Source organism: Eurosta solidaginis, chromosome 3 (genome assembly GCF_040869045.1).
Source record: "Eurosta solidaginis isolate ZX-2024a chromosome 3, ASM4086904v1, whole genome shotgun sequence".
NCBI classification, from domain to species: domain Eukaryota; kingdom Metazoa; phylum Arthropoda; class Insecta; order Diptera; family Tephritidae; genus Eurosta; species Eurosta solidaginis.
This window is the reverse complement of record NC_090321.1, coordinates 240,951,687-241,023,775: the sequence shown is the minus strand read 5'-3', so window position 1 is coordinate 241,023,775 and position 72,089 is coordinate 240,951,687. Positions and strand designations below refer to the sequence as shown.

General features: G+C 36.4%; 2 protein-coding genes and 1 long non-coding RNA gene across 4 annotated transcripts; all 3 read right to left on the bottom strand.

Moving 5' to 3' along the window:
• Positions 1 to 17,285: 17,285 nt before the first annotated feature.
• Positions 17,286 to 24,556, bottom strand: Cpr47Eb (Cuticular protein 47Eb). Its single transcript, XM_067778123.1, has 2 exons — positions 24,445 to 24,556; positions 17,286 to 18,324 (listed from the first exon to the last, which is right to left on the bottom strand). The coding sequence occupies exons 1-2, from the start codon at positions 24,454 to 24,456 to the stop codon at positions 17,491 to 17,493; spliced, it is 846 nt and encodes a 281-aa protein (XP_067634224.1). The 5' UTR covers positions 24,457 to 24,556; the 3' UTR covers positions 17,286 to 17,490.
• Positions 24,557 to 41,121: 16,565 nt separating this feature from the next.
• LOC137247051 (uncharacterized) lies at positions 41,122 to 45,559 on the bottom strand. Its single transcript, XR_010951765.1, has 2 exons — positions 44,936 to 45,559; positions 41,122 to 41,559 (listed from the first exon to the last, which is right to left on the bottom strand). It is a non-coding gene; the product is annotated as an uncharacterized lncRNA (long non-coding RNA).
• Positions 45,560 to 46,418: 859 nt separating this feature from the next.
• On the bottom strand, positions 46,419 to 64,586 carry LOC137247050 (endocuticle structural protein SgAbd-6-like). Of its 2 annotated transcripts, none has more exons than XM_067778121.1 (2): positions 53,914 to 54,062; positions 46,419 to 49,611 (listed from the first exon to the last, which is right to left on the bottom strand). In XM_067778121.1, exons 1-2 carry the CDS (start codon positions 53,968 to 53,970, stop codon positions 49,210 to 49,212), a joined length of 459 nt encoding a protein of 152 aa, XP_067634222.1. In that variant the 5' UTR covers positions 53,971 to 54,062; the 3' UTR covers positions 46,419 to 49,209. The 2 variants fall into 2 exon arrangements, with proteins under 2 accessions (XP_067634222.1, XP_067634223.1); XM_067778122.1 differs by lacking the exon at positions 53,914 to 54,062 and adding an exon at positions 64,454 to 64,586 and having other exon boundaries at positions 46,427 to 49,611.
• Positions 64,587 to 72,089: the final 7,503 nt, after the last annotated feature.

Here is a 72,089-nt window from a genome sequence, read left to right as displayed (position 1 = left end):
TTGTTGATTTGCTTGCTACATTTTTTAGCTCACTGCGATTTTTGGTAAAATGAACCATCATTAATCGTTGTTAGTTTGTGTTGTAAGATGGTGCGCTGTTTTGTCCCAAATGCTATTCAGGTGTGTCTGGAATGTGCCGCAACCTCTGCTTTTATTTGACTACTTATCTGTTGCTTAATATTTGCTTGTACTCGTACTAACGCAAAAACGCCTTTAAGCGCAAGGTGGTGGCGGTGAATGTTGGGAAGATAGCTGTGGTTAGCATCAACTGTTTGAACTTTGTTCTTGACGTTAATCTTTGTGCGAATGTGGGTGACTGTGGAACATAGTTGTTGCACACCTAAAAAAATTTAAGTTGAAGTAGTTAAAGCATGATGGTATTGCTAGTTTTGCTGTATGTTTTTTTTTTTTTTTCAAATGATCTAAATATAGCTATCTACTGTGCAATAAAATCATAATTCCTTATTTCAGTTAGTTTAGTCCTGTTATCTACGAGAAAGGAATAAAAGGATGCCTGTATCCTGCAAGGTAGCAATAACAGGAGAGTTTGAACGATGATAAGGGCGTTAACGTTGATGAAAACGGTACAAGCAAAATGAAACTGGGGCTATGCTTTACTCAAAGCACCTACGGACCAATCAGTATTGCCCATTTCTTGCTTTATACAAACATTTTTTCTGGGGTAGAGCTATACAATGGTAATTTGAATACAGTCTCTGAGATCTCTATAACCATTTTTGATAATAGCTTAGCTGCCTTAAACGCATTTGAATCACACTTGATAAAATCGGTACAGAAATTTCGAGTCTCGCAGGCATCCATAGGGTATATCACTGGCTCCGATTGCTAGGTTTCCAATCACAACAAAATTAAAGGGAAAGAATTCACAGATGCGATTGCCAAAAATGGTTCCGAAATGGATATGAGCATAGCGCATAGCTCCGTATGATCACTTATATATTAGGGCAACAAAAATACTGCAGAGCAACAGAAATGATTGAGAGATCTCAAGGATCTTACATCCAAGTTTGCATAGGAATGAAACGAACTTCCATTTCAAACTAAAGACATCTGTGTTATCTCAGGTCACTGTGTTATCTCACCGATGCTTCAATGATGGCGTACACCAAAAAGCTGTCTCTGCAGAAGCTATCAGGATAATTAAAAAGAAAGGCTGATTCATCACTTCCTCTACCGATTTTCTGCTCTGTAGACAGACAACTCAGATTTCTGGCTGCATGGTTTTCGACAGTCTAGTGGGTGTAACGAATGTTAAGTTTTCACACCTTTTAAGTTCATATGGGAAAACAAGTGTTTTATTGAAGACTCAATAGGATACATACATGTAGCTGTGTATGCCGGTTGGGAAGACACGGCAGTCACCAAAAGCGTTTAAAAGTTATTTCAAGAATATTTCGGGCTAGCTTCTGGGAATATTTTGGCACTATTTTCAAGCTACTTCAGGCCTTTTTCTGATTTTTTTTCTAGTCGCTTTGGGTGCCGTTTTGGTATTGTTCGAGATAATATCTGGAAGTCTTCGGAAAAGTTTCCGAGTTGCTTTATGGCTCGTTTCGAACTTTTCTCTTGTTTCTTTCAAGATCTATTCGTTTGTTTGTACGATATGGGTATCAAATGAAAGGTGTTGATGAGTTTTTTAAAAGGGCGTGGGCCTTAGTTCTAAAGGTGGGCGCCTTTTCGAGATATCGCCATAAAGGTGGACCAGGGGTGACTGTAGAATTTGTTTGTACGAAATGGGTATCAAATGAAAGGTGTTAATGAGTATTTTAAAAGGGAGTGGACGTTAGTTCCATAGGTGGACGCCTTTTCGAGATATCGCCATAAAGGTGGACCAGGGATGATTGAGAATTGGTTTGTGCGATATGGGTATCAAATGAAAGGTGTTAATGAGTGTTTTAAAAGGGAGTGGGCCTTAGTTCTATAGGTGGACTCCTTTTCGCGATATCGCCATAAAGGTGGACCAGGGGTGACTCTAGAATGGGGTTGTGCAATATGGGTATCAAACGAAAGGTGTTAATGAGTTTTTTAAAAGGGCGTGGGCCTTAGTTTTAAAGATGGACGCCTTTTTGAGATATCGCCATAAAGGTGGACCAGGGGTGACCCTAGAATTTGTTTGTACGATATGGGTACCAAATGAAAGGTGTTAATGAGTGTTTTAAAAGGGGGTGGGCCTTAGTTCTATAGGTGGACGTCTTTTCGTGATATCGCCGTAAAGGTGGACCAGGGGTGACTCTAGACTTTGTTGGTACGATATGTGTATCAAATGAAAGGTGTTAATGAGTTTTTTAAAAGTGCGTGGGCTTTAGTTTTAAAGGTGGATGCCTTTTCGAGATATCGCCATAAAGGTGGACCAGGGTTACTCTAGACTTTGTTGGTACGATATGTGTATCAAATGAAAGGTGTTAATGAGTTTTTTAAAATGGCGTAGTTCTAAAGGTGGACGCCTTTTTGAGATATCGCCATAAAGGAGGACCAGGGGTGACTCTAGAATTTGTTTGTACGATATGGGTATCAAATGAAAGGTGATAATGAGTTTTTTTAAAAGGGCGTGGGCCATAGTTCTAAAGGTGGACGCCTTTTTGAGATATCGCGATAAAGGTGGACCAGGGGTGACTCTAGAATATGTTTGTTCGATATGGGTATCAAATGTAAGGTGTTAGTAAGTATTTTAAAAGGGAGTGGGCCTTAGTTCTACAGGTGTACGCCTTTTCGAGATATCGCCATAAAGGTGGACCAGGGGTGACTCTAGAATGCGTTTGAACAATGTGGGTATCAAACGAAAGGTGTTAATGAGTATTTTAAAAGGGAGTGGGCCTTAGTTCTATAGTTATACGCCTTTTCGAGATATCGCCATAAAGGTAGACCAGGGGTGACTCTGTAATGTGTTTGTACGATATGGGTATCAAATTAAAGGTATTAATGGGGGTTTTAAAAGGGAGTGGTGGTAGTTGTATATGTGAAGGCGTTTTCGAGATATCGACCAAAATGTGGACCAGTGTGACTCAGACCATCATCATTCCAAGGGATTTTGATTTCGCCCTGCAGAACTTTTTTATTTACTTCTACTTAATATGGTCGGTGTCACACCCATTTTACAAAGTCTTTTCTAAAGTTATATTTTGCGTCAATAAACCAATCCAATTACCATGTTTCATCCCTTTTTTCGTATTTGGTATAGAATTATGGCATTTTTTCATTTTTCGTAATTTTCGAAATCCAAAAATGGGGCGTGGTCACATTTGGATTTCGGCCATTTTTTATACCAATACAAAGTGAGTTCGGATAATTACGTGGACTGAGTTTAGTAAAGATATATCGATTTTTGCTCAAGTTATCGTGTTAACGGCCGAGCGGAAGGACAGACGGTCGACTGTGTATAAAAACTGGTCGTGGCTTCAACCGGCTTCGCCCATTTTCACAGAAAACAGTTATTGTCCTAGGATCTAAGACCCTACCAAATTTCAAAATGATTGGTAAATTTTTGTTCGACTTATGGCATTAAAAGTATCCTAGACAAATTAAATGAAAAAGGGCGGAGCCACTCCCATTTTGAAATTTTCTTTTATTTTTGTATTTTGTTGCACCATATCATTACTGGATTGAATGTTGACATAATTTACTTATATACTGTAAAGATTTTAACTTTTTTTTTTTAAATTTGACTTAAAAAAAATTTTTTTTAAAAGCGGGCGTGGTCGTTCTCCGATTTTCCTAGTTTTTATTAGGCATACATATAGTAACAGGAGCAACGTTCCTGCCAAATTTCATCAAGATATCTTCAACGACTGCCAAATTACAGCTTGCAAAACTTCTAAATTACCTTCTTTTAAAAGTAGGCGGTGCCACGCCCATTGTCCAAAATTTTACTAATTTTCTATTCTGCGTCATAAGTTGAAATCACCTACCAAGTTTCATCGCTTTATCCGCCTATGGTAATGAATTATCGCACTTTTTTTTTGATATCGAAAAAGTGGGCGTGGTTATAGTCCGATATCGTTCATTTTAAAGAGCGATCTGGGATGAGTTCCCAGGTACCTACATGTAAATTTTCATCAAGATACCTCAAAAGTTACTCAAGTTATCGTGTTAACGGACGGACGGACATGGCTCAATCAAATTTTTTTTCGATACTGATGATTTTGATATATGGAAGTCTATATCTACATATCTCGATTCCTTTATACCTGTAGAACCAACCGTTATCCAATCAATGTTAATATACTCTGTGAGCTCTGCTCAACTGAGTATAAAAAAGGTTTTGGCACGTTTTTCTCCGAAGCCGACGATTTGTAAATTCGCAATACACAAATGCATTTCTCAATCACATATTTCAATTTATTTTGTACCTATTTACATATCTATGCGAAGTAAGTAGTTTGTATTATCGCAATCTGTTCTGAAAAGAATTAATGGATTTTGTGGCATTCTCACATTAAGCAAACACGGATTTCTTTGCATTTTTAAGTTAATTTGTATTGCAATAAACATAATTCAGAATTATTAATGCGAATAAATGGCAAATGAAGGGAAAAAGAATAAGAAACCTAATTCAAAATATGTTCGATGAATTCATAACAACTTGTAGTTGTTATACTCAAAAACAAAACAATCGCATGTGCAAAATTACTTATCCATGGATTATTAATCTTCCCAGCAAAATGGATATCAACCAATCATTTATTGCATACAAATGTGGGTGAGTGGGTTGCTTTGGTAAAAAATGAATTACATCTCATCCTATTTGAAATCGTGTGTATATAACATTGTACTTAAAACCTATTAGGTATGCATTAGGGTGTCTGAAATTCTTGCAAATTTTTTTTGGAACAATGGGTAGTGATCTAATGTTTATAAAATGTGGCTAATAATAATAACAATAATAATTTGACGCGAGGTTCGGAGATTTGGCCGAACTTGGGATTCAATTTACGTAGCGCTACTTTTTAATTTTGTCCTATAAATTGGAGCAACGCGTTTTACATACATACATTTTTTATGTCGACTAAGAAGCTTTTAAACACACACTTATACCAGGACTTAAATATAGGATCTTCGACGATGTCAGCGTTCGATAAGGAAAACTTATTTAAGTATTACCAGTTGATATGAAAAATATTTAAAGATATAATGAGCATTCAATAGAGTGTAAATTTTGATCCAATTCATTCTAGTTTTAGTGCCAATATAAGTATTTAAAATATATCACGCCCCAAGGTACGATGGATGAAAATTTTAACTTTTTTTTATCTCCTCTCACCTCGCAAATAAGCATCAACATCGATAACACTTCCCAAAACCTTAAGGAACATGGAATGGAAAATCCACAGAGACAGCGCTACAGAGGTGATGCGAACTGTGAAGATTTCATAATTTACTCTGATCGCGCTTGTTAATGTTGAGAGTGTTTTCTGACGCGATAGAATGAGCCCTCGCTAGGGCAGTGGAGAAAGTACCCATTTTCTGGAAGGAACCATATGAAATTGAAACTCATCCCTTCTTCGTTACCTAGAGATATCACCTGGTACACAAGATGGGGAGCTCTAGCCACTCCTATGGCTAATTACTACAAACGACTTGGCGTACACTGAAAATATGGCGATCCCAATTTCAGGCCCATTCTCATCCGCAAAGTGTGGAATTGTGAAAAGCAAACTGAGTAGGTGAGCACAGAGATGTGGTCTTGGGCCATTTAACCCTATCAAAAAATAACATGTATCTGTGACTTACAAACAATTGTAGGCTCAACTGGAAAACGGGCATCGGGGAGCGGGAAGGGAAACCCCACATCGCTTTCAAAGCAATGCTCGGTAAGAAATAGGGTCTCAGACCAAAATGATGCTATGTTTTTATGAGTGCTAGCGTATGGCACTATAATGGTACGAGCTACTATCTCACCAGCCTTCACAATGTGCCGGGCACTGCGTGCGTTGGTGTCACCAAAGTTGGTCGCATCTGCTACACCGCAGTCTTATACCCTATCTTAAATTTTTTAACGATAGACATGCACATAGTAGGTAATTTTGAAGTCTAGGTACTGAAAGGGAAAATATTTATTATATTTTATATATTTAATTTTTTTATTTAGCGGGAACTTTTAATCCCGAAATAGATAGTTTTTCCCTCAAAATGCAGTTTGGGGGAGCGTTAATATTATCCTTCCAAATAGGAAAGATTGCAAGAGGAGAACGTCATTAATATTGGCATAAAAATCTTCAGAGACGGTTTCAAGATGGACAAAAGTGGATTCCCTACTACTACCTTTCGCATTCTCTACACACAAGTAGAAAATCGCGCGATTTTGCAAGTCGATTTTTAATTAGCTACTTGTGCCACTTGAGTCGGCCCCACCTACCTTCCAATTCTTAGTACGAACACAAACTTGTCTTTCAGTTTTTAATACGTTCTGAAGAAATTTACGACGCGGGAGTTATCTTCATTACGAAGGCCGGCAGAAGCTCTAATGTATCAGCTAAGGATTTCAGGCCAATCAGACTCTCGTCATTTCTTCTTAAGATCTTCGAGCGGTTGATTAACCTGTACCTCCGGGAAAGGATACCTCGTGGTTACTGTCGGCTTCACAGCATGCGTACTGCAATGGCAGATCGACGGAAATGGCTCTCCATTCGATGGTAAAGCAAACAGAGGGGTCCCTAGAACACAAAGAGTTCGCTCTGGGTGCCTTTCTAGACATCGAGGTGGCTTTAGAGAATGTCTTACCGGGGGCAATCGAAAGAGCTCTGGTGGGTTTAGGAGTCGATGCGGCTCTGGCTGAATTTATTAGCAAACTTCTATGCGGCAGAATTGTCGCAGCGGAGGGGTGAGGGGCCATAATTAAGAGGATGGTATGCAGGGGTACGCCACAGGGGGTGTCCTATCTCCTCTGCTCTGGGTTGTGGTACTCAAAGAGCTTCTTGTGGAGCTGGAAGCCAATGGTTGTCGGGTGGTTGCCTATTCAGATGACCTAGCTAGGGCTACCTGGACTGTGGCTAGGTGGGCTGAATTATGTGGATTAGCGGTCAACCCGGGAAAAACAGAATTGGTTCTTTTTACAAGGAGATATAAGGTGCCTGATTTCAGAACTCCCTCGATTGGAGGGATACCGTTGGTACTTTCTGATAGGGTTAAATATTTTGGGATTGTTTTGGACAAGAAACTGTCCTGGAGACCCAATATAGAGGATAGGGCCAGGAAGGCCGCGGTTGCTTTGTACTGCTGCATAGGGGCTATCGGAAAGAGATGGAGACTCTCGCCTGGAGTAGTACACTGGCTTTATGAGATGGTGCTCAAACCGATTCTGCTATATGGGGTGTTGATCTAGTGGAAAGTACTGAATACGGCGAGCATCTCCAAAATGTTAATGTCAGTGCAACGGACGGCGCTGATCGGTATCAGTGGCGCTTTCATAACAACACCTACCTTGGCACTGATCGTCATGCTGAACATATATCCAGTAGATATTTGGGAAAGGCGGCCGCGGCTTCGTGATATGGGCTGTGGGATTTCTGACTTCGGACACTCTAGCCTTCTTACCAGTTTCGACTTTATCCCGGACAGAATGGACTATTGTATGCCGATAACTGCTTCCTATACAACCTTCACCTCAATCATTCCACCGGGGAGGAGTGTGGAAGAGGAATTATCTGGGGCATCGGACAGGTTAACTTGTTCACGGATGGATCGAAGTTGGACGGAAAGATTGGGGGTCTTTTGTCAAGGGTTAAACGTAAACAGCAAGTTTAAGTTGGCTGGTCACTGCAGTGTATTCCAAGCGAAAGTTGCTGCAATAAAGGATGCGGTGGATGAAATGCTATCCAGTGCTACTACGGTTAGGGAATTTAACATCTAGTCTGATAGCCAAGCGGCTATTAAGGCCTTGAGCTCAACTACAGTGCGATCGAGGGTGGTCTGCGGGTGCCTGACTTCGCCTGCGATTGCATCGAATTATTTTACAATTAAGATTGTCTGGGTCCCGGGCCATAGTGATATTCCGGGTAACTGTCAAGCGGATCTCTTAGCTACAGGGGTACAACTGAACCGGATGAAGATGGCTGTAGATGATTTCGGGATTCCGCTGGGCACCTGTTAATTGCTCCTCCATAGCTGGGCCTCGAATCAGCTGAGCAAACGTTGGGCGGGCACCACGTCTTGCAGGGTAGCAAGATCTTTCTGGCCGAAAGTGGATGGCAGGAGGTCTGCTGAAATAATTGGGTTCACCAAGGCTCACCTATCAATGGTCATTGGGGTTTTGACAGAGCACTGTCCCATGGGTATCCATGCGGTACGTCTGCAGCTGTATGGAGGATGATGAGGTGGAATCACCAAATCACTTTATGCTTGATTGCCCAGCTTTTGCCAGAACTAGGCGAAAGTACTTTGGTATCATTCGGAGCTTTATCGTTGCTACTCAACGATTCTCTAATTAGCTAGATCTAAGAACTTGTGTATGTGGTATCACAACGGACCTTCGTGTTGTCCAAGTGAGCTACCCTTATCAGGGCAGCTACCACTTAACCTAACCTAACCTACAACGCGGGAGTTTTTAATGTCTCAAGAAATATAATTATGCTAAAGTGGTTCACCTCACCCTAATTTAAATGCATACAGTAACAAGTAAGGAAGGTTAAGTTCGGGTGTAACCGAACATTACATACTCAGTTGAGAGCTATGGTGACAACATAAGGGAAAATAACCATGTAGGAAAATGAACCGAGGGAAACCCTGGAATGTGTTTATATGACAGGTGTATCAAATTAAAGGCATTAAAGAGTATTTTATGAGCGAGTGGGCCATAGTTCTATAGGTGGACGCCATAGGTGGATCAGAGTTGACTCTAGAATGCGTTTGCACGATATGGGTATCAAATTAAAGGTGTTAATGAGTATTCTAAAAGGGAGTAATCATTAGTTCCATAGGTGGACGCCGTTTCGAGATATCGCCATAAAGGTGGACCAGGGGTGACCCTAGAATTTATTTGTACAATATGGATATCAAAAGAAAGGTGTTAATGAGTATTTTAAAAGGGAGTAATCCTTAGTTCCATAGGTGGACGCCGTTTCGAGATATCGCCATAAAGGTGGGCCAGGGGTGACTCTAGAATTCGTTTGTGCAATATGGGTATCAAACGAAAGGAGTTAATGAGTATTCTAAAAGGGAGTGGGCCTTAGTTATATAGGTGGACGCCTTTTCGAGGTATCGCAATAAAGGTGGACCAGGGGTGACTCTAGACTTTGTTTGTACGATATGGGTATCAAATGAAAGGTGCTAATGAGTATTTTTAAAAGGGAGTGGGCCTTCGTTCTATAGGTGTTCGCCTTTTCAAGATATCGGCATAAAGGTGGACCAGGGGTGACTTTAGAATATGTTTGTACGATATGGGGATCAAATGAAAGGTGTTAATGAGTATTTTAAAAGGGCGTGGGGCTTAGTTCTATAGGTGGACGCCTTTTCGAGATATCGCCATAGAGGTGGATCAGGGGTGACTCTAGAATGAGTTTGCACAATATGGGTATAAAATTAAAGGTATTAGTGAGAGTTTTAAAAGGGAGTGGTGGTAATTGTATATGTGAAGGCGTTTGCCGGATATCGACCAAAATGTGGACCAGGGTGACCCAGAACATCATCTGTTGGATACTGCTAATTTAATTATATATGGAATATCTGCCAAGATTTTAAGGGTTTTTATTTCGCCCTGCAGAACTTTTTCATTTTCTTCTACTTCATATGGTAGGTGTTACAACCATTTTATAAAGTTTTTTCTAAAGTTATATTTCGCGTCAATAAAACAGTCCAATTACCTTACCATGTTTCATCCTTTTTTTCGTATTTGGTATAGAATTATGGCATTTTTTTCATTTTTCGCGATATCGAAAAAGTGGGCGTGGTCATAGTCGGATTTCGTTCGTTTTTCATACCAAGATAAAGTGAGTTCAAGTAAGCACGTTAACTAAGTTCATTAAAGATATGTCGATTTTTGCTCAAGTTACCGTGTTAAAGGTCATGCGGAAGGACAGACGGACGACTGTGTATAAAAACTGGGCGTGGCATCAACCGATTTCGCCCATTTTCACAGAAAACAGTTAACGTCATAAAATCTATGCCCCCACCAAATTTCAGAAGGATTGGTTAGGTTAAAAGTTAAAAGTTTCCTAGACAAATTAAATGAAAAAGGGCGGAGCCACGCCCATTTTGAAATTTTCTTTTATGTTTGTATTTTATTGCACCATATCATTACTGGAGTTGTATGTTGACATAATTTACTTATATACTGTAAAGATATTAAATTTTTTGTTAAAATTTTACTTAAAAAAAAAATTTTTTAAAAGTGGGCGTGGACCTTCTCCGATTTTGCTAATTTTTATTAAGCATACATACAGTAATAGGAGTAACTGCCAAATTTCATTATGATATCTTCAACGACTGCCAAATTACAGCTTGCAAAACTTTTAAATTACCTTCTTTTAAAAGTGGGCGGTGCCACGCCCATTGTCCAAAATTTTACTAGCTTTCTATTCTGCGTCATAAGTTCAACCCATCTACCAAGTTTCGTCGCTTTATCTGTCTTTTGTAATGAATTATCGCACTTTTTCTGTTTTTCAAAATTTTCGATATCGAAAAAGTGGGCGTGGTTATAGTCCGATATCGTTCATTTTAAATAGCGATCTGAGATGAGTGCTCAGGAACCTACATACCAAATTTCATCAAGATACCTCAAAATTTACTCAAGTTATCGTGTTAACGGACGGACGGACGGGCGGATGGACGGACGCACGGACATGGCTCAATCAAATTTTTTTTCGATCCTGATTATTTTGATATATGGAAGTCTATATCTATCGTGATTCCTTTATATATGTACAACCAACCGTTATCCAATCAAACTTAATATACTCTGTGAGCTCTGCTCAACTGAGTATAAAAAATAAAAAGTGCATATATGTATATGCCTTCGTTATTATTTGCCAATTTAGTGTACTACTCCTCATCTTAATTAATTTAATTGATGGTTTGTGGCTTACAGGATGACTGAGAGCTGCTTCTTGACTGATTTGCTTAATCTGTGTGTAATTTTTTTGCCTTTACTACTTTTAGCAAAACAAGTTGTTGCTTAGGTTTTTTTATGAAAGCGTACTTGTTATATAAATCGAAAATACCCTCAATTTTACTTCGTTTTACATTTTAGCTATTGTTTAATTGCTCCAAAAATAAAAAAAGGTATATAATACAAAGTCTTAAAACTGTTTTTAACACGCTTTAGTTAGCTTGGCCTGTATGTAACGGAATCTTTGAGCTTAATTTTCACCAGTTTCTAGAAATCTGATTAATTTGAAACTTTGCATACGTATCAAGGACCGATGACAATGCATTAATGTGGTGGTGTGGTGACATAAGGTCAACGGCCATAAGGTCAATTGGCGTTATTATCACTTTGAATGGCCATAAGTTTGATTGCAACTTTGCACACGTATCAAGGCTCGATGAAAGTGCATTAATGTGATGGTGCGGTGACATATGGTCAACGGCCATAAGGTCAATTGGCCTTATTACCATTTTGAATGGCCATAAGTTTGATTGAAACTTTGCACACGTATCAATGCTCGATGACAATGCATTAATGTGATGGTGAGGTGACATAAGGTCAACGGCCATAAGGTCAATTGGCCTTATTATCACTTTGAATGGCCATAAGTTTGATTAGAACTTTGTGATGGTGGGGTGACATAAGGTCAACGGCCATAAGGTCAATTGGCCTTATTACCACTTTGAATGGTCATAAGTTTGATTGAAACTTTGCAGACGTATCAAGGCTCGATGACAATGCATTAGTGTGATGGTGTGGTGACATAATGTCAACGGCCATAAGGTCAATTGGCCTTATTATCACTTTGAACGGCCATAAGTTTGATTAGAACTTTGCACACGTATCAAGGCTCGATGACAATGCATTAATGTGATGGTGGGGTGACATAAGGTCAACGGCCATAAGGTCAATTGGCCTTATTACCACTTTGAATGGTCACAAGTTTGATTGAAACTTTGCAGACGTATCAAGGCTCGGTGAAAATGCATTAGTGTGATGGTGTGGTGACATAATGTCAACGGCCATAAGGTCAATTGGCCTTATTATCACTTTGAACGGCCATAAGTTTGATTGAAGCTTTGCGCACGTATCAAGGCTAGATGACAATGCATTAATGTGATGGTCCGGTGACATAAGCTCAACGGCCGTAAGGTCAATTTGCCTTATTACAACTTTGAATGGCCATAAGTTTGATTGAAACTTTGCAGTGCACACGTATCAAGGCTCAATGGAAATGCAATAATGTGATGGTGGGGTGACATAATGTTAACGTACGTAAGGTCAATTGAACTTATGACCACCCTAAATGGCCATAGATTTGAAACCTTGCACATAATGCGAAGAACGCATTCCTTTATTAATTACACTGGTCGACGGCCAAAATTTACCAGAGACGCCGTTATGAAATTCGTATGTAAAACCACCACCTGATTTCGAAAATCGAGATCATTTTTGATTCTATGGTACCGTTTTTGAGATATTTGCAATTAACCGTTATTCGAAAAAACCAAAAAGATGGCACCCTTTAATTACATATATCTCACGAATGTGATAAGAAATTGCAAATAAGTTTATAGAATCGGAAAGACGATAATATTTGCTATAAATACATCATACATTGTTTTTTGCTCAACCATATAGTTTTCGAGATATTAGCTCATCATTTACGATTTTTGTTTTTTTTTATGAAAAAATATGAAAAAAATTACTTTTTGCGAGGGCAGCATTCCAAAATCACAACTTTTTTTCAAATATTTTTTATATGCGTAAAGCTCTGTTTAATTAGAAAAAAGATAAGCTTTCATCGAAGAAAATCGATGCAAAACTACGTAAGTTATAAGCGATCAAATAAAAATACCCAGGTTGCGCAACTTCAATGTATGTATACATACATATATTAAAGGTGTAATGTGCAAATGGGATATTATTCGGATAAACGAATAACACCATAACAATGATAATACTTTTTCTTTAAATAAATCAAATAGTACTTTTAATACTCGAATTGTTTTATAGTAGGTAGAGTGATTGCATCGAAAGGAAGAGTGGTTGGGTTCGAAAGCTGCTGTAGGCATGTAGTTATAAACATGTATTTCCGTCACTTATGGGTAAGTATGCAGGTAGATTTTCAAAATTATAAGACACAGAAAATGTTTAAAGCCTACATCTAAAGCAGGTAGTATTTTCTTTTCCCGGCTTCGTATAAAAAGGAACCTTTCTGTCTAGGTAAGATTTGATTTTTTAAATTTTATTCTTGTTCCGAATATAAATATGAGTTAATGCGCCTTGAAACTTCATAACATCTGCAAGGCTCGCCGGAGATAGTTCAGTTCATAAGTCAAATTTCAAAACCGTGATTTAGTAAAAAAATAAAATGAGTGTAATAACGATCCAGATATGTTCTGTTTCATGTGTGGCTAATATACTATCATAAGGCGACGACGAGTGTTCTCAGATCATATCAAAACTTTATACTCCAAGTATTTTGGCATTGAGCCTAAAAATGCTGAAAAACCATGGACACCGAACACTTTGTGTACGTCGTGTCGAGTAGAATTGATTCAGTCGGAATCCGGACAACAAATAAAATTTGATACACCAATGATATGGAGAGAACCTACTTGCCATTCAATAGAGTGTTATATTTGTCAAACAAAAGTACTTGGCGTTGGAAGATCAAGAAGAGTAACCTATGCCAGCGTACCTACAGTGGCATTACCATTACTACATTCAACGGCTGTTGCGGATCCAGTTCCATTGTCAACAGTAACATCTGAGTGCGGGGAGGCAAGTTGTACTGAATTCCGCATGGGAAAGGAGAGAAACGTTCTATCACAAGCACAACTTAATGATTGGATAAGGAATATGGAACTATCGAAGGAAAAGGCCGAGATCCACACTTCTCGTATCCAACAATTTAAATTTGTATCATCCGATGTTAAGGTGATATATTGTAGAACTCGTCACGAACAATTTTCCAAACACTATACCAAGAAAGACAGTATATGCTACTGCAACGACATTCCTGGTTTATTCAAAGAGTTTGGTCAAACATATGATTCAAAAGAGTGGCGATTGTTCATAGACAGCAATAAACTGAGCTTAAAGGCTGTATTATTGCATAATGGTAACAAAAAGCCTTCTATCCCGCTAGCACATGCAGTAAATACAAAGGAAACCTACGAGGAAATGCAAAAACTACTCAAATTTATCAAATATGAAGAGCATGATTGGCAAATATGTTCTGATCTCAAAGTCGTTGCAATGCTATGCGGTCTACAAAGTGGCGACACCAAGCACTGCTGCTTCCTCTGCAAGTGGGATAGCCGAGATGTGACGAACATGGCGAAAGGTTTCATCAGCAAATGAAATTAATTGAAAATCGATATCAAGGATTCTGGGACGTCGCAATGATGGGTGATGACTGCTGGTTTCTCATAAGGGAAACCGATCCTAAACTGAATAAGCGTCAAAGTCGAACACATAATTATTTCGACTACATAGTAAAATAAAATTAAGATAAAGATTGTTAGAATATAGTACAAACATAAATAAATTAAAAAAAAAAGTTAAAAATATGGGTAATTTCATTCATAAATTGAACTTTTAACTAAATAGAAACAGAGCATAGCTAGATATTTCACTCTTCTTTATACCATACATACGTTTTGAGGTATACGCTGAAATTGCGCAACCTGGGTATTTTTATTTGATCGCTTATAACTTACGTAGTTTTGCATCGATTTTCTTCGATGATAGCTTATCTTTTTTTTTAATTAAGCAGAGCTTTACATAAATAAAAAATATTTGGAAAAAAAGTTTTGGTTTTGGAATGCTGCCCTCGCAAAAGTAATTTTTTTCATATTTTTTCATAAAAAAAAAAACAAAAATCTGAAATGATGACCTAATATCTCGAAAACTATATGGTTGAGCAAAAAACAATGTATGATGCATTTATAGCAAATTTTATCATCTTTCCGATTCTGTAAACCTGTTTGCAATTGGTTGACCCATTCGTGAGATATACGTAATTAAATGGAGCCATCTTTTTGGTTTTTTCGAATAACGGTAAATTGCAAATATCTCAAAAACGGTACCATAGAATCAAAAATGAACTCAATTTTCGAAATAAGGGGGTGATTTTACATACGAATTTCATAACGGCGTTTCTGGTAAAGAAAAAAAGTTGAAATTCGTGGTCCAGTGTTATAGAAGGGGATGCATGGCACATCTACGAAAGAGCATACTGGAGCCCTTTTTAACACGCTTTTATTAGCTTGGCCTGTATCTATCTATGTATCTATGTATCCACGTATGTATGTAACGGAATCCGGAGTGGAGCCGAGAGGCCCGGTAATGCAGAGCTCCGAACACCGTTGCACCTTTTGAAGCATTTTAAGATAGGTACTTTTAGCTAGTGCAGGCCACCAGACCAAGGCACCATAAAGAAGAATCGGGCGCACAATGGCTGTGTAAATCCAGTAGGTCACCTTAGGGGAGAATGCCCAGGAGGTGCCCATTGCCCTCTTGCAGGTGAACAGCTCTGCTGCTGCCTTCTTGGATCGCTCCACTATATGGTCACTCCATAATAGCTTCCTACCCAGAATGACACCCAAATACTTGACTTGATCGCTAAACGCTAAGAACGTACCCCCAATTCTTGGCGGTGTAAGATTTTATATTTGTACCTCCTCGTGAAGAGGACAAGCTTAGTTTTATCCGGGTTGACTTCCAAATCTGTGGCGGTTTGTACTCCTGGAGCAGCTCCAGGGTGTCAGCTGGGTCCGTTGGGGTAACTGGAACCCAGGCTCTAGCCCTTGGTCGTGAGGGTATATCACGCGCCTCCACTACCTTGAGGCGCGCGCCCGGATATACCACACCTATCAGCGTGACGGCGGCCCTATAGAGGTTTACCGACCTGGCGTCGTCACAGGCAATTACCTTGACATTGCCCTGGAACCACCCTGCATCGGTATAATATGGCGGTGGACCAGGGTTATCTTTCTTAATCTTAACGGCCACCGTAGCGAGCGCGACCTCGATCCACTACCACTGTTGTTTCGGGATCCTGACATCTTCGCTGCTCTCGTCTATAATGCCAGTGATCTGCCGACCCTTGGCGAAAGACCGCGTCCAGCCCCTCTGGGCCTTAGCCCTTTTCGGTGCCGTGGGGTTGGATTCATCCATGGACCGCTGGCGTTTAGAGGTTTCATCAGCCTACTAAAACTTTTAAAATTACTTGAATTAAAAAATTAGAAATAAATAATAGTTTAAAAAAACTAAAAAAACACGCTTTTATAGCTAACCGAACTAAAAAATAGAAAATAATTTTCAATTAAAAAGTGTTTATACAACAGTAGTAGAAGGCCAAACAATCATTTATAGTTAATCACCTCAAAATAAAATTATAATAAAATTTAAGTTATAAACAGAATAATTTATTTACAGTAAAAAGCGTGGGGTGCTTGATATGGAATGTTACAATCATTCTATTGGCAACTATATGGGAGGAAAGATATGAAATGTAGTCAAATGCACCTCACGCTTTTTAATCTGAATTAAATTATTCTGTTAATAACTTAAATTTTTTTATAATTTTATTTTGAGGTGATTAACTATAAATGATTGTTTGACCTTCTACTACTGTTATATAAACTCTTTTTAATTGAAAATTATTTTCTATTTTTTAGTTCGGTTAGCTATAAAAGCGTGTTTTTTTTAGTTTTTTTAAACTATTATTTATTTTCACATTCTCTTGCTACTAAATAGTGCTTTGACTTTTTTACGACACTTAAAATGAATTGCAATCAGTTAAATTTTTTGGCAAATATATATACTTTTAAATTTTTGTTGTTTATCGGCCTACTGATTTGTAAGGTCGCGAGTTTGAATCGAGCTCAAGGCCTAACAATAATTATTTTATCATTATTATTGTTATGATTTATTTTTTCTTAATGGAAAAAATTTTTTAAATTAGAATAAAAGAAAGAAAAAATTTGGACAACTGCCAAAGCTCGTTGTATGGATCCATTTCGGGAACTGTTAAATTCCTTCATCGGCAACGTTTAGGCGCCGCTGCTATTTTTGGCAAATATATGTATATACTTTTCGATTTATATTTGTTACCTACTTATAAGAGCAATTAAAATTTCACATTGAAGCTGAGCCTTAAATTATTGAAAATAACCAGTTTAAGTAATTTAATAAAATTTTTTTATAAATATGAAGTGCATTTACCTAAACAAGTTTTTTTCTAATTTATAAATGAGTTATAATTAAAGTAATTTTTGAATCTTTTTAAACTTCACTTATTAGGTATTTATATCTAAGTGGTTAGTTAAGTCCTTTCGTATTTATCTAAGTCGAAGTTAAACTTCTGTATCAGTGCTTTCAAATTACGCCTCCTGCTCCGCACTTTCTTTCTTCTTTTCCTCGTTGGCGGTCTCAGCCTTTTCTCCTTTTTCATTTTTAGCTTCAGCTGGTTCTGCTTCTTCTTCTTTATTTGCCCTTCCAGCTGATTTTTCTCCCTTAACTTCTTTCTCTGCCTTCGGCTCCTTCTCTACCTTCTGTGTTTTTTCTCCTTTACTTCCCTCTTCTGCCTTTTCTACTTTCTCTCCCTTCTGTTCATTTTCTCCTTTCTTTGCCTCCTGTTTCTCCTCACTTTTGACTTCTTTCTCTCCTTTTACTTCCTTTTCGCCTTTCTCTCCTTTTTTATTTTTTCCCTCGCTTTCTTCTTTGTCAGCTTTTTCCTTCTTTCCACCCTTTTTTTCTTTCTCTTCACCTTCTTTTTCTCCGCCCTTATTTGAACGTGACGTACGACTTAGCTTCTTTGCTTTCTCTTTTTCCTTCTCTACATCTAATTTAGGTAGATCCGCTGCAGCTTTGGCCGCATCTGAAATTGCAACGGGGATATTTGTACCTATTGGTACAAATCCATTTTTACCAGCGGTGTAATGCACCTCCACCTCTTGACCATCGGCGTCAATGTATCTATAAGAGCCAGTTATTTCGAGAGCTTCATCTTCGGTTCCCGCGTTTTCTACTACACCAGACTCTTGACGTGAAGTTTTATCGCCTCCCTCGAAAGAGAAGCTAAAAGACCCATCATCATGACGATTGGTTTCATAGCGTAGTAATGGCACTACTTCGCGTTTTTCGGTGGTCGTTTCAACAACGGTTTTGCCAAAGCTGGCCGCATATGCTGTGCTCACCAGAGCGAGAAAGCAAATCTGCAAAGAGAGAACATACAAAACATGTATAAAAATGTTGATCAGTAAAATAATGTTTGATGTGTAAACATCTTTGCTCATGTTATAGGGGGATCCATAATGTGAGAACGACGTACGAGTTGATATATATGAGCGATACTAGTCACCAAATCAGTGTAAGGCAAGGCTGGGTTGGTAAGGAAAGAAAGGCAAAGGAAATATAAGGAAAGTGAAAAAAAAGGAAAAAAACTTTAATAGATGTATTATGGACGGGGTATAGACGTGCTATCGATTTGTTACTGAAGTATAATATAGATGCTGTCGATAATAAAGATCATCGATGAGTTATCCCTTTTTAATTGACAAGTTTTTTTTTATCGAAAAATTATACATGGAAAAGTTAGTTACTTATTGCCAAAAAGTTTTCAAGTTCCTACCGAAAAGTTATCGTTATTTTCCGAAATGTTACCAATTCTCCTCCGATGTGTTATCGATTTGTTACAAAGATTTATTGATTTGTTATAAAAATGTTACTTAAATGTTACCTGTTATCGGAAAAGTATAGATTATTCATTGAAGGGTAATCGAGTTACTATCGAGAATTAATCTATATGCTATAAAAATGGTATCAAATCTATAGAAAAGGTATCGATTTGCTATTGAAATTTTATCGATTTGTTGTCAAAAAGTTATCAGCTTATCGGAATGGTTATAGTTTGTTATCGGCATCCTATTGAAATAGTAAAGGACTTAGTTTGTATGGGAACCAATATCAACACAAACAACGAGGTTAGCTTTAAAACCCGGCTTGGGAGTGATCGAACCGAAGAAGTACCCAAGAAGACTTAACGATGAGCTGTACAACCTATACGCAGACATCAACATAGTCCAGCGAATAAAACGCAGCGGCTGCGCTGGCTAGGATATGTTATGCGAATGAAAGATGACGCTCCGGTCAAGAAAGTGTTTTTATCGGAACCCGCCTATGGAAGCAAAGGTAGAGGACAGCTCCCACTCCGTTGGAAGGACCAGGTGGAGACAATTTCAACTCCCTTGTTGACCAATTGGCGCCGGTTGGCAGAGAGAAGGAGCGACTGGCGCGCCTTAATGGACTGCCATAACCGGTTAAACGATTAAGCGCCAATTAAGCAAGTAAGCGAGGGAAAAGTATCATCTCCGATACTTCAGTGATGAGCTGTACAAGCTTTATGCGTCGACATAGTCCAGCGAATTGAAACAGCGGCTACGCTGGCTTGATCATGTTATCCCAATGAAAGATGATGCGCCGATGATTCCGGCTATGAAAGCACGGGAAGGGAGTGGCTCCCACTACACTAGTAGGACTAGACTTAAGTTCCCTTGGTGTTACCAACTGGCAACAGCAAACCCAGCGAAAAGCGCATGGAGCAATTTGTTGGAGGGCCGAAACCATTTAAACGAATAAATGCCAATTAATCAAGTAAGGCATAGCTTTTAAGAAGAATCATTGTTGGACTTACCGATCTCTTTGGTTTTCATATGTGGGGAGGCCCTTAAAACCTCCAGGAGTATTAGAAGGAAAGAATATGGTTGCACATGGAGTAGGGGAGACTGTGAAGGCTTTCGTCTATTTGAGAGTTAGCATCAACAGAAAAAACAATGTCAGCTTAGAAACCAAACGGAGAATAATTCTTGCCAACAAGTGCTACTTTGGACTGAGTATGCAATTGAAAAGTAAATTCTTCTCTAGGCGAACAAAAATCATGCTATACAAGTCGCTGTTTCATACCTGTTCGGATGTATGGCTCAGAATCATGCACGATATCGAGAGAAGATGAGATGGCTCTTGATATGTTACAGAGAGAAGTGCTCCAGAACATTTCTAGTCCTGTTCGTTATCCCTACGGCGAGTATCGAAGTAGTTATAATGAGGAGCTCTATGAGCTTTACACGGATATGACGATATTGCGCGAATAAAAGCCCAAAGGCTTCTATGGCTAGGTCATGTTATGCGAAAGGACGACGAGACCTCCACCGAGCAGCTTTACACAGTTCATAAGAAACGCACTTCATCCAATGCCAGCTGATTAGAAGTTATTTGTTTGAGTTCAGGCCTGTTAAATCTACTATCGACCAAATTTGCGGTATACGCCAACCCTTAGAGAAAACCCAAAATAGGATTAACACGCTATGCTCTCATCAATTACGAAACACTTTAATGGGTTTGGTATGTTTGGGTATTAGGTAAATCCCGCATGTAAAGCGAACGACTTGATTCGACCCCGTCAAACTTTCTAAGTCATCTGTTTTACTAACTCCTTTCCAAAAAGATATTTGGAGTTTATACTGCCCGCTCTATTCACTCACAGAGTATACTAACTTTGATTGGATAACGGTTGGTTGTATAGGTATAAAGGAATCGAGATAGATATAGACTTCCATATATCAAAATCATCAGTATCGAAAAAAAATTTGATTGAGCCTTGTCCGTCCGTCCGACCGTTAACACGATAACTTGAGTTAATTTCGAGGTATCTTGATGAAATTTGGTATGCAGGTTTCTGGGCACTTATCTCAGATCGCTATTTAAAATGAACGATATCGGACTATATCCACGCCCACTTTTTCGATATCGAAAATTTCGAAAAATCGAAAAAGTGCGCTAATTCTTTACCAAAGACGGATAAAGCGATGAAATTTGGTGGGTGAGTTGAACGTATGACGTAGAATAGAAAATTTGTAAAATTTTTGACAATGGGCGTGGCACCGCCCACTTTTAAAAGAAGGTAATTTAGAAGTTTTGCAAGCTGTAATTTGGCAGTCGTTGAAGATATAATGATGAAATTTGGCAGGAACGTTACTGCTATTGCTATATAAAAATTAGTAAAATCGGAGAACGACCACGCCCACTTAAAAAATGTTTAAACTCAAATTTAAAAAAAAGTTAATATCTTTAGAGTATATAAGTAAATTATGTCAACATTCAACTCCAGTAATGATATGGAGCCACAAAATACAAAAATAAAAGAAATTTTCAAAATGGGCGTGGCTCCGCCCTTTTTCACTTAATTTGTCTAGGATACTTTTAATGCCATAAGTCGAACAAAAATTCACTAATCCTTGTGAAATTTGGTAGGAGCTTAGATTCTAGGACGATAACGGTTTTCTGTAAAAAAGGGCGAAATCGGTTGAAGCCACGGCCAGTTTTTATACACAGTCGACCGTCTGTCCTTCCGCTCGGCCGCTAACACGATAACTTGAGCAAAAATCGATATATCTTTACTAAACTCAGTCCACGTAATTATCTGAACTCACTTTGTATTGGTATAAAAAATGGCCGAAATTCGACTATGACCACGCCCACTTTTTCGATATCGAAAATTACGAAAAATGAAAAAAAAAAAAAATGCCATAATTCTATACCAAATACGAAAAATGGGATGAAACATGGTAATTGGATTTGTTTATTGACGCAAAATATAACTTGAGAAAAAAACTTTGTAAAATGGGTGTGGAACCTTCCATATTAAGTAAAATAAAATGAAAAAGTTCTGCAGGATGAGATCAAAAGCCCTTGGAATCTTGGCAGGTATTACATATATAAATAAATTAGCGGTACCCGACAGATGATGGTCTGGGTCAACCTGGTACACATTTTGGTCGATATCTCGAAAACGCCTTCACATATACAACTGCCACCACTCCCTTTTAAAACCCTCATTAACCTTTAATTTGATACCCATATTATACAAACAAATTCTAGAGTCACCCCTGGTCCACCTTTTTGGCGATATCTCGAAACGCTGTCCACCTATAGAACTAAGGCCCACTCCCTTTAAAAATACTCATTATAACCTTTCGTTTGATGCCCATATTGTACCAACGCATGCTAGAGTCAACCCTGGTCCACCTTTATGGCGATATCCCGAAACGGCGTCCACCTATAGAACTAAGGCCCACTCCCTTTTAAAATACTCATTATAACCTTTGGTTTGATACCCATATTGTACCAATGCATTCTAGAGTCAACCCTGGTCCACCTTTATAACGATATCCCGAAAAGGCATCCACCTATAGAACTAAGGCCCACTCCCTTTTAAAATTCTCATTAACACCTTTCCTTTGATACCCATATTGCTCAAACGCATTCTAGAGTTACCCCTGGTCCACCTTTATGGCGATATCTCGAAAAGGCGTACACCAAAGAACTAAGGCCCACTCCCTTTTAAAATACTCATTAACACCTTTCGTTTGATACCCACATTGCTCAAACGCATTCTAGAGTTACCCCTGGTCCACCTTTATGGCGATATCTCGAAAAGGCGTACACCAAAGAACTAAGGCCCACTCCCTTTTAAAATACTCATTAACACCTTTCGTGTGATACCCACATTGCTCAAACGCATTCTAGAGTTACCCCTGGTCTACCTTTATGGCGATATCTCGAAAAGGCGTTCACCTATAGAACTAAGGCCCACGCCCTTTTAAAAAACTCATTAACACCTTTCATTTGATACCCATATCGTACAAACAAATTCTAGAGTCACCCCTGGTCCACCTTTATGGCGATATCTTGAAAAGGCGTCCACCTATAGAACTATGGCCCACACCCTTTTAAAATACTCACTAACACCTTTCATTTGATACCCACATTGCTCAAACGCATTCTAGAGTTACCCCTGGTCCACCTTTATGGCGATATCTCGAAAAGGCGTACACCAAAGAACTAAGGCCCACTCCCTTTTAAAATACCCATTAACACCTTTCGTTTGATACCCACATTGCTCAAACGCATTCTAGAGTTACCCCTGGTCCACCTTTATGGCGATATCTCGAAAAGGCGTTCACCTATAGAACTAAGGCCCACGCCCTTTTAAAAAACTCATTAACACCTTTCATTTGATACCCATATCGTACAAACAAATTCTAGAGTCACCCCTGGTCCACCTTTATGGCGATATCTCGAAAAGGCGTACACCAAAGAACTAAGGCCCACTCCCTTTTAAAATACTCATTAACACCTTTCGTTTGATACCCACATTGCTCAAACGCATTCTAGAGTTACCCCTGGTCCACCTTTATGGCGATATCTCGAAAAGGCGTACACCAAAGAACTAAGGCCCACTCCCTTTTAAAATACTCATTAACACCTTTCGTTTGATACCCACATTGCTCAAACGCATTCTAGAGTTACCCCTGGTCCACCTTTATGGCGATATCTCGAAAAGGCGTACACCAAAGAACTAAGGCCCACTCCCTTTTAAAATACTCATTAACACCTTTCGTTTGATACCCACATTGCTCAAACGCATTCTAGAGTTACCCCTGGTCCACCTTTATGGCGATATCTCGAAAAGGCGTACACCAAAGAACTAAGGCCCACTCCCTTTTAAAATACTCATTAACACCTTTCGTTTGATACCCACATTGCTCAAACGCATTCTAGAGTTACCCCTGGTCCACCTTTATGGCGATATCTCGAAAAGGCGTTCACCTATAGAACTAAGGCCCACGCCCTTTTAAAAAACTCATTAACACCTTTCATTTGATACCCATATCGTACAAACAAATTCTAGAGTCACCCCTGGTCCACCTTTATGGCGATATTTTGAAAAGGCGTCCACCTATAGAACTATGGCCCATTCCCTTTTAAAATACTCATGATATCTCGAAAAGGCAAACACCTATAGAACTAAGGCCCACTCCCTTTTAAAATACTTATTAACACCTTTCATTTGATACCCATATCGTACAAACAAATTCTAGAGTCACCCTGGTCCACCTTTATGGCGATATCACGAAAAGGCGTCCACCCATAGAACTAAGGCCCACTCCCTTTTAAAATACTCACTAGCACCTTTCATTTGATACCCACATTGTACAAACAAATTCTAGAGTCAGCCCTGGTCCACCTTTATGGCGATATCCCTAAATCGTGTCCACCTATAGAACCATGGCTCTCTTAAAATACTCTTTAATACCATCCATTTGATACACATGTCATACAAACACATTCCAGGGTTACCCTAGGTTCATTTTCCTACATGGCGATTTTCCCTAATTTTGTCTCCATAGCACTCAACTGAGTATGTAATGTTCGGTTACACCCGAACTTAGCCTTCCTTACTTGTTTTTTATATATTTTACTTTGAAGCAACTTACAAAATTGTACATCTTTTAATTTAATTTTGAATCGTTTTAATTGTTACAAAATTACCGCGCTCAACACTCGCCAAAGCTCAATTTCAAACTTATTCGTTTCGTTATACTTTCGTCACTTTTATACTAAAGAAAATTCAAAGGTCCCACTAATTAGCATCGCTTACATTTTTATTCTTTTCCAACAAAAGAAGAGTTATTTTTTTGTTTACATTTTAAAAATTTGTATAATTTGTTATTCAGCATCATTTGCATATGTATGAATATTTGTATATACATACATATGTACATATTTAGCGACTCAAGCATATGATTTAAACAATATGTGCGTATGGCAAAAATTAAACAAAAATTAAACAAGAACACAAAATATCTCATTAATATTATTGCTTTTTTTCATGATGACATATATGTGCTTTGTTTCAAACTCAGACGATTATGACGTTACTTAAGTCAAACTCTCATATAAATCTATATACCCAAACTCATACATGTAACCCAGTTAGAATGTTTTAACCACTTATACAATATTTACTAAATTAATTATATATTCATAGCAATCTTATTTGAAGGCAGTAAAACCCTATGTTTCAGATTTAGTTTATGTATTTTAAGTATTCGAAAAAAAAATTTAAGTAAAAAAAAAAAAATTGTAAACCAATAAACCAAAAATACCATTTAAAAATTAAAATAAATGTAAGGCGCGATAAGCTCAGAAAAGATTATAGGCCAAGCTTCTCTTCCAATTTGCGTCGTGCTCCTTTTAATTTTTCCTACAAATTAGCGGGGTGGGGCCTACGTGTTTTATGCAGACTTCGAATGGCATCTGCAAGGCAGATAGATGCGTTCTCACTGAAAAGGCTTTCATTGCATTCCTTACACTGGGAGTGCCTGCCAAATCACTTTCAAACTGAAAAAATTTGTTTATAAAATTATAACATTGCTTTGTCCGGAGTGTGAACCCAGGACATATGGTGTGGTAGGCGGAGCACGCTACCACCACACCACGGCGGCCGGCCGTGAGTACATTAAATTTTACTCTAAAATGTGCTATTCATCTCCCTTAAAATTGCACATAAAAAACCGTTCAAGAAAATTTTCTCTGTAAAATTTTCTCGAAGCAATATTCAGACTTCTCGATTTTGCTATGTTCATCAAAAACATTTTTGGGATTGGTTTGCATAGTTTCAGTTATGCATGCATTTATTTCTTAAATTATCAAAGAAGTATATAATTGATGAAAATTTTTAAAAATTGGCATAGCTATTCTCGTGCTCGCAGCTGTATTTCTTGGCTGAGCTCGTTTTTTCCTAAGGACATTTTATGGAGAGTAGAGTAGCAAGCTTCACAAAGAGCAATTCCTAATCTTAATATATAATAATTTCCTGTTGTTGTTTGTCTGCGATGGATTCCTGAGCTACTTAACCGCATATAGGTAGGCTCTTTGCCTAGATAAGTATTTATGGCACTTTTTTCGGAAAATGGAGCCGGTCTGGGACTAGAACTGAGACTGCGATTGGGACTGAGAGCGGCACTGTGACTGGGACTGGGACTAGGAATGGGACTGGGACTGGAAAAAAGGGATGGAGAAAAACAAGAAGAACTAGAGGGAAGAGAAAAGATGGAAGGAGAAAGAGATAGAGTTCGGCGAAGAAAGAGAGATATGGATAGATAAAGCGGAATGGAAGTGAGTGAAAAGACTGGGAGGGACAAAGTGACGCAGAAAAAGAGAAGTAAGAGGGATAGAGAGGGAAAGGGAGAGTAAGAGGTTAAAAAATACTTAAAAGTTGTGCAGATAAACCAAAATTAGGATATGATAGTAGAGAGTATAAATATCGTCATGACTTTATATAGCAGAAATATTCTCCGTACAACATATGAAGAGAATTTAAAGTGGTTAATTCGTCGTAAAAAAATTTTGTTTCGATCAGTGTAAAGTAAAATGAAAAAAATAGCTAAAAAATAAATATAAAAAAAAAACAAGTTTCGGAAATGCTTGGCACTTTCTTTTAGATCAAGAATCCTTACCAGGTGGTGGCAAAGCGATTTCAATCATTACGCCGTGCAGAAGAATGACAAGTCAAAAGAAAATGTTCATTGATTCCGATTAGCTGACATGTTGTAGTACAAGGCGTTGTATGGAAAATAATCAAGAGAAGCAATCAGCTGTTGGGATAACAACACCTGGTACTGAATTCGCCTTGCTTTTAGATGAAAGAAAATTATAAAAATTCAACTCGATTTTTGAGTACAAATAATGCTTTGTGAAACTAAAACTAAAAGGGTTACAAAACTTTTTCTTTTGGTTCTTTGATTGAAAATTTTAATACTTTTTTTTAATCTTGGAAGATAAATAGGTTTTTGAATCTAAGTTTCTATGAAATATTGATATTAAAACAAATATGAATTATGAAAGGTATACAAAGGTTGAAATATGTCAGTCTTGTTCCACGTACTCGATACCTGTACTCAATACAAGGGATCGAGAAAACTAATCGAAACTAAAAAATGATTGAGGGAAAGTAGTCTATACCACTACTTCGTATCGTACTCATTAAATATCTAAGTGAAACTTGTGAAAATTAATCCTGTGATGAACGTGTTTTTGCATTATGCATTGTTTCCACATCTAAATAAAACATTCAAGGAAAAACAGAATGTTCTCTCTTTTTCGTGAAATATTTGTGGCCAAGAAAATTTGAATTTTCTTTATATCCCTGTTTTTCATGAATCGGCGTCACTTCTCTGCAAGATACAAAAATCAGACTCAGCAATGCTTCTGATGAAAATGTGTCAGCAAAAGAATACACTCAAAAAGAGAAAAGAGCACCACCAAACATGTGGGTCTAATGTTTATTGCCCTTCATAAACTGTATAATTATCTTTCTAGTTTTTACTTTTTTGAATTGCGACTGTACTAGGATTTTGAACCTGAAGTTCGAGTTCAGCAAATCCTTGTACTTGTCGCACAGTCTGGTCGAATATATGTATGTATTTTTTTTTTGTGCGCCAGTGTCATAAGTTAAAATAAGCATCGAATTTGTGAAAACCAATTAATGAAATAAATGAATAAATACAATATTTCGGAAAATTAATGTTTGTTTCCTGCGAGCTGTCACCAATTCGGGAGGCAATAGTTGAACGAGTAATGCGTCTATACTTTGCCTTGTTATCGATACCTATGACAGTACTTGTACGAGGTAATCGACTACAAAAAATACTTGGTACTTGAACAGAACACTCCAGTATATATTTGTAGAGACTGCCATAGTAACAACTCTAGTTCTAAGCGAGTTATGCATTTGGGTATACATTGCTCAAACTAGCATTACAAAAATAAACATCTTCTTATTCTTCTTTTTATATAATTATTAAGAAATTTTATAAATTGTTTTCTAAGTATTTTTCGTACAATAAACCACGTACGCATTTGCAATATTTGAATATTACAATTATCTGCGAGTTTTATGAAACTTGCTTATATTTTTTGTATAAATTAATTAGACCGGTCGAATGAGCCCAAAAGTAACAGTAAATGTTTATTTACGCTTACGGCTAAGAGCTTGTATTCTGACAGAAATCTTATATAGTTATACATATGTTGTAGCGAAGACGAAAAAAGCAGAGCTATTTTTATCAAGCTTCGTCAATTAAAATTTTTACTTGGAGTTCAGTTTGGTGGCTGATTCGATTTTACTTTAAACAAGTAAGGACGTTGCTGTCTTCGGCTGAGCCGAAGGCGTGATATCTTTCATGGTGAACTATAATCCGATTAAATTTTTTGTGAGACTTAGAGATAGTGTGCAGGTCTAACTAATAGTGGGGTTCCGTCTCCAATGACAGGACAACTCACATCAATCTACTTTAGAAAGTTATTCTAAAACATGATCACTCATTGTAAGTAGGTCGGCATGCTCTTCGAGACCCGAGAAAAGCAACTTTAATATATCAGAGTGAAGGAATACTAAGCGGGGTCGCCCCTCGAAAGTGGTTTGGCAACTACTTCGAGTGTATTTCTTCCTTCTAAAGCTTCTGAAGGAAAATATAATCTCGCCGATTTGTAAAAAAACTAATTTTAGTTCAAATAGACAGACAGGTGAAAGTTGAAGCTTCTAGCTGTTAATATGGGGCAGAATTTACGAAAAGTTTCATCTGAACAATCGGCTATATGGGATATACACTATATGGGTATACGACCGATCTATAAAATTTTTTCATACAACAATGATTGCCCTATACGCCTATATGTAAGAATTTGGTGAAATTTGAATCTGTTAACTCTTAAAATGGTGCAGAAATTGCGGAAAGTTTCTTATCTGAAGAATCGGTTGTGCGGCATATATGCTATATATACTACCGATCTTTTCGATTTTTTCAGACAACAATATGTGGTATATGCGTAAGCATTTAATAAAATTTGAATCTTCTGGCCGTTAAAATCAGGGAGAAATTACAAACAATTTCTGATCTGAACAATCGGTTGTGGGGTATTATATGCTATATATATAACTTTTCTAATCCATTTTTTTAAACAATAATATGTGCAATATGCGAAAGCATATGGTGAAGTTTGAAGCTTCAATATGATAAATTTGGGAAGATATGGCAAAAATTCTCTTTTCTGAAAAATCGGTTGTATCCTCCTCATGCAATAGTGATCCGATCCGGACGGTTCCGACAATTGTCTAATCGGACATCCAAATATACTCGCTCACCAAATTGTATCGAGATATCCCAAAAACTGAGGCACTAGTTTGCATTCAAAGAGACAAACAGACAGACGGTCATGGCTTAATCAACACAGCTAGTTATCCTGATCACATCGATATACTTATTGGTGGGTCTATCTCTTCTCGTTTAAGGACTTATAATTTTGAGATTCATCACAAACTTAATATCCATACCATTTCATTTTCATGAAAGGTATAAAAAGAAAAAATTTTAAGCGCTTTAAATTCTGCATTGTTTCCTGAGATTTACATTTTTAGTAACACAATTCATGGAAGTTTTTTCGTAAGTTATCGAAAATACAAAAAGAAGTCGCGAATTGGCAAAAAAATTTGTTAAAATTTGCGACTGCTATTTGCATGAAATATATTGGCACAATATCGACATTTACACAGTGCGATAAGTTAACCGTTCAGCTAAAACTGGAAGGTTTGCTCAATATCATCATTGTCAATTAGGATCAAAACGAGGGAAGACTGGATTGTTCACCTATCTCTCCCAACTCAGTCAAGGTTCCCGCCATCCCTTACCACCAAATCCGAGTATAAATTTTAAAACTTAACGAGTTTTAACGGCTTCAACCATTCGCATAGCACAACCTAGCTAGCGAAGATTCTGGGTTTTTTTTCTTTGCAATGTAAATTATACAGCCTATCCCGAAACAACGTTGGCGTCACTGAAAGGCCATCAATATTACGCATATGTTTTATATGGAATACTTCGCGTTTCTTTTCATCTCCTCTCTACGCCGTTCCTGATTCCGAATCACACATTAGGGTCCCTGTTACCAAATTCAAGTCGAACCGCCTAAAATGAGCAATTATGATGGTGATAGGGTGGGAGTGCCACAATAAGCAATCATACTTACAAGTTTCCAGCCACTAAATTAAAATCGAATATAATATATTGATAATATATGTTTCGAACCAGATCGCTCTGTTTTCTTCTAGATAATTAAAAATTGGAACCGTTTAATTGCTTCTTCGAATATAATAAGTAAGCATACCTAAATATATTGTTCACACGTAATCAATTAGTCATAGCCTTTCAACAGATAAGTATTTGGAAATATTATATAATTATAATTTTTTACTTCTCGCCATTGGCGGTTAGAGTACATTAGGATAGGCCTTCGCTACGTATTAAACAAACATGTTTAATTTTCTACCATTTAGGAGTAAGGTTGCACTTCCAACTAACATATTGGGCGCAAATCCAAGAAGCCACTGAGGACCAACCGAAAAATAGAAAGTTGCTGGTGAACATTCCTGATCCCTAAACTCTTTCCTACTTTCACTTAAGGCCGTTTTGTTATAATTTAAACAGTTCAGATTGTTTGATGAAGTCTGCCATAATTTTTTCCTGTTCTGGAAGAAAGAAACGAAGTGTATGGATGTTTAGAGTGACATGCTCAGCTATAAGGGTAATAGTTTTGCACACGCTACAGAAAAAAGAGATATTTGAGTGTTTACCGTAATAAAAGAAGATGAAAATTTTATCAAGTTCAAAAAATATACGATAGTTAGCATTAAATTTCTGTAAATAGTATTTTTTCATCTACACCTTAGGATCACTTACTATCAACTAATAATTGATGCACATTTTTAGTTGAGGACTTTAACGTTACGTTATTATGAAAAAAAATCGCATGTCATGTTTTGGTCACCTAATGAGTATTTGTCTTACTCTGTACCTTAAGAAGAATTTGTCCGCTTTTTTTTTGTTGTAAACAGAAGTATTCCAAAATTTAAATGTTTTAGGAAAACACAAACGAAGTTTTATTTCTTCATATATTTTCATTATAAAAATAAGATTCAGACACTCTATTGTATATGTGATCATAATCCCGCCAGCTAGCTATTTTGGGGTACCATAAAATCTCAAATTATGAAAATTTTGATTTCAATCTGTTAACGATAATACAAATACCCTAATTTATTAAATAATTAGGAAAAAATTTAAACAACGCTATATTAATACAAAAAGGTGACACCTATTCAATTATACCTTGTAAATCTCTTCGGAGCCTTTTTCGGTCCAAATCAAGTCCAGTCTTAACCCATGCTGCGTTTAAGTTTTTGTGCAAAATCTCCTCCCTAATGTATAAATAACTCTACATTTTATGGATACGAATATTCAGTTCTCAAGTTAATAGCTGAATGATGAACAAGATAACAAAAGGTGGCTTTTGCTTGTATGATGTTTATTGTAAAAAATGTAAACAAATTTTATGACACTAAACAGTCCAGTTATGAACCGAAGATATAATAATAGTCAATGTTTACAGGAACAGACAATATATACATATATGCGTTTCTCCAAAACACAGGTAAGTTTACTTATACCTGTATGTTTATAAAATTTAAAATAAATGTGATTTAAAATATCAAATCAAAACAGCAAAATCAAATTTAACAACTTTGGCAGTTCGATCGAAGGTGAAACTTATACCATGATTACGATAATAGAAAATGTATCACCTAGCCGTGGTAAATCGTGTTTCTGTAGCAGGCGAGGCGCTGGCGATCGAAAGCTCCCTATGGAACTAGAGGGGGTTGTACCTCAATGCTGCTTGTAACCGAAACGTACCGCATCTGTGTCCGGAAAAGGATGATCCCAAAATCTCTGTGTATTTATCGCACAGTGAATGATTACATTTCAATCTATCACCCCTTTCTTGTAGTTGGCAAAAGCATACAGTACAGTCCGAAAGTATTAGAACAAGATAAAAATAGATGTTGAAATAGCCTAAGAATTGTATTTTTCCAGATGGAAAATGGTCAAGCGAAAGGAAATATCAGTCGAAATACGAATCCAAATCATTATTTTGCAAAAGACAGGGAAAAACTATTGAGAAATAGACAAACTTTTGTGTTCAGTTCATACGGCCATTAAACGATATCGGGAAACTGGACAAAATACTAACGGAAAACGATCTGGTCGGCCGAGAAAGACAAATCAAATAATTGACAACAAAATATGTATATGCAATAAGTAAAGTCAAACGACGGAAATCTGCATCATAAATTCGTGCTGAAATCAACAGTCAAAGGCTGGCTTAAAGAAAAACGTATGATTGGACGCATTACTGTCAGAAACCACTTCTACGGCCAGTAAATAAACAGAAAATACTGAAGTTCGCTCAAGAACACATTGACTGGACGATTGATCAGGGGTAATCAGTTTTATGGTCAGACGAATCAAAATTCATACTTTTCGGTAGCCATAGGCGTCAATATGTTCGCAGAAACGTCAATGCAAGATTCAAAGCAGATTGCACTGTGCCAGCTGTGAAACATGGCGGTGGCTCAGTGATAGTTTGGGGCTGTTTTAGCTACGCTGGCGTTGGTCAACTAAAAAAAGTTGAAGGAGTTATGAAAAAAGAGCAGTATCACAGTATACTCCAACGCCATGCAATACCATTTGGCATTAATTTGATTGGTCGTGGATTCATTTACGAACAAGGTGACGATCCGAAACATACACCAAAACATTGTACTTCTTATTTAGAACGAAAAAAGATGCAGGTGACCTTGATACAATGGAGGGGCCACCAAAATCCCCGATTTGAATCCCATCGAGCTATTTTGGGAAGAATGGGATCGACGTGTAAGAGATCTAAAGCCTACAAGCCTTCCTGACCTCTGGGAGGTAGCAGAACGGTGACATACCTACAAACATAAATAAAAGTTCCATGTACTTTCTTTTTGTAAATCGATGGACTAATGTCAAAATCGTACTGTGCAGGAAGTTGATGTATCAAATCATTAAAAAGTACAAATCAGCTCTCATCATGATGCCACCTTGAATAGTTCCTCCATGACTATAATATACGTTTTTTAATAGGTTTGAAACTATTAGTTTTCAATCTTTTATCCCATTCTCTTTGTTGTCTTAGATAGAATGGTATTGCCGACGATAACGGGACTCTGAGCACCATAATTAAATTTTGTTGACAGGTGCGAAATCCTCAACATGTAGGAAAAGCACACGTGATAATTTCAATTTTATAATCGTATATTTTTCTACAATATTTTTTTATACTTTTGCATATTCAATAAGTTAAAATGTTGGGAATGTGTGTGTCAAAAATATATAAATTTTAGGTAATTTACGTCCCAACTCTTCTGTATAGGAGATCAGGAAATCAAAATTTAAAAGCTGGCCCCTGTTGTGCTATAAGATTTGTAATCGAAATCTATTTTCAAACAGAATAGATCTCGAATAGAATAGAACTCGGATTAATGTTAGAGCAATGAGCAATATTGGCAAACACACTCCATATGTAGATCCATGAATAATCGTATAAAAAATTTGACAGTTTCATATTGTGTGAGTGAAAATGATTTTCGATAGTTCTCTAAATAGATTTAATATTTTTGATGTCTTAGTAAACTTTTATCTTGTCCTTCTTCTTGTTGCGATAAGGAGGCTCCCCCTAGGCTTTGGAAAGTTGTATATATGTTGATTATTCATTTCCGGATACAGACCTGGTACGTTTCGGAAAATAGCACCATTCAGATACTGTCCCCGGGAATGATTTAACATGTTTACATTGAATTTGTTTGTCATCCAATCGCCAGAGCCTCGCCTAACCACAATATCTAAGAATCATGGTGGACTGGAGATATCACGTACAAACGTAAGCTTATTTTCTATTTTTATTTACACATACGAATATTTCAATTTAAAGTTTCCAGAATTTTTACCAAACAATAATAATTCACTACATGCTATGTTCGATATGATTTGGTTTAATTTTAGCTAAGGTATGGGCCCGACGAACCATGGAATGCTCCTATAACTTTATGTTTAGGTACCGTTTGATGACCATCCAAAGGTTATTGGCCTACCTAAATTACGCCAAAAAGTAACGCTTATACTAGATAAGAGGTGATAACACACACACACACATACTTTTTAAGTATTTATGTAAGCACCCTGTCGGAAATAGAACCACTTTAAAGCAACCATTTAGCCTGTACAGTTAAACTGATTGTAAACACTGGATCACAAATTCCAATTTATTTTTCTGCACCATAGACCCCATTATGTAAAATCACCCCCTGATTCCGAAAATCAAGGTTATTTTTAATTCTAACTTAAGGTTTTTGAGATATTTACGAATTACCGTTTTTTCAAAAAAAAAAAAAAAAACAAAAAAAAAAAAACAAAATTGGGTCCACTTAATCATATATATCTCAAGAACGAAATGAGCAATTCCAAAACAGTTTGAAGCTTTTGCTAGGCCCTGCAGATTTAAAGATAACGAACAATCATTACGGATTTGCGTAGGGAGGATCTCGAAAACATTTTATTTTTTTGCAGACTTTTTTCTTTATCTCTAAGCTCTGTTTTATTACAAAAAAAATAAGCTTTCATTCAACAAAATCGATGGACTAATACAAAAGCAAGCATTCAAGTAAATATATCCATTTAATACTTAAGTACCCTACTGGTACATATGTGTTAGTATTCGTATATCAGTTAGTTAGCAGGTAGACTTCGAAGCATTCTTAGATACAAAAAACTGTTATTGTCGTTTTCTCAAACCCAGGTACATTTCAAGTCAGAACATATTTTTAAGGCAGGTAGTGTTTTCTTTGTAGAACCTTTTTGTGTAGGTAGGCTTGAATTTTTACTTGATCTAAGTATAAATAATAGTACATGCGCCTTGTTCCTTCGTAATATCTGCAAGGCTCGCCGGATACTGTTCAGTTTATAATTGCAGTTTATAAACCGCCATTTACTTAAAAATATAATATGAATAAAAGGGTGCGAGAGTTTGAGTGTACAAATGATCCAGATATGTTCTGTTTCATCAAATCCTTTGAAAGTTACATACTATAAATATTTTGGAACTGAGTCTACAAACAATGAAAAACTATGGACAACGAATACTGTGTGAACCACATGTCGAGTCGAATTGATTTTTTCGGAAACCGGAGCAAAAAGGTGCGTTGTAAAAATTAGGAACTTACTCCCTTTTAATGCATAGCTGACTAATTTCTGAAACTATCTATTTAGGCGACAAATGAAATTTATTACACCAATGAAGTGGAGGGAACCAACTTACCATTCAACGGACTGATATATTTGTACTACAAAAGTACTTGGGGTTGGAAGTCATTACAGTGTCATTACCAGAACTAAATTCAACGGAAGCTACATTGCCAGAATCAAATTTAACTTTAGTTCCGGCTCCAGTTTCATGGTCAACAGCAGTATCTGATTACGTGGTATCATTTTGTACTGGATTTCAAACGTAAATCGAAAGAAACTCTTTGTCAGAAGTACAACTCAATGATTCGATAAGGGTTTTGGAATTGTCAAAGGAAAGGGCCGAACTACACTCCTCTCGTATGCAACAATTTAAATTTGTTTCATCCGATGTTATGGTAACATATTATAGAACTCGTCACGAACAATTTTCCAAGTACTATGCGAAGGAGGACAGTGTTTGTTACTGCAAAGATATTGCTGGTCTATTCAAACAGTTTGGTGAACCATATGATTCAAAAGAGTGGCGATTGTTCATAGACGGCAATAAATTAAGTCTAAAGACCGTATTATTGCATATTGACAACCAAAAGCCATCAATCCCGATCGCGCATGCAGTAAATACGAAGGAAACGTATGCGATAATGCAAAAATTGCTCAAATTAATCAAATACGAAGAACATGATTGGAAAATATGTGTCGATCTTAAAGTCGTTGGAATGCTATGTTGGCTACAAAGTGGACACACTGTTGCTTCCTATGCAAATGTGATAGCCGATCTCGTCAAGACATCTACATCATAAAGGATTGACCAGAACGAATGGAGTTTCAAGTTGGAGTGGATAACATAAAATACTTCCCACTTATAAAGAAGGAAAAAATAATTCTACCTCCGCTCCACATCAAGCTCGGCCCTATCAAAAAAATGTTCAAGACTTTCGAAAAAGAAGGCGAAGCTTTTCATCATTTGAAGACGATATGTCCAGAGATTTCAGAAGCAAAAATAAAGGAAGGGATTTTTGTGTGACCGCAAATAAGGAAAATGATGACCAATAACCATTTCAAAGAACTATTGTCACCAGTGGAGGCAGCAGCGTGGGATTCTTTTGAAAAGGTCGTTACTTCTTTATTTTGTTTCAGCAGTAAATATGTCTTTAAAAACTCATTTTCTACACTCCCATTTAAATTTTGTGCCGCAAAATCTTGGCGACGAAAGTGACGAGCATGGCGAAAAGTTTCACCAGCAAATGAAAATGATTGAAAGTCGGTATCAGGGATTCTGGGATGTCTCTATAATGGGTGACTACTGTTGGTTTCTGATAAGAGAAACCGACCCTAATCTAAATAAGCGTCAAAACAAGACACATAGCTTTTTCAATTATAAAATAAGATCATAGAGTTAAGACAGAATAAAATGTATATATGCTAATATTTGTAGGGTACTTAAGTTTTACTATGTGGATATATTTATTTGAATGCTTATGAATTTTGTATTAGTTCATCGATTTTGTTCTATGAAAGCTTATTTTTTTTGTAATAAAACAGAGAAAAAATATCTGCAAAAAAATAAAAAGTTTTCGAGATCCTTCCTCGCGAAATACAATTTTTTTTATATTTATAAAAAAAAAAATTGAAAAAATTCGTAATGATTGTTCGTTATCTTTAAATCTACAGGGCTTAGCAAAAAGTATTGTATGCACAGTTTATAGCAAATTTTATTACCTTTTAAAAGCTTCAAACCGTTTTTAAATTGCTCAATTCGTTCTTGAGATATATATGATTAGTGGACTCAATTTATTCGTAAATATCTCTAAAACGTTACCATAGAATTAATAAAAAGATGATAAAAAAATTTTAAGGACTACCTTTGTATAAATGGACCAAAAAATAGAAGGCAATTTTTCCTTTAATACAGACATAGTCTTGTTGAATTTTGATTAATAAACTTTAACAATAGCTCTTGTAATAGAATTTTGGGATTTAAAATTATAAAGGTGGAGCAGTCTTTCATTTTAAGGAAAACCATGTACTTGGGTTTAACTAATTGATTATTTAAAATTAAAATTTGGCCCATTTATATAAAGGTTGTCCTTAAAATTTTTTTATCATCATTTTATTTTAAATTTTTTAGTGCTGCCTACAAAAAGGCAATTGCAACTTTGATTAGTAATTTAAGTAATTCCTAACGCCGTTCTTTGGCGTTGCTCGGACGTACTACGTCTATATCTTTATTCGGCTTAGGTGACTGTAGAAAGATGTATGTGTGCTACATATAAATTGCTGAATTATTATAGCTGTTCGATGTTCTTGATATTGGTTGAGCGGGTGAGCTGGACAAAGAGGATGAATGTGGTGAATGATTCTTGTTGGCGATTATTCTCATAATTGGCGAAGCCGGATAATGCAAAGCAATCGTTGTTGGTGCATATGATCACAATTGTTGAGGAAGTAAGTTCAACACAATTGATGATGTGGTGAATTTTCATTGCAGGCGTATGTGCATCATAACAAGAGAATTCCACCTCCTTTGTCAGCTTAAATCTAAAAGAATCGTGGTGAAAGTCGCGTACGCCTAAAAGTATGCAAGGACGTGCATTGAGTTGGGCCTTCTACGAGGTGGAATTCTACAACGCCTGTAACAATCAGGAGGCTAGCCATGAAGGTATGGCCTAATCTTCTAAATAGTTCGACTTGTGTGTTACGTAGCTCAAATTTTTTGATCAAACATTGCACTGTCACCGAGTTTTATGCTAAATTTCAGGTTTCATGTCTCTAGATATCCAGGAAGTTAGTTGAAAATCGATTGCAAGATTCCCAATTTAAAACTAGTTATCTCAATATCTCGATCCATGCGCCACCTAGCGAAATTTTTTTGGTCAAATGTTGCATTGTCACCGGGTTCGGATTTTCGTTTTTCTCGATTCGTCTGCCACCTGGCGGCATTTTGTTTTCAACGAACCATCGATTCGCAAACTATATGCTCTGGATCGCCGAGAAGTTAGATAAAAGTCGATCGCACAATTTCCATTTTAAAATAAATTTTCTGTATATCCGTGCGCCACCTAGCGGATTTTTTACTTGCATTTTAATGCTCCCAGATCTGAACTATGTTCTAAGTATCAAGTGTCTAGCTCAACGAGAAGTTACCGAAAAAGACTTTTTCGTGGGTCAAAAATTCATATGGAAATGAGGGGACAAACATGAAAGCGACTTAATATAAAGGTAAAAAAAAAAAAAATTAAAATTAAAATTAAAAAAATAACCTTTATTTTCGGAATCAGGGGGTGATTTTACATAGGAATTCATAATGGCGTCTGGTGCATTTTGGCTGTAAACCAGTGTAATCTTTCCTTTTTTTCGTAAGCATGACATAGTTATTGGCTGAGTAAAACGCCAACATTTACAAAGGTTTTGGTTAAACTTCCTAAACGCGCTCATCCTGGAAACTATTTCGGGATGGCTTCAAGACCATTTCGGTATTGTTTCCGACACTAATCCGCGTCATTCCACAACCGTATCGTAATAACTGCTAGTTTTTTTTTTTGCTATCGTATTGAAGTGATTTCGTGACTATTTCCAAATGATTGATTTCGAGACTTTCCAGATCACTTCGAAGACTTTCCGCGATTGCTTTCTGAATCTATTCGAGAATATTTTACTATCGTGTTAAGATCATTTCTGGACTAGTTCTGGGGTAGTTCTGATACGGGGCCATTTCAGAACCAATTCGTGACCGTTTAAGGATCATTTCGGAACATTTTCAGGATGAGTTCAAGACCATTTCGGTATTGTTTCCAACATTGATCGGGTCATTCCACAACCGTATCGTAATAATTGCTGGTTTGTTTTTGCTCTCGTATTGGAGTGATTTCGGGAATATTTCCAAATGATTGATTTCGAGACTTTCGAGATCACTTCGAAGACTTTTCGCGATAGTTTTCTTGATCGATTCGAGAATATTTCACAATCATGTTACGATTATTTCAAGACTAATGCTTGATTAATTTTATGCCCGTCGATTCTGGGCTATTTAAGAATCAATTTGTGACTGTCTGAGGACCATTTTGTATTGTCGGTATTGTTTGCTGGACTAATCCGGCTCATTCCACAACAGTTTATTGATTGATTGAGGGATAATTTTGGGATTATTTTGGAATCATGCTAAACCTGTTTGGGAATTCTTTTAAGAACTATGTTGTGAATATTTTAAGACCCCTTCATTTCGAGATTATTCCAGTACCATTTCGGGATTGTCTTCAAAATAATTTCGAGACTCTTTCTGCATCACTTAGGACCATTTCTGGACCTTTTTCAAGATCATTTCGAGATAATTTCGAAATAATTGCAGAACCAATTAGGATATTTTTAAGATTGTTTCCGTTAGCTATTCGAAAGATATCAGTTAATGTTTTATTTAAATATCATGTTTGGAGCCGAGTATACTAAAAATGGTGCTGTACATTATAGGTATGAAACGAAAAGTTATTATATACATATATGTGGTGACAAACACAAAAATGTGAAATATATCGACTGCTAAGTGGAATATCACCATATCTTGATTGGCGTTTAGAAAATGTCCTATCTCAGAAGACTTCTGAAGAATGCCGTATTTCAGAATTTATTTTAAAAACACCCTTACGCAAACGTAAAAATGTATTGAAATAGCGCTGAATAGAGCGTTCGTGGAACAAGTTCCAATTTAGGGTATTTTTGAAGCAAATCCTGAAATCGGGTGTTTTATTAAAGTTTTATGAGAAACGATAACCGATACAAAAATTTGTCATTACTAATTTTGTTCCGCTAAGGCATTTATGTTACTTCATTATTATTACTACTTTCTTGTCGTTATGCAACTAAAAATCGTGTTAAAATTCTTACATAAGGTAGAATAAGCTAAGCGGCGCATTTTTATACTCAGCGTGCTTTGCACACAGAGTATATTAACTTTGATTGGATAACGGTTGGTGGTACAGCTATAAAGGAATCGAGATAGATATAGACTTCCATATATCAAAATCATCAGCATCGAAAAAAAATTTGATTGAGCCATGTCCGTCCGTCCGTCCGTCTTCACTAAATTTGGTGCAAGAGCTTATCTGGACCCAGAATAGATTGGTATTGAAAATTTTGGAAAACACAAAAAAGCTGATTATTTAGTAAGTAATACACCTAGAATGTTGAAATTTGATATGTGGACTGATATTGAGACTCTTGATAAAATTTGAAAACATGTTTTTAAATGGGCGTGGCACCGGCCAATTATGATAAAATCAATTCTACAAATATTATTAATCATAACTCAAAAACAGTTAAACCTATCGTAACAAAATTCGGTAGAGAGGTTGCCTTTACTATAAGGAATGCTTTGAAAAAAAAATTAAAGAAATCGATTAAGGGCCACGCCCACTTTTATATAAAAGATTTTTAAAAGGACCGTGGACGAATACAATAAGCCATATCTTTGCAAAAAAGGGCTTTATATCAATGGTATTTCATTTCCCAAGTGGATTTATAACAAATAATAGGAAAAAAGGAGCCATAACTCGAAGAAAAATTAACATATCGTAATGAAATTGTGTACACATATTTTCCTTATAGCGGAAAATATTTCTAATAAAAATGGACGGGATCGGTAAAAGACCACACCCACTTTTATATAAAACAAGTTTAAAAGGGTCGTAGACTAGAATAATAAGCTATAATTTAGCAAAAAATAGTTTGAATCAATGATATTTCACTTATTAAGTTTTATTGTTAGAGGAAATGGGAAGACATTTTTTTTAAACGGGTGGTGCCACGTGTTATGTAGAAAAGTAATTTATCTGAAATGAAATGTGCAATTGAAGCTCACGCTGAGTATATAATGTTTGGTTACACCCGAACTTAGCCTTCCTTACTTGTTTTATTTTAAAATAACTTCTTCCCCCGAAATTCCTGCAAATTAAAACGTTGACCATTAAAATAAATTTATTCAAATAAGTCTTTTGTGCCGTAATTTCTGTCGCTTTTTTTTACTTGGGTGCCGCTGTGTGTTTATAAAAATTGGGGACATACATAAATGAAGATTAAAAGTAAAAATAATCATATCACAATGCAACTCTTAGTTGGGCAATTCTTTGGCTGCTTCATCCAAATCAAACCATGTGGACCCGCTGTATAGAAAATTTCGACCTTCTCACCTTCGGAGTTCATATGTATGAAGGAACCCCTAAGTTCGCCTGTTTGATCGTGGGTGCCGTCGTCTCCAACGTTAGCTTCCTCTTGGCGACTTGTTCCATTACCACCTGCATTGTGTAAATTGTATGAGTCGTCCTCATGTTTGTTCATGTTTGGTGGCTGACTTACCACTGTGACGACAGCGATAATGACGCAAGCGAGCAGAAGGAGCTGGGAATTAAAAGGAGAGTGCGCAAAGTTAATGTATGTATAATCAAATTTTTTATTAAATTATTTGTGATGACTTTGCATGTTATAATTATAAACAAATGCTTTTTATTTTAAACTCAAAACTTATTTTTAAATTTCTATATGTGCACTCAAGTGACCGACCCATGTATTTTGATTGGTTGATTGGTAGATAGCTTGGGATTAAGGTGGATTGACTAATGTCAAATACTTGATAACATTTTACGCATTAATTTTAACTTAAATGTGATGCGGAGCATGATGTAATAATAAAGGTGATGTCAACAACATAACCTCACTTTTTCGGTAGCTCTATTTTCCAGTATTTACTTGTATTACAAAAGTATTAAATTTTGATTGCTACATTTTTCGTACAAAATTTCGCAAAAACTTAGTTTTTTGGAAAATTTTTTCTATATTCTTTTGTGGAACACAAAATTACGTTAATCTTTTTGGCTAAACAATTATAGTAGCGGCTTATATACGTAGTTATTATATTTCTAAGTGTGTAGTAAAATTTGCTCCGATCGTAGTAGAACTCAAAGGTAGTTCTGTATGATAGACAACCCTCTCAAATATGCATGCCGAACTTGTTAGAATAAAGGAACGGGACGAGAACACCTGAATCATTGTGGATAAGACAAGTGTGATAACTTCTGCATACACGTCTAAATTACAAATAGATTGGACCACTTGATTTTTTATTGACTATCGCTGTCTTATTTTGTATCACTTTCCATCACCCGTTGAAGATAGCCGGCCCTATGCGCCGCCATATTGAACACCCTGTCAAAACGCTACCAAAACGCTTAAAAGTAACTATATTGAACATCCTGTCAGGCAGTTGACGGATAAGAGATCACACCTGTTTTATCCACAATGACCTGAATATTCATTTCATCATGGTTTTACTCACTTGAAATGAAATATGTATGTTCAAAACAAATTTTTGGATTTCATAATAATATGAAATAATAAAATAAAATATGTCGATTTTTGAACGATAAATTGGACTTCAGAATAGTCAAATGTAATTCAGAAGTTGTAGAATGTACTACAGATTCGCGAGTCTACAGAAACTACGCTTTGTATTTCAGAATAGTCAATTTCAATTCAGAAATCTTAAATTGTACTTCATAATAATAAATTGTAGTTCAGAAATTGACTCAGTCAATTGTAATTAGAATAGTCAGCTGAACTTCAGAAACCGCAAATTGTACATAAAAACTTATTAAGCTTCAGTTGCACTTTAAACGTTAATACTTTTATGAGCAGTATATTCATTCTGAAACTCATTTTACGTTTCGGAAGCTCTAATGACCACTCTAACGTACAATTAACGGTTGCTGTGGTAAAATTTACTATTCTAAAGTTCAAATCAGTGTTTTTGAAGTACGATTGATTGTTATGAAACATATTTTACGGTTTCTTAAATACAACTGACGGTTTTGAGGTTTATTTTACAGCTCTTAAATACAATTGATTATTCATTATTCTATTGAAAGCAATTTACACGCTTTTCAATGGTACGTCAAAAACTATAAAATTTTGTACAGAAACATTAAAATGTACTTAAGAATAATCACTTGTAACTCAGAAACGACAAATAGTACTTCAGAAGAATCAAATGTAATTAAGGAGTCGGACAATATCCTTCAGAGTAGTCAAGTGTACTTTAAAAATCGTTATATGTATTTCCGAATAGCCATATAAATTCACAAATCGTAAGTTGTAATTTAGTATAGTTAATAGTAGTACAAAAATGGTAAAATGTATTACAAATTAATTGTATTCCAGAACAGGCAATTGAACTTCAGGAAACGTAAATTGTACTTAAGAAACCAATTATTGTGTTTAAATTGCACTTCAAATGTTTGATACTTTGATGAGCTGTACGTTAATTCTGAAACTCATTTTACAGTCTCGGAAAGGCAATTGACTATTCTGCAATAGAATTTGCGGTTTCTGAAGTAAAATTTATTAATCTTAAGTTCATACAAGTAGAAGTACAATTGTTTATTCTGAAATAAATTTCACAGTTTCTGAATACAAATGAATATTCTGAAGTGCATCTCATTGCTTTTGAAGTACAATTGCTTATTGTGAAATAAATTTTACGGCTTATGAAGTACAATTGACTAGACTGTAGTATAATTTACGTTTTCTGAAGTACACCTGGAAAAGATGTAGCTCTTAACCAGATATATTATAGCTAGCTACTGACTTTCCTAAAGGGTAGCTACTGCCTACGATGGAGTACCTCAGCGGATTTTCAATGCGTTTTTGCAAAATAGACGATTTTTTTCATAAGGTCGAATAGCTAGCCAGCAGTTTTTAGCTCAGTCCATTGAACTTTTTACATGGTGTCGAAGCTAAGAAGTAATCAAAAAAAAAAATATTGGACAATTTTCGTTGGGCATTACTTAAAATGTCGGAGGAAATGCCGATGGCTAACGCTCGTGCCGATTGTTGCCCTTTTGAAAAGCGAATATGTTTAATTAATTTATCCATCGGTAGTGATAGAACAATACGAGCACTTGACGGATGGTATAATATAAGTGTATTACAATTTTGTAAAACGGGAGTGGCAGGAGAAAATCTTAAAGTTTTGCCACGACTACTTGGAAAAAGGGGCTTACAGTTTTAATCTTAAAGAAATATCCTATATATATATATATATTTGGTACGTAAAATGCTTCCAGTAGAGAAATGGTAGTACAAAGTAAAAAAGTTTAAAAAACAATCGTTACGATCCCCTTCTATTTAGTTAATTTCTCCAAAAATCGTTTAATGCCATGGCAAAAATACTTGGCGCGACATACCTCCGAGGCGATCTAGACCGAGCTTCTCCTCCAATTTGCGTCGCGCTATTTTTTATTTTCTTTAGAGATTGAATGGACAAGACTTGCATATTTCATCCTGGTTCTTAACGGCATCTGCAAGGCAGATGAATTTTCACGCGGAAGCTTTCATGGGAGAAATACACCCAGCGTGCTTGTGAAACCACTGCCGAGGGGCAGCATATCTCTCGCTTAAAAAGGACTTCATTTTTGTATTCAAATTTTTGGACACTGTGTATATTTACTTTAAACAATTGATTACAATTAGGCTTCATTTTTTAGGTCACTTATTAATATTATAAATGTGTTTTCAACTTTTTAAAGACATTTTGAACACTGCAGACACACGCTGATATTTAAATTATTTTTTCCGAACCAAACTTTAAAAAATTTATTCATGATAATTATCATTTATATTTACATGCATAGTAGTTATTTTTAAATGCTTAATTTTGTGTATCGAAAATAACTCCGAATATTCAGTTACGCAGTACTAACACTTTTCTATTTGAACTTACATATTTCATCATTCCTGGAAATATTTTGTTAATTTTTGTTTCGTTGGCAAAAAAAGCACTAAAAATGCGAAATAAAAGCGATAGTGCAAAATAGAAAAAACTGTGATGAAATCAAAATCAAAAATGTTGAACATTTACTTGAAGCATTCGGCTTTTATACTGTGTTTTTAAAAAATGCGTGAAATTATTTAAATATGCAAAACATGTTTTACATCCTGCTTTTTATGGCATACGAACTTAAAGCCTAAAAATCTAAGCCATTTCTTGTATTGCAGCATTTCTTCTTTATATGTAGACGATGTTGTTGCTTTGCCAACAGAGCTTGTTTTGGCGGTCAAAAAGCCAACTCATACGAGGTTTAACTTTAATATCTTTAAAATTAGAATAAACCTAAGTAATTATTAATTTAAGTGCACATATGTACAGGTCATATATTGTTTTTGTTGGCATTAAACTTACAGGGTTACAAATTTAAGATGCGTGGAGTTATTGAATAAGTAGATACGTACACATCTATGCATCTACGTATTGTAACGATTTTGGTGCAATTCCGCTTATTTGCAACCTTCTGCTAACGTTCGAATCACTAAACTGTTGAATGAATAACTCCAATATTCGTAACGCAAAATGTCGCGACTCTACTGTTACTGCTTTTATACTGTGCGGTTTCTTCGTTGATATATTTGTAGGTGCTTCCATTTCCAGAACTTACTAGTTAGTTATCAGCTATAAAGTTACTCGGCTGTAACTACAGATGCATGATTTTATAGCTTCTCTCATACCCCATGCGCGTGTATATGTGCCCGACACTTGCACAACCATTGCATACTTTCGGGAGTATCTCAGATATATGCATGTGGTTGTGCGTTGCTTCTCCGCTGCGTGTACGTACATATGTGTAGACATAATGATTAATTTATTGATGGGCATACAAGTCACTGCTTAGCATCGGCTTAGAGATGATAGTATCCCTTAGTGCTGCTAATATTCGTCACAGTATTAAGTAAGTCCAGCGGTAAGAAACTGATCATGTCGCGTCCGTGGCAGCTGTGAAAAGTTTTTTCTTCCTTTCTCATAGTACAAAATACTTGTCAAGCCTGCTCGTATACCAACAACAATCTTTTCGGCTTCGGCGCTTATTCGAGATTCCATTTATCTACATTATACTGAATGGAAAAATTTAATTTTTTAAGTAATATACCTTTAGAGACAGGGACATTCATTGTGAAAGTTTGTTTTATCATTAAACTACCTTCCTTCGAATAATCCGATAGCCATTCCGTTTGTGCACGAAGCCGTCCATGACTTCAAGTCACTTATGAGGACATGTATGAACTTACAGACTTATATAACGTATTTTTAATTAATCGATAGCTATATTTTACTTTCCATTTCCCTTCTCAGTCCTAAACAGCACTTCCTGGTGAGAGTGGTTTTCCGGCTGACATTGTTTTCGCTGTTACTGCTGTCAAATTTCAAATTTATTTTCAAACACACAACCATAAGTTACTTTACAGTGTTTTATCTTAAACTAAATTAAAGTAATTTGAGCTTAACTTAATTACAGCAATTATAAAAATACAATAAATATGGAAAATAACATAGAGTGGAACAAAATTTAGGAAGAAAGGTGTTAATGTAGGTAAAATTGAAGGAAGAAGGGAATGCAGTTGAATAAATGACTATATATGCATGTCTATTATTGAGCAAAGTAGTGTCGCAGCTCGTTTTTGAAGCGCAGTGGGTTTTGTATAGCTTTAAGCTTTACAGGCAGGGCGTTCCAAAGGCGGACAGCGAAAACGAAGAACTGGCGCTCAGTTATAAGGTTGGTGTACTTCAAACTAAGTAAGTTTAGCGAACGAGGCGATCTGACAAATTGAAGATGTTCCCTGAGGTATTCGGGCTCTCGTGAGACAATGACCTTGTGAAGTATTAGTATTCAAAATATATTTATTTGTTCGATATTTCGACTTCAACCTGAAGTCATCATCAAGAATACATATGTCCAGTTATGAACCTAAGGTATAATAAGAGTCAATGTTTACAGGAACAAACAATATATACATATGTATATGCGTTTCTCAAAAATGCACGTATATTTACTTATAACTGTATGTTTATACAATGTAAAGTAGATGTGATTTAAAATACCAAATCAAAACAGCAAAATCAAATTTATCAACTTTGGTAGTTGGATGGAAGGTGGAACTCATACCGTGATTACGATGATAGAAAATGCATCACCTAGCCATGGTAAATCCTGTTTCTGTAGCAGGAAGTCTCTGGCGATCCAAAGCTCCCTATGGAACTAGCGGGCTTGGTACCTCAATGCTGCTTGTAACAAAAACGTACCGCAACTGTGTCCGAAAAAAGAATCATCCCAAAATCTCTGTGTATTTATCTCTACAGCAACAACAACGGGACTGCGACCGCAGTGAATGATTGGTAAGGGTTTTGCAACTCAATTTGATATATCTATTTCCTATGCTCGCTTCCGTATCGTCTCTTGACAGCGGCCATCAATGCTTCATAACAGTTCCGCTCGTACTCTGGAATAGTTTGTAATATTTCAGCTGTAGGCCCTTTGAATTCCACGAACAGTGCAGCAACTTTATCTTCCGCATTCCAGTTATTCACTGCTGCGGCCTTCTCAAACTGTAGCTTAAAGACCTGGAAAGGAACAGAACCGTCAATATATAGAGTTTTTACCTTCGTGTTACTCGCTGAAGAAGCCGGGCCATTAAGTTGCAATTCCTGTATACTACCTCTCAAAACATCCACCTCTGCCTCGAATTTTTCTTCAAACTGCATTATTATTTCGTCCACGCTCGCTTCGAGTTTTGATGATACACGCGCCTCTTGTGCTTCTAGTTGTACTGTTATGCGTGTCTCTTGTTCTTCCGTTGAGTTGCCATATATGTCTTTTGTTCTTCCAGCTGTGATGAAATTTGTGTTTCATGTGCTTCAATCTTGGCTGTTATCTGTGTCAACATTCCTGAAATACGCGTTTCTTGTGCTTCAGTCTTGAATGTTACTGTCGATGTTTGTGCAGATATTGCAGCCACTATCATGTTCAAGTATGTGTTGGTAACTGCCTGTGATGTTTCGTTTTTCTCTTAAATTTTTGTTGTTGTCTCGTCCTTATCTGGATGAAAGACATCATCGTCCACATTAATTCCTTCTGACTCCACTACCTCTGGTAGCCGTGCTTGAAGTTCGATCTTATTGCCGGTTGTACTCAATCCACGGTTCTCCAACTCCTTTTTCAGTTGCTGGATCCTTAATTCTCGTAACTTTGCCATGTCCAAGTTGTATTCGAAATCTTCGGAATTTATTCAACAATTCCTCTTCTGACACCAATTGTAACGAATTTAGGGAAACTCCGCGTATTTCCAGCCTTCTGCAAACGTTCGAATCGCTAAATTGTCGAATAAATAACTCCAACATTCAGTAATGCAAAATGGTCTTTATTAGACTACTTTAAGGTACAATTACACTTATACTTCACAACTAATTGCGTGTTTAAATCAAACTGAATACTGACTACTCAGCTTGTGCTGCTTTTATACTTTCTGCCCAAATGTCTAGACGTTTCTTCTTCTAGAATTATCTGCTTAGTTACCAGCTATACGCGTCTGTATTTGTATTTTATAGACTCTCGCGTAGCCATATGCGTGTGTATATGTGAGTACTAATTCGACTGATGACTACGTCTGTGTGTGAGTTATCTCTTCGTTGCCTTGTATGTATGTGAGTAAATGATGATTAATGTGTTTATGTAGTTTTCTTTAATGGTTTTGTTGTTGTGCATTTACTTAGTAACAGCTTAGAGATGGTAATATTCGTCATAATATGTTTGACTTTCTTCACTATTATTCCTTCTTTCTTGTCGTTATGGAATTAATAATCGTTTTAAAATTCTTACGTAAGGTAGAACAAGCTAACCGGCGTATTTTTTTCATTTTAAAATAATTTCTTCTCCAGAAATTCGTGCAAATTAAAACGGTGACCATTGAAATAAATTTATTCAAATAAGTATTTTGTGTCGTAATTTCTGTCACTTCTTTTTATTCGGGTGCCGCTGTGTATTTATAAAAATTGGGGACATAAATTTAGATCAAAATTAAAAATATTCATAACTCAACGCTTTAATATATACAGTTACTTATACTAAACTAGTTTTACCACAAACCTATTTTATTTCTTATTAAACGAATAAAAGAATCAACTGTTCTTTTTTATAAATTTTTTCCTATTTTAGTTTTGGTTCAATTTCAAAAGCTTTCAGATTTATTGTTTGGCTCTTCCAACTCTGATTTCGGCAAATCTTTGGCTGCTTCAGCAGCAGCAGATATCTCTGGATTGATAATGGAACCATATGGCACAAAACCATTTTTACCCGCTGTATAGGAAACTTCGACCTCCTCACCTTCGGAGTTGATATATTTATAGGAACCTTTAATTTCGAGTGTTTGATCATCGGTGCCTTCGTCTACAACGTTAGCTTCCTCTTGGCGACTTGTTCCATCACCACCTGCATAGTGTAAATTGTATGAGCCGTCTTCATGTTTGTTCAATTCCGAACTAAGAATGGGAATTATTTCATATTGGGTTGGTAGTAAGTCAGTTGGCGCCGCCGTGACTATACCGATAATGACGCAAGCGAGCAGAATCAGCTGTGAATGAGAAAAAGAGAGCGCAAAGTTAATATATGAACACATTTTTTATTGAATTATTTGGGATGACTTTGCAGGTGATAATTATAAACAAATGCTTGTTATTTTAAACTCAAAACTTATTTTTAAATTTCTATATGTGTACTCAAGTGATGTGCCGTTTCAAACCGCCCCATGTATTTTGATTGGTTTAGGTAATTAACTTGGGATTAAGGTGGATGGACTACTGTCAAATACCTACTTGATAACATTTTACGCATTAATTATACTCTGTTGACCAGAGCTCACAGACTTGTTAGGTGAGTTGAACTTATGACCCAGAATAGAAAATTAGTAAAATTTTGGATAATGGGCGTGGCACCGCCCACTTAAAAAAAGAAGGTAATTTAAAAGTTTTGCAAGCGGTAATTTGGCAGTCGTTGAAGATAGCATGATGAAATTTGGCAGGAACCTTGCTCCTATTACTATATGTATGCTTAATGAAAATTAGAAAAAATCGGAGAACGTCCACACCAACTTAAAAAAGAAAATGCTTAAGTCAAATTTTAACAAAAAATTTAATATCTTTACAGTATATAAGTAAATTATGTCAACATTCAACTCCAGTAATGATATGGTGCAACAAAATACAAAAATAAAAGAAAATTTCAAAATGGGGTGGCTCCGCCCTTTTTCATTTAATTTGTCTAGGATACTTTGAATGCCATAAGTCGAACAAAAATTTACCAATCCTTGTGAAATTTGGTAGGGGCTTAGATTCTACGACGATAACTGTTTTCTGTGAAAAAGAGCGAAATCGGTTTGAAGCCACGCCCAGTTTTTATACACAGTAGACCGTCTGTCCTTCCGCTCGGCCGTTAACACGATAACTTGAGCACAAATCGATATATCTTTACTAAACTCAGTTCACGTAATTACCTGAACTCACTTTTTATTGGTATAAAAAATAGCCGAAATCCGACTATGAACACGCCCACTTTTTCGATATCGAAAATTACGAAAAATAACATAATTCTATACCAAATACCAAAAAAGGGATGAAACATGGTAATTTGATTGGTTTATTGACGCAAAATATAACTTTAGAAAAAACTTTGTAAAATGGGTGTGACACCTACCATATTAAGTAGAAGAAAATGAAAAAGGTCTGCAGGGCGAAACCAAAAGCCCTTGGAATCTTGGCAGGAATACTGTTCGTGGTATGACCAATATAAATAAATTAGCGGTACCCGACAGAAGATGTTCTGGGTCACCCTGGTCCACATTTTGGTCGATATCTCGAAAACGCCTTCACATATACAACTACCACCACTCCCTTTTAAAACCCTCATTAATACCTTTAATTTGATACCCACATCGTACAAACACAGTCTAGTGCCACCTCTGGTCCACCTTTATGGCGTTATCCTGAAATGGCGTCCAGCTATAGAACTATGGCCAAACTCCCTTTTAAAATACTCTCTAATAACATCCATTTGAAACCAATGTCATACAAACACATTACAGGGCTACCCTAGGTTAATTTTGCTAAATGGTGATTTTCCCTTATTTTGTCTCCAAAGCTCTCAACTGAGTATGTAATGTTCGGTTACACCCGAACTTAGCCGTCCTTACTTGTTTTAACCTAAATTAGATTCGGAGTGGAAAAATAAGAATGTCAAAAATGTGTAAGTAACTGTGCTAAAAGGCCAAAAAAAGTAGTCGGTATACTTGGGCAGATTTATATGCCTATATTTATTACGAGGAGCTGAATTATAGTCTGATCAGAATCAACTTTTTTATACTCAGTGTGCTTTGCAATCGAGTAAAGGAATCGAGAAGGATAGAAACTTCCATATATCAAAATCATCAGTATCGAAAAAAAATTTGATTGAGCCATGTCCGTCCGTCCGTCCGTCCGTTAACGCGATAACTTCAGTAAATTTTTATGAAATTTGGAATGTAGGTTCCTGGGCACTCATCTCAGATCGCTATTTAAAATGAACGATATCGGACTATAACCACGCCCACTTTTTCGATATCGAAAATCTCGAAAAATCGAAAAAGTGCGATAATTCATTACCAAAGACGGATAAAGCGATGAAACTTGGTAGGTGAGTTGAACTTATGACGCAGAATATAAAATTAGTAAAATTTTGGACAATGGGCGTGGCACCGCCCACTTTTAAAAGAAAGTAATTTAGAAGTTTTGCAAGCTGTAATTTGGCAGTCGTTGAAGATATCATGATGAAATTTGGCAAGAACGTTACTCCTATTACTACATGTATGCCTAATAAAAATTAGCAAAATAGGAGAACGACCACGCCCACTTAAAAAAAAAATTTGTTGTAAGTCAAATTTAAAAAAAAAAGTTAATATCTTTACAGTATATAAATAAGTTATGTCAACATAAAACTCCAGTAATGATATGGAGCCACAAAATACTAAAATAAAAGAAATTTTCAAAATGGGAGTGGCTCCGCCCTTTTTCATTTAATTTGTCTGGGATACTTTTAATGCCATAAGTCGAACAAAAATTTACCAATCGTTGTGAAATTTGGTAGGGGCTTAGATTCTACGACGATAACTGTTTTCTGTGGAAAAGCGCGAAATCGGTTGAAGCCACGCCCAGTTTTTATACACAGTCGACCGTCTGTTCTTCCGCTCGGCCGTTAACATTATAACTTGAGCAAAAATTGATATATCTTTACTAAACTCAGTTCACGTACTTATTTGAACTCACTTTGTATTGGTATCAAAAATGGCCGAAATCCAACTATGACCACGCCCCCTTTTTCGATATCGAAAATTACGAAAAATTAAAAAATGCCATAATTCTATACTAAATACGAAAAAAGGGATGAAACATGGTAATTCGATTGGTTTATTGACGCAAAATATCACTTTATATAAAAACTTTATAAAATGGGTGTGACACCTACCATATTAAGTAGAAGAAAATGAAAAATTTCTGCTGGGCGAAATTAAAAGCCCTTGGAATCTTGGCAGGAATACTGTTCGTGGTATGACCAATATAAATAAATTAGCGGTACCCGACAGAAGATGTTCTGGGTCACCCTGGTCCACATTTTGGTCGATATCTCGAAAACGCCTTCACATATACAACTACCACCACTCCCTTTTAAAACCCTCATTAACCTTTAATTTGATACCCATATCGTACAAACACATTATAGAGTCACCCTTGGTCCACCTTTATGGCGATATCCCTAAATGGTGTCCACCTATAGAACTAAGGCCCACTCCCTTTTAAAATACTCTTTAATACCTTCCATTTGATACACATGTCCTACAAACACATTCCAGGATTACCCTAGGTTCATTTTCCCTCATGGTGATTTCCCCGAACTTAGCCTTCCTTACTTGTTATATATAAAACATTTTGGAAAACACAAAAAAACTTATTATTTAGTAAATAATACACCTAGAATGTTGAAATTTGACATGAGCTCTGATATTGAGACTCTTGATAAAAATTTGAAAATTTTTTTTAAAATGGGTGTGGCACCGCCCACATGTGATAAAATCAGTTTTACAAATATTATTAATCATAAATCAAAAATCGTTAAACCTTTCGTAACAAAATGCGGTAGAGAGGTTGCCTTTACTATAAGGAATGATTTGAAAAAAAAAAAAATTTACGAAATCGGTTAAGGATCACGCCCACTTTTATATAAAAGATTTTTAAAAGGGTTGTGGACGAATAAAATAAGCTATATCTTTGCAAAAAAGAGCTCTATATCAATGGTATTTCATTTCCCAAGTGAACTTATAGCAGTAAATAGGAAGAAATTCAAATTTAAAAAAATCGGCATATCTTTTACATATTTGATGTTACTGTTTAAGTACGCAGGCAAATTACCGTCTATTATGTTCTTAATAAATTTCATAGTAAAATTGCCTCGTGCTCGCGCAGAAATACAATCAGAGTGTTAGCCAAATCACTGCCGAGGGGGGACACCGCTTAGGAAAACCCTTTTGAAATTGAAGAAAACTGTTTTTCAAACTTTTGATGTTACTTTGCCCGGGGCTTGAATATAGGGACTTCTGTGTAATAAGCGTAGCACCGCAGCGACCGCCAAATACATACAGATATGCATTTGGTAGATAGTTATTGGAACGGTTTTTCGTCATCTCTTGTCGAACTTGGTTTGGAGACAACCCGGTTTCGTTCTCTCAGAACAGAATATGACAGTGAAGATGGCACAACGGCCAAACCTATTTGTTTCCAGAACAAATTTGACAAAGGATGACGCAAAATAGTTCCTGTCGGAAAATCAACAAAAAACGATTTGTGCATACCTTTGGTTGATAAATTGTATCAGCAAAAGACAAGATTTGTGAACACTTTTTGGGCATTGAACAGAACAATTTTTTTTTCCAATCAAGTTTTCCGGCAATTCATTCCTAGTGGTTATAACTCCAAACACAGAATCACAGAATAAGCAAACAGAAAGCTCAATCCAGTCATGATATGCACAAAGTTGTTGTTGCACACGCGTAAACTTAAGCTGGTAGCAGAAAACAGAACTGATACTCTCTACAAATAAAAGTATACCCCTAGAAATTAGCTAATACCTTATATGAAATTATAATATCATAGAAGGTAGGGAGCTATGTATTTAGGCAAAGGTTTAGACCCTAGAATAACATGCCTACTCGGCGCAAATTCAACCTGCGACTTAGACGACATCCTCACAGGTAGCATTGCTAAGTAAGCTGATGGCAAGCTAGAAGCAGTTTTTTGTAACGGGCCGATTCTGAGCGTTACCGGTAAAATAGTCCCCAGAACATTATGTAACCGAAAATCGTTTCCAGTTCTTTTATTCGCGATTCTGGCCAAAGTGGTAACGCTGTCATCATCGAAAAACTCACCAATGTCTGTGGTGAAATTTAAAAGTTGGTTTTCTTCGCTTTATCTATGGCGGAACGATACAAAGTGGCAGCATGCGACAGCTGAATATAAACTTTTTTATTTGATTTCATACATCAACTTCCGGCGCAGTTCGATTTTGACATTCGTCCATCGAATTTACAAAAACAAAGTACATGGAATTTTTATTTATGTTTGTAGGTATGTCACCATGCAGCCACCTTGTATGGTTCCGCCATGGCTTTACCGAAAATGTGTCACTCGTAGATACGAGGTTAACGAACGAAACGATGTGTATATATGTACATACATGCATAAGATTTTACATAGTTATATTGTAATTTATTCTGTGAAAGTCATAATGTAAACAAATATATAATATATAGCAAGAGGCAACACTATTTAGCTATTATCTTTACTTATTTGCGCTTACAATTCTTAATTTTTCAGTTTTTCCTTTTTCTAAACAACAGCTGTTGTTTGGTTATTTCGATGTAACCACCTACTTTTGTGGGTAAAAAATTATCCGGCTACTTTCGCGGATAGAATACCAAAAGGGTGTAAAAGTTTCCACATGATTTCGTTACCGTGGTAAAGAATGTTGTTACCACACTAGAATCGGGGCGTAAATATCATATTTATCAAATATATATTACAAACATAAGTGCAAAATTGCTGCGCAGCTTTGAGTTATATACTATGCAATACACACGTATCGCTGCATGGCAAACAGTGCTCCGTTCAAACAAAATTCGATGCATGGTAACAAAAACCCTCAACAATCGCACAAAACCATAAAAAGAATGCCAAATACGCAAATAATTTTCCGTCATATCTATTGCTTTACTCATTTCAAGGCGGATTCAGTACCAGGTGTTGTTATCCCAACAGCTGATTGCTTGTTCTTGATAATTTTCCATACAACGCCTTGCACAACAATGTGTCAGTTAATCGAAAAGAATGAACATTTTTTTGACTTGACATTCTTCTGCACGGCGAATTGGTTGAGTTCGCTATGCCACCAGCTGGTATGGATTCGCCGTGACTTATTTGAAATGAAAAACAAGTAAAGAAGGCTAAGTTCGGGTGTAACCGAACATTACATACTCAGCTGAGAGCTTTGGAGACAAAATAAGAGAAAATTATCAAGTCGGAAAATGAACCTAGGGTAACCCTGGAATGTGCGTGTATGACATGTGAATCAAATGGAAGGTAATGAGTATTTTAAAAAGGAGCGGGCCATAGTTATATAGGTGGCCGCCATTTCGGTATATCGCCATTAAGTAGGACCAGGGGTGAGTCTAGAATTTGTTTGTACGATATGGGTATCAAATTAAAGGTGCTAATGAGTATTTTTTCGCGATATCGCCATAAAGGTGCGACAGGGGTGACTCGAGAATGTGTTTGTGAGATATGGGTATCAAATTAAAGGTATTAATGAGGTTTTAAAAGGGAGTGGCCCTTAGTTGTATATGTGAAGGCGTTTTCGGGATATCGACCAAAATGTGCCCTAGGGTGACCCAGAACATCATCTGTCGGGTACCGCTAATCTATAATATAAAAATAAGTCGGGTTTTCCTTCCTGACGCTATAACTCCAGAATGCAAGAACTGATTTCCACAGATTTGCATTCGTTGGAAAGGTCTCGGACTCCGTGAGGTTTATGGCAAAGAAAATTCAGGATCGACGCACAGGGCCTCGAGATATGGCCGAAACGTGGACCCGAGTACCCCTAGAATGTGTTTATAGGATATGGATACCAAATGAAATCTGTTGATAAGTGCTTTAGTAAAGGGTAATTTTTATACCCCTGGGTGATTAGGGTCTCGAGATATAGGCTAAAAGGTAGACCCGGGTACTCCTGGAATGTGTTTATAGAACATGGATAACAAATGAAAGCTGTTGATGAGTGCTTTAGTAAAGGGTAATTTTCATAGCCCTGGGTGACTAGGGTCTCGAGATATAGGCCAAAACGTGGACCCGAGTACCCCTAGAATGTGTTTATAGGATATGGATACCAAATGAAATCTGTTGATAAGTGCTTTAGTAAATGGTTTTTTCATACCCCTGGGTGACTAGGGTCTCGAGATATAGGCCAAAACGTGGACCCGGATACACCTAGAATGTGTTTTTACATTATGGGTATCAAATTAAAGCTGTTAATGTGTGCTTTAGTACAGAGTAAGTTTTACACCGCTGGGTGACTAGAGTCTCGAGATATAGGCCAAAACATGGACCCGGATACACCTAGAATGTGTTTTTACATTATGGGTATCAAATTGATGCTGTTGATGTGTGCTTTAGTACAGGGTAAGTTTAACACCGCTGGGTGTCTAGGGTCTCGAGATATAGGCAAAAACATGGACCCGGATACACCTAGAATGTGTTTTTACATTATGGGTATCAAATTCAAGCTGTTGATGTGTGCTTTAGTACAGGGTAAGTTTTACACCGCTGGGTGACTAGGGTCTCGAGATATAGGCCAAAACATGGACCCGGATACACCTAGAATGTGTTTTTACATTATGGGTATCAAATTGAAGCTGTGGATGTGTGCTTTAGTACAGAGTAAGTTTTATACCGCTGGGTGTCTAGGGTCTCGAGATATAGGCCAAAACAAGGACCCGGATACCCCTAGAATGTGTGTGTATTATGGATATCAAATGAAAGCTGTTGATGTGTGCTTTAGTACAGAGTAAGTTTTATACCGCTGGGTGTCTAGGGTCTCGAGATATAGGCCAAAACAAGGACCCGGATACCCCTAGAATGTGTGTGTATTATGGATATCAAATGAAAGCTGTTGCTGAGAGCTTTAAAGTAATTTTCATTGTGATATTCGATTTAGTCGCATCAACCTGGCAAAACTGATAAATATACATGCGAAGCCGATATAAAGACATTAATTAATAATTCACACATACCTATTTACGTACGTCCTATTCAATTTGCCTTAAATTTGGTATATAAATTTGCCTATATTATTATTACGATGCTTTTTTCCGGGAAGTAGACCAGAGACGGACTGGGACTGGGATAAGGACTAGAATTGGGACTGAGACTGGGACTGCGACTCGGAATGGGACTGAAACAAAATACATTCCACCTTCTGGGACTGGCAATAAGAGATGAAGAAGAATGAGAAAAACTTGAGAGAAGAGAAAAGAGAGAAGGAGACTGAGAAAGATATAGAATGAGACGAAAATGGAGATAGATGTAGCGAAAAATACGGAGGGAGGAGTGAATACAAAGATTAAGAAAAAGTGTAGAGGGGAGGGCAAATGGAGATAGATGAAGCGAATAATACGGAGGGAGGAGTGAATACAAAGATTAGGAAAAAGTGTAGAGGGGGAGGGCAGAGTTAGACGGAAAAAGCTCTTTAAAATGTATGCAGATAGACCAAATTTAGGGCAGAACAACGTCTGCCGGGTCTGCTTTTTCCGTCTAACTCTGCCCTCGCCACTCTAAATTTTTTCCTAATATATGTATTCACTCCTCCCTCTGTTTGTTTCGCTTCATCTGTCTCCATCTTCGTCTCATTCTATCTCTTTCTCAGCCTCCTTCTCTCTTTTCTATTCTCTCAAGTTTTTCTCATTCTTCTTCATCCCTTATTACCAGTCCCAGAGGGTGGTATGTATTTTGTTTCAGTCCCATTCCGAGTCTCAGTCCCAGTCTCAGTCCCAGTCCTAGTCCTTATTCCAGTCCTAGTCCGTCTCTGGTCTACTTCCCGTAAAAAAGCATCGTATATACTAATATAGGCAAATTTATATACCAAATTTCAGGCAAATCGAATAACACGTATGTAAATAGGTATGTGTGTATAATTAATTCATGTCTTTATTCCGGCTTCGCATGCATATTTATCAATTTTGCCAGGTTTATGCGAATAAATCGAATATCGCAATGAAAATTACTTTAAAACTCTCAGCAACAGCTTTAATTTGATACCCATAATGTAAAAACACATTCTAGGTATATCCGGGTACACCTTGTGGCCTATATCTCGAGACCATGTGCGTGGATCCTGAATTTGCATTCTGGAGATATAGCATCAGGAAGGAAAACCCGACTTATATTTATATTATAGATAAAGTGAGTTCAGATAAGTACGTGAACTAAGCTTAGTAAAGGTATATAGGTTTTTGCTCAACATATCGTGTTATCGGCCGAGCGGAAGGACAGATGGTCGACTGTGTATAAAAACTGGGCGTGGCTTCAACCGATTTCGCCCTTTTTCACAGAAAACAGTTATCGTCCTATAATCTAAGCCCCTATCATTAAAAGTATTCTAGACAAATTAAATGAAAAAGTGCGGAACCACGCCCATTTTGAAATTTTCTTTTATCTTTGTATTTTGTTGCACCATATAATTACTGGAGTTGAATGTTGACATAATTTATTTATATACTGTAACGATATTCAATTTTTTGTTAAAATTTGACTTTTGAAATTTTTTTTAAGTGGGCGTGTTCGTAATCCGATTTTGCTAATTTTTATTTAGAACACATATTCTAATAGGAATAACGTTCCTGCCAAATTTCATTATGATATCTTCAACGACTGCCAAATTACAGCTTGCAAAACTTTTAAATTACCTTCCTTTAAAAGTGGGCGGTAACACGCCCACTGTCCAAAAATTTACTAACTTTGTATTCTGCGTCATAAGTTCAATCCACCTACCAAGTTTCTTTGGTAATGAATTATAGCACTTTTTCGGTTTTTCGAAATTTTCGATATCGAAAAAGTGGGCGCGGTTATAGTCCGATTTCGTTCATTTTAAATAGCGTTCTGGTAAGAGTGCCTAGGAACCTACATACCAAATTTCATCAAGATACCCCGAAATTTACTCAAGTTATCGTGTTAACGGACAGACGGACGGACAGACGGACATGGCTTATTGAATTTCTTTTTTCACCCAGATCATTCTGATATATAGAAGTATATATCTCTCTCGATTAGTTTATGCCGTTACGCATTACCGTTATGCGAACAAATTTAATATACTCTGTGAGCTTTGCTCAGCTGAGTATAATTAATATACATATGTTCAAAACAAATTTTTGGATTTCAAATTTGTTTTTGCATTAACAAAGTCAATATGACTTAAGTGAGTTCGAAAAACATCTTTGTTGTAGGCACAGTTGCTGCACATGAACTTTGGTCTTTAATATAAAATATAAAAATTCAAACTGTCGATTTTTGAACTAGAAAAATTCTAGCTGCTATCGAACTACACTTTTTCCAAGTATGCTTCAGAAACCATAAAATGTTGTTCAAAAATGGTGAAATATACTTGAGAATAATCATTTGTAATTCGAAAACGATACATTGGACTTTAGAATAGTCAAATTTAATTCAGAAATTGTAGAAAGTTCTACAGTTTCACGATTCCTCAGAAACTACGTTTTGTATTTCAGAATAGTCAATTTCAATTTAGAAATTGTAAATTGTACTTTATAATAATAAATTGTAGTTCAGGAACCATAAATTGTATTTCAGACAATTGACTGTGTCGTACTTAGAATAGTCAATTGAGGTTCAGAAACTGTAAATTGTACTTAAACACTTATTAAGCTTTAGTTGCACTTCAATGGTTAATACTTTTATAAGCAGTATGTTCATTCTGAAACTCATTTTACGGTTTCGGAAGCACAAATTGTAGGGTTATGTTATTTAATTTTTTGATATTATATTTATGTTCAACTTTATATAAAACTACTTTGTAGAAATTGAAAGAATTGTTCTTGTTAATTTTTGATATTTCAATTTTGAAATTATTATAATCAAAAAATTTTGATTCTAAAAAAAATTCTTAAAAACGAAAACGCAAGTATACTTTCGGGCGTTGTACCATAAAATAATTTTTATAAAAAAGTTTTAACGAAAATAAATAGCGGTATTTTTTATTTAAAATGAACTATAAAATAAAAAATCGGTGTATCAATTTTAAGTGGTTGTAAACCCACACTAATGACTTTCCTTGGGTACAATTTACGGTTTCTGAAGTACAATTGACTATTCTAAAGTCCATATCAGGTTTTTATACTCAGTTGAGCAGAGCTCACAAAGTATATTAACTTTGATTGGATAACGGTTGGTTGTACAGGTATAAAGGAATCGAGATAGATACAGACTTCCATATATCAAAATCATCAGTATCGAAAAAAGTTTGATTGAGCCATGTCCGTCCGTCCGCCCGTTAACACGATAACTTGAATAAATTTTGAGGTATCTTGATGAAATTTGGTATGTAGGTTCCCGGGCACTCATCTCAGTTCACTATTGAAAATGAACGATATCGGACTATAACCATGCCCACTTTTTCGATATCGAAAATTTCGAAAAACCGAAAAAGTGTGATAATTCATTACCAAAGACGGATAAAGCGATGAAACTTCGTAGGTGAGTTGAACTTATGACGCAGTATAGAAAATTAGTAAAATTTTGGACAATGGGCTTCGCACCGCCCACTTTTAATAGAAAGTAATTTAGAAGTTTTGCAAGCTGTAATTTGGCAGTTGCGGAAGATATCATGATGAAATTTGGCAGGAACGTTACTCCTATTACTATATGTATGCCTAATAAAAATTAGCAAAATCGGAGAGCGACCACGCCCACTTAAAAAAAAAAATTTTTCAAGTCAAATTTAAAAAAAAAAGGTGAGTATCTTTACAGTATATAAGTAAATTATGTCAAAATTCAACTCCAGTAATTATATGGTGCAACAAAATACAAAAATTTGTCTAGGACACTTTTAATGCCATAAGTCGAACAAAAATTTACCAATCGTTGTGAAATTTGGCAGGGGCTTAGATTCTAGGACGATAACTGTTTTCTGTGGAAAAGCGCGAAATCGGTTGAAGCCACGCCCAGTTTTTTACACAGTCGACCGTCTGTCCTTCCGCTCGGCCGTTAACAGGATAACTTGAGCAAAAATCGATATATCTTTACTAAACTCAGTTCACATACTTATTTGAACTCACTTTGAATTGGTATCAAAAATGGCCGAAACCCAACTATGACCACGCCCCCTTTTTCGATATTGAAAATTACGAAAAATGAAAAAATGCCATAATTCTATACCAAATATGATTTGATAGGGGGCACGATTGACTCACCGTTTCTTTTGGAGCGTATTCGCTTCAATATACCATCTTGAACACTTCGAAATCATGATATTTTTTTATTTGATAGGGCCAGAACGACATATTTCGCTAATTCGCCTATTGCTAGGGCATTGAAGGAATTCAATCTTCTTACTAATGCCAGGGAAATTGATTTTTCAGTAAATAAATCAAAATTTAAACTTATACTAAATGACTTATATGGTAGATAATATTTAAGCTAATAATTTGTAAATAGTCTGTAAGGATATTTAATTTGTCCTAGATTTACTTTGAAATAAATAAATAAATAAATAAATAAATACGAAAAAAGGGATGAAACATGGTAATTGGATTGGTTTATTGACGCAAAATATAACTTTAGAAAAAAACTTTGTAAAATGGGTGTGACGCCTACCATATTAAGTAGAAGAAAATGAAAAAGGTCTGCAGGGCGAAACCAAAAGCCCTTGGAATCTTGGCAGGAATACTGTTCGTGGTATGACCAATATAAATAAATTAGCGGTACCCGACAGAAGATGTTCTGGGTCACCCTGGTCCACATTTTGGTCGATATCTCGAAAACGCCTTCACATATACAACTACCACCACTCCCTTTTAAAACCCTCATTAATACCTTTAATTTGATACCCATATCATACAAACACATTCTAGAGTCACCTTTGGTCCACCTTTATGGCGATATCTAGAAAAGGCGTCCACCTATAGAACTAAGGCCCACTCCCTTTTAAAATACTCATTAACACTTTTCATTTGATATCCATATTGTGCAAACGCATTCTAGAGTCACCCCTGGTCCACCTTTATGGAGATATATCGACAAGGCGTTCACCTATAGAACTAAGGCTCACTCCCTTTTAAAATACTCATTAACATCTTTCGTTTGATATCCATATCGTACAAACAAATTCTAGAGTCAGCCCTGGTCCACCTTTATGGCGATATCCCTAAATGGTATCCACCTATAGAACTATGGCCCACTCCCTCTTAAAATACTCTTTAATACCTTCCATTTGATACACGTGCCATACAAACACATTCCAGGGTTACCCTAGGTTCATTTTCCTTCATGGTGATTTTCCCTTATTTTGTTTCCATATCTCTCAACTGAGTATGTATGTTCGGTTACACCCGAACTTAGCCTTCCTTACTTGTTTGAAGTGCGATTGATTTATTCTGAAAAATATTTTACGGTTTCTGAAATACAACTGACTGTTCCAAAGTCTATTTTACATCTCTTAAATAAAATTGATTATTCATTATTCCATTGAAAGCAATTTTATGGCTTCTGCAGTGAAATTGACTATTACGAAATACAATTTACGTTTTCTGAAGTACACATGGAAAAGGCTTTGTATTTATTTGGTACTTTGGGTTTACCCGTTTTTCAAGCGTACGTCAGAAACCATAACATTTTATTCAGAAAAAGTAAAATGTACTTAAGAACAATCATTTGTAAATCAGAAATGATAAATACTTAGTACTGCAAAATAATCAGGTGTAATTCAGGAGTCGGACAATATGCTTCAGAGTCCGAATAGGCCATTTAAATTCAGAAACCATAAATCGTAATTTCGTATACATAGTTAATTGTAGTTAAAAAATTCTAAATTTTATTTCAAAAACCCGTTAATTGTATTTCAGAATAAGCAATTGAACTTCAGAAACCGTAAATTGTACTAAAGAAACCAGTTATTGTGGTTAAGTGGCACTTTAAATGTTTGATACTTTGATGAGCTGTATGTTAATTCTGAAACTCATTTTACTGTTTCGGAAGGGCAACTGACTATTCTGCAGTACAATTTGCGGTTTCTGAAGTACAGCTTACCGTTCCTGAAGTAAAATTAACTAATCTTAAGTCTATATTAGGTTTTCTGAAGTACAATTTATTATTCTGAAAATTTGTTTACAGTTTTTGAAGTACAATTGTTTATTCTGAAATTAATTTTACGGTTTCTGTATACAAATGACTATTATGAAGTGAATCTCATTACATCTGAAGTACAATTGAGTATTCTGAAGTATAATTTACGTTTTCTGAAGTATACCTGGAAAAGGTGTAGCTCTTAACCAGCTATTTTGATAGCTAGCTACTGACTTTCATAAAGGGTAGAAGCTGTCTACGATGGAGGTAGACCATCTGCTAATTTTCAACGCATTTTAGCAAAACAGACGACTTTTTGCATAAGGTCGAATGGCCAGCCAGCAGTTTTACCGCAGTCCATTGAACTTTTTTGAAGCTAAGAAATAATCAAAAAAATAATATATATATATATATAAATATAGGTATATATATTGGATAATTTTCGTTGGGCATTACTTTCAGTATTGGACGAAATGTCGATGGATATCGCTCTTGCCGCTTGTTGCTCTTTTGAAAAGCGAATACGTTTAATTAAGTTATCCAAAGGAGGTCTGATTACTAAAAATCGACTATGTACAACAATAAATGTAACATAAATTATTTCAAATAAAAATGTATAAGGGTCTAGCATATTTCTCGCTTAAAAAGGACTTTTTATTCGAACTTTTTGGACATTGCGTATATTGACTTTAAGCAATTGATTACAATTAGGCTTCTTTGTTCCGGCCACTTATCAATATTATAAATATTTTTCAACTTTTTAAAGCCATTTTGAACACTGAAAACACACGCTGATATTTAAATTATTTTTTCCGAAACAAACTTTAAAAAATTTGTTCACGATAATTATCATTTCTATTTACATAAATAGTAGTTAAATTTTCATAATAGTTAGAAAAATTGCAAAATGCTTAATTTTGTGTATCGAAAATCACTCCGAACATTCAGTTACGCAGTACTGACACATTTCTGTTTTGAACTTACATATTTCATCATTTTTGCAAATATTTTGTTAATTTTTGTTTCGTTGGCTAAAAAAGCACTGAAAATGCGAAATAAAAGCGATAGTGCAAAATAGAAAAAACTGTGATGAAACCAAAATTTAAAATGTTGAACGTTTACCTGAAGCAGTCGGCTTTTATACTGTGTTTTTTATAAAAATGCATGAAATTATTTAAATATGCAAAACATGTTTCGCATCCTGCTTTTTATGGTATACGAAATTAAAGGCAAAAAGTCTAAACCATTTCTTGTATTGCAGCATTTCTTCTTTATATGTAGACGATGTTGTTGTTTTGCCAACAGAGCTTATTTTGGCGGTCAAAAAGCCGACTTATACGAGGTTTAACTGTAATATCTTTAAAAATAGAATAAAACTAAGAAAATTTTAATTTGAATGCACATATGTACATGTAATATATTTTTATACCTTTCATGAACATGAATGCTATATTTTAACTTCGGTCCGATGTTTGTAGCGTTGAGAAATATAGAAGATAGACTCACCATTAAGTATACCGAATTGATCAGGGCGACGAACTGAGTTGATATAGCCATGTCCGTCTGTCCGTCCGTCCGTTCGTCTATTTGAACGCAAACTAGTCCCTGAAATTTTTAAATATCTGAATGATGTATTTTTCCTACCGGATCGGACCACTATACCATATATCTCCCATACAACCGATCGTTCAGACAAGACGATTTTGGTCATTCCTGCCGCAATTTAGAAAATATAAACGTGAAACATGGTGATATATATTCTAATATATCATAGAAGATATCCTGAAAAAATCACTGTGATCGGAGCTATATATAGTTGTATCCCATACAACCGATCGTACAGATAGAAAGATTTTTGGCCATTTCTCCCTTAATTTAGAAAGTATAAACGTGAAACTCGGTGATATATATTTTAATATATCATAGACAATTTTCTGAAAAAATCACGTTGATCGGAGCTATATATAATATTGTAACGAATTTACTTGCAAATCCTCTTATTTGCCCTTTTGTTAAGTTCGTATCACTAAACTGTTGAATAAATAACTCCAATATTGAATAATGGAAAAATGGCCTTTATTAAAGTACTTCACAATAACACTTGTACTTTGCAACTAGCTGGCTTAATAATCAAACTGATAGCTTAAATGAAATTGACTTTCAAAATAATACTGCTATTGCTCGCTAGGTAGCGTCTTAATCGAAACTACCCATAGCGCCTCTACCGCTGATGCTTTTATGCTCTGTGATTTCCTCGTGGCATCTTCTAGGCGCTTCCAGAATTTTACTTAGTTAGTTATAAATTTCGCAGCTACAACTACAGATGTATAATTTCTCATTTGAGTAATACTTGCACAAACTATTGCCCTCTCTTGTGACAACTCAGATAAAATATATGCATGTGTTTGTGCATTGCTTCTCCGCTGCTCGTATACGTACATATGTGTAGACGCAATTATTGATTCGTTTATGTAGATACATAATGATTGAATTATTGATGTGAATTCACGTCACTGCTTAGCATCGGCTTAGAGATGCTAGCACCCCTTAGTTTTGCTAATATTCGTAACAATATATATTCCATACAACCGATCGTTCAGATAGAAAGATGTTTGGCAATTTCTCCCTTAATTTCCAATATAAAAGCGTTAAACTTGGTGATATTTATTCTAACTCTTTACGGCGCCAGGTTTTAAATTTTATTAAATTTATATTTACTAGCTGGTAAACACGTTGTTATTAATAAAATCAACAATAAAAATATATATTTTTTTAAATTTTTTATTTTTTGCACAAAAAACTGTTTGTTGCAGAAATGCAACATGGCATCACTAGTGCTACATGAATAAAATTCAAGTCAATATGTGTGGAAATTTTTAAAACAGTTATTTTGTTTATTATAACACAAACTTACTCCGCATTTTTCACAGCTTGTTTGTGTAAAATCTTTGTAGCCAGGAAATTTGCACCTCATTCACTTTTCCATCAAAACCTGCCAGTGTACGTATTGGTCCAACCCCACATCTTTCGTGGGAACGTATTGAGCTGGGCTTTTCTTCCTTTTATTTTCAATGAGGCATTCAACATCACTTTTACGTTTCAAACGGTTAATTGTCTGATATTTGCATAGTGTCTCTGCTACAGCTACTCTGAATTCCCCAGAGTTTAGGACTTTACTGGAGAGACAGCGATAATTCTCCGCTATAAAAACCAAGAATTACACATTGCAACGTCCAGGAAGTTGTAAAAAACTCGTATATACCAATGCTTACTACGTAGTTTAATTTTGTAGTGACCCATAACAGAGCCTAAAAGTTCAATACCCCCATATGCCGATTATATTCAGTTACGACAAGAGGACGTTCAATAGACACATATTGTTTTGATGATTTATCCCACCTTCGTACTACAGATGTTGGCTGCTCTCCAGCAAAATTTGATGCCAGAGTAACGATTTTATTATCTCTCCAAGCTACTACAGCTGCGTCAACTTCATTGCAGTTCCCCACATATTCTATTGGCGTTCCGCGGGGTTGTTTTTTTTAAATCTCCCTGCACTGAGTACAAATTAGTCTGATCCTTGATTAGATTGATAATATCCTCAGTAAAGAGACAGGAAAAAACCTCAAATTGAGTATCCAAACAAAGGATCTCCGGCGGCAGTTTATCGGATTTACGAAAACATAGTTGGGCGGCATTCAAGTTCAGATGTTTGGATTTCCATGTAATATTGGTCCTACGTATTCGATTAGAGTTCCCCTGATGAGCTTCGGGTATATCGCATAGCACAGCGGAGGCCGGATTTAAATGTGTTGCAGCAGCAATGGTTACAACGGACTTTGCTAGAGTGGTAGTATCCGGAACATAATTTTCCAAATCAAGTGATAGGTTTAGTTCCTCCTCAGAAGTGTAATGACAGCTAGGTTCGATATTATACGTCGACTCATTAAAATCGTCATCATCAGAAATATCACGGCCATCCTCACTGTCTGCCCATTATATACGTAATATCTTTTCCAGGTCCTTGGTGGTCAAATAATGCTCGCCACGTTTCATTTTGAATTTGAATATAGCACTAACAAGTAAGGAAGGTTAAGTTCGGGTGTAACCGAACATTACATACTCAGTTGAGAGCTATGGTGACAACATAAGGGAAAATAACCATGTAGGAAAATGAACCGAGGGTAACCCTGGAATGTGTTTGTATGACATGTGTATCAAATGAAAGTCATTAAAGAGTATTTTATGAGGGAGTGGGCCATAGTTCTATAGGTGGACGCCATTTAGGGATATCGCCATAAAAGTGGATCAGGGTTGACTCTAGAATTTGTTTGTACGATATGGGTATCAAATGAAAGGTGTTGAGTATTTTAAAAAGGAGTGGGCCTTAGTTTTATAGGTGGACGCCTTTTCGAGATATCGCCATAAAGGTGGACCAGGGGTGACTCTAGAATGCGTTTGTACAATATGGGTATTAAATTAAAGGTATTAATGAGGGTTTTAAAAGGGAGTGGTGGTAGTTGTATAGGTGGTCGCCTTTTCGAGATATCGGCATAAAGGTGGACCAGGGGTGACTCTAGAATGTGTTTGTTGAATATGGGTATCAAACGAAAGGTGTTAATGAGTATTTTAAAAGGGCGTGGGGCTTAGTTCTATAGGTGGACGCCTTTTCGAGATATTGCCATAAAGATGGACCAGGGGTGACTCTAGAATCTGTTTGTACAATATGGCTATCAAACAAAATGTGTTAATGAGTATTTTAAAAGGGCGTGGGGCTTAGTTCTGTAGGTGTACGCCTTTTCAAGATATCGCCACAATGGTGGACCAGCGGTGACTCTAGAATGTGTTTGTACGATATGGGTATCAAATTAAAGGTAATAATGAATGTTTTAAAAGGGGATTGGTGGTATTTGTATAGGTGGTCGCCTTTTCGAGATATCGCCATAAAGGTGGAGAGGGGGTGACTCTATAATGCGTTTGTACAATATGGGTATCAAACGAAATGTGTTAATGAGTATTTTAAAACGGCGTGGGGTTTAGTTCTATAGGTGGACGCCTTTTCGAGATATCGCCATAAAGGTGGACCAGGGGTGACCCTAGAATGTGTTTGTACGATATGGGTATCAAATTAAAGGTATTAATGAGGCTTTTAAAAGGGAGTGGTGGTAGTTGTATATGTGAAGGCGTTTTCCAGATATCGACCAAAATGTGGACCAGGGTGGCCCAGAACAACATCTGTTGGATACCGCTAATTTATTTATATATATTATACCACGAAAAGTATTCCTGCCAAGATTTCAAGGGTTTTTTATTTCGCCCTGCAGAACTTTTTCATTTCACTCTACTTAATATGGTAGGCGTCACACCCATTTTACTTTTACAAAGTTTTTTTCTAAAGTTAAATTTTGCGTCAATAAACCAATCCAATTACCACGTTTCATCCCTTTTTTCGTATTTGGTATAGAATTATGGCATTTTTTTCATTTTTCGTAATTTTCGAAATCGGGAAAGTGGGCGTGGTCATAGTCGGATTTCGGCCATTTTTTATACCAATATAAAGTGAGTTCAGCTAAGGACGTGGACTGAGTTTAGTAAAGATATATCGATTTTTGCTCAATTTATCGTGATATGGGCCGAGCGGAAGGACAGAAGGTCAACTGTGTATACAAACCGGGCGTGGCTTCAACCGATTTCGCCATTTTTCACAGAAAATAATTATCGTCCTAGAGTCTAAGAACCTACCAAATTTCACAAGGATTGGTACATTTTTGTTCGACTTATGGCATTCAAAGTATCCTTGACAAATTAAATGAAAAAGGGCGGAGCTACGCCCATTTTGAAATTTTCTTTTATTTTTGTATTTTGTTGCACCATATCATTACTGGAGTTGAATGTTGACATAATTTACTTATATACTGTAAAGATATTAAATTTTTTGTTAAAATTTGACTTTAAAAATTTTTTTTTTATAAGTGGGCGTGGTCGTTCTCTGATTTTGCTAACTTTTATTAAGCATATATATAGTAATAGGAGTAACGTTCCTGCCAAATTTCATCATGATATCTTCAACGACTGCCAAATTACAGCTTGCAAAACTTTGAAATTACCTTCTTTTAAAAGTGGGCGGTGCCACGTCCGTTGTCCAAAATTTTACTAATTTTCTATTCTGCGTCATATGTTCAACTCACCTACCAAGTTTCATCGCTTTATCTGTCTTTGGTAATGAATTATCGCACTTTTTGGGTTTTTCGAAATCGTTCCGATATCGTTCATTTTAAATAGCGATCTGATATGACAAAATTTCGTCAAGATACCTCAAAATTTACTCCAGCTATCGTGTTAACGGACAGATGAACGGACGGACGGACATGGCTCAATCAAATTTTTTTTCGATACTGATGATTTTGATATATGGAAGTCTATATCTATCTCGATTCCTTTATACCTGTACAACCAACCGTTATCCAATCAAAGTTAATATACTCTGTGAGCTCTGCTCAACTGAGTATAAAGAATTAAAATAATTCCATGTGCACAACCATGCTGCTATTTTACTGTTAGAGTGCTTTATTGCTAAACTACAACACAGGGCAAATGTGCTCTATCGTCGTGTCATATATTTTGATTTGGATTCAAATGGTATGTTGCAGAAATGCAACAAGGCGCCTGAAGAAATCACTTTGATCGGAGCTATATATAATATATATCCCATACAACCGATCGTTCAGATAAGGGGGTTTTTTTGCCATTTTTTTATATTTATTTTAAAATCGTTTAGGTATATATATTTCTTATCTTATACAGCGCCTTATTTGGAGATTACGAATGGGATAAGATTAGCGTTCAGCCCCATTCATGAAAGGTATGAAGTCTTCGGCACAGCCGAAGACAGTCCCGTCCTTACTTATTTTTTGTTAGCATTAAACTTTCAGGGTTAAAAATTTAAGGTGCGTGGAGTTATTGAATAAGTATATACGTACACATCTATGCATCTACGTATTAAGTAAGTCCAGCGGTAAGAAACTGATTATGTCGCGTCCATGATAGCTGTGAAAAGTTGCTTCTTCCGTTCTCATAGTCCAAAATACTTGTCAAGCCTACTCGTAGGCCAACAACAATTCCTTTTTTAAATCACCGTATTAGCAGCAACGCTTCGGCAGTTATTCCAGATTCCATTTATCTACATTCGACTGAGTGGAAAAAATTAAATTTTTTAAGTGAAATATCTTTAGAGACAGGGACATTCATTGTGAAAGTTTGTTTATCATTAAGCCACCTTCTCTCGAATAATCCGATAACCATCCCGTTTGTTGTAGAAGCCGTCCATGATTTCCAGTCATTTATGAGGAGAGGTATGGCGCAAGACCGTATTTTTCGTTAATCGATAGCTACATTTAACTTTCCATTCCCCTTCTCAGTCCTCTTTTATCCAGAAAACCTGATTGTTAGTAAATTTACCAGCTGTTAAGGTCATATTTTTTTCGTCGACTATGGACTTGGACTTTCACTCTATACGTTATATAGAGTTTTATATTTGATATTATGAAAGTTGATTTTGCTATAATTAGAGTGCTTTGCGAGATCGCCTCTCTTATGGATTGGGCGAAGCACACTTAAATGCGCTCGTGCGAACATATTTTGCATACGAGCCGATGCATGCTCCCTAACAATTTTTCTTCTCCGTTTTTGGTAGTTCATAGCTTCGCGCCGCTTTGCTATTTTTTCAGCTAAAATATTTCCACTTCCTCATAATCGGCTGATGGAAGAAATGTCGTGTTTTTGTTGGCTCTCATATCAACTAATACGACCAGGTTATCACATGTATTCAAGGGGTTGTGTAGCGCAACCCTTTCAGGGGGTTGCCAGCGCAATATATAGTTCCTCCAACCCAATTGTCAACCTCACCTATCCGTGGCGAATCATGTTTCATTAGCAGCCGAGGCTCTGGAGATCCCGAACTCTTCATAGATCTAGGGGTGGGAGGCGTGATGGCCTAGAAAGTTGCATGTGGTCATAACAAATCGTTCCCGAGATGGTCGGCCTTGGTACCGGATCGTACTGGACCTGCATCCAGTAAAGGGCCATCAACATCGATAGCACTCCCCAAGGCCTTCGGAGAGAGTCCTTGTCGCTACAAAAACAACAAGAACAACCAGGTTACCACGTCCCATTCATATTTTTTGTGAAGAAATTTTCCCGGCTCCAAACCTTCTTGTCATTCCACGAGTTTTCTAGTGGAACTTCATTGAGGCAGCATCTGAACCTCTTCCACTCTTTTCGTTTATCCTTACGACTATTTATTCTTACTAAAACTTATTTTTTCTCCTTTCTCTCTCAAGATAACAATCCAAAATTCGGGAATAACCGAGCCCGTACGCAGAGTTACCTAATCGACAGCGTTCATTTTCTTAGAGGTTGTGCGACGTTCTTCTTCGCACAAGGCTCTATGAAGTTGCACTTTCAGTGAAACACTAGACGAGTAACCATCAAATGTGTGTTTTGTGAGCAGTTTTTCGACAACAAACTCTTCATATGCCTATCTTGGTTGCCACACGTTAATATGCCTTGGTAATATGCCTGCCGTCGACTCCAACACGGACAATTTGGTTTTGCTTTCTTT

Excerpts from the sequence above, each read along its gene's own strand:
- LOC137247050 (XM_067778121.1), bottom strand. The coding sequence starts at position 53,970 with ATGCCCAAAAAGTGTTCACAAATCTTGTCTTTTGCTGATACAATTTAT. Across the intron at positions 49,612-53,913 it reads ATACAATTTATCAACCAAAG|CTGATTCTGCTCGCTTGCGT; the intron begins GTATGCACAAAT and ends TCTCATTCACAG.